Raw genomic sequence first — 71,619 nt, 5'->3', positions numbered from 1 at the left:
TGGCAAAGGACAGTTCTCCAGGATTGGGACTGAAATGTTTCATGTTGCACACTAAGAAGCAAGTGGAATTTTTTCTCTTGCTGTGTATGTTTGTTGTTTGGTTTTGGGTTTTTTTTGTTTGTGTTTTTTTTTTTTTTTAACAAGCTGGTTGAAAAATGTTTTATTGAATTAGGATAATCAAAATCTTATAGCCCTGAGACCTCGGGACCGATTAAGTTGTAGCTGTGGAATCCAGAAATTTAAGTCCAAGGTGCAGTGGATTCAATAGCCACAAATGGAGGGTAACTAATCTCTGGCTGTTGTCATTATTTCTGTGTGTTTCTTTGATATCAGCTCGGCATCGTTGCAGTCCTCGGTGGATCAGAATTTATGTATAGTGAGCTGTTTGTGAATCTCTCATTAAGTACATGACACTAGAGGTAGCGTTGCCAGCAAACAGCAAGGTCTGGGTTTGCTGTAGTCTCTGTGCACTGCTGTCTGGGCGCTGCGGAGGGGAAGGAGCGTTGGGGCGAGCCCCCCAAGGGGGATCCCGGCAAGGACCGTGGTGGGGGCCAGGTACCGTGGGGAGGCGATGCCATGCCCTGGATGCCAGCCCTGTTTTTCAGCACACTTGACTTTGTGGGGCTGAATAATCGACTAAAACACCACCCAGTAGAACATGGGTTCAGACGGCGTGTTTTGGGAAAGGCCGGACCAAGTCACGTTTTGCATAGTGAAAAACTGCCCGCCATTAACAAATCGCAGGTCTAACCCCTTAGACCTGTGGTTGCGCTGGGCCCTCTTGCCAGCATCTAGAACTTGCCTACAGACTCATTTCAAATTAAACAATAAGCATCTGCGTTTGTAAGTAAACAGTTGTTGAATTTGCTCAAATATTCAATTTGTTCCATTCCAAGGAATTCCAATCAATATTGCATTCTAGCAGAAAAATAATGTAATAAGCTGTTATTAGAATAATGTTGTTTTTGTTTGTTGATGCTCACAACTGACAGCAAATCTTTATTTTAATTAATACTTAGATTAGTTAAACAAAAGCCATTCTCATTTTTCATTCTGCTTTTTTTTTAAGTTTTATTGTGCTCCTAGCAGATAAAATTGGCAGGATTGACTGGAATTTTATGTTCTGATACTATGTAACTTTTATTTCTCAACACTGTTGATGCAGGCCTATTTTTATTTTTGGAAGTTAGTTGAGTACAAATAGCAATATCAGTTTTCATAAAATGCTGTGGAAACAAGTTGTTTTGGAACTTCCACTCTGCATGGTTCTGATTAAAGATATTTTGCATATATGCTAATGCTTTAGCAATTTCCAACTTGGCTATATTTACACTTAGCATATATCTCGCAGGGTGTGATAAAATGAAGCATTTTAGCTTTCTAATTTGAAAGAAGAGCACTGATACCAGGTTATGGCTATCCTATAAACTAAGAATCTTTCTCATGTAACTCCAGAGAACATCAACGCGTGGTTCGCATCTTCTATGCTAATTATGACTGGCCATATATTTACAGCAATAGCAAATAAAACATCATTAACAATCCTTGGTCAAATAATGTAGAAAGTATATTGAAAATAACTTTGTTGTGCCTACTGTACATGGACAGTAGACAGATGTTGTATAAGTGTTTGTAATAAACCTCTATGTTTAAAAAAGCTCAGAACTTACTTTTAATGCTGCTGTAGGTATGAGCAGAAAATTTTGTTTCCTGTCCCAGAAGAAAGTTGAGATTTCAATTTATTTACCCTTTTTACTCTCTCATATTGCTGCCACTTTAAACAAGAGCTGAAAGGACAATTTGTATGTGCATGAATGTAATTAGTCTGAGGAAGAAAACAGGCCCAGAAAGGATGTTGCTTCACCTTCATTAGCTTAAAAAACAACCAACGATCAACTGAAATTGTAAAGCCAATGTACTTTGAACTAAACCAAATCTTTTTCAATGAATGCTGCTTTGGCAGTTGCAATTTTTTTTTCCCAAGTCTATTTTCTTAATTTGGTACACTTTTTAATTTGGGTAGCCTTTTTCCATAAGCAGTTTTTGACAGAGCAGGAAGAAGATGCAGGATATTCTTGTCAGCATCTAATATTTGGTACCTTACCCCTCCCCTAGTGTGCCTAAGTGACCTGAATTGGAGAACTGAAGAGTCCATGAAATTTATTGATCTTTCTTAGCAATGTAATTAACTTCAGAGATGCTTAGGTACTAGTTATGGGCATCAACACAAAACTCAAAGGCAGACTAAACAAAGCACTAGATAATAACCTAGAAGCCTGAGGGAATATCCTGTGCTATCAAATTGCTGGGCTGAACAGCCTAACAGGATTTCTGTCCCTGGCAATTAGGATTAATCCTGTTCACAGCTGGTAAAGAGTTGTCAAAAGCAGAAGTTCTTGTCTCTCTCCTTTCTGAATGAACATTAGAAGAAATGAATGCATTCTTAAAGCTCAGGCCTGTTTCATCCTTCAATAAGGAAATTTAATCATGACAGCGGTGGGTGAAATAATATCTTTGACGTTGCCCAAAAAGCACGGAATTCAAAGAGGTATTTTGGGTTTAGAATGGCTTTTAGTTGGTATCTCAAGGTATGAAGAGGACTGATTTACCCTGATGAGTTTTTCTTTTGTTGGTTTGTTTGTTACAATTACATTTGAGAATGCAATTTATTTTAGTTTCCGTGAAATTTTGATGACTTTTTCCCCACTGTATAGCTATTTAGCATTGGGAATTGATCCATCCACATCCATGCCAGGGTCTTTGGGGATTCAGCAAGTTGTGCAGCTTGTCATTATTACTTTGTTCCTCTCTCTTTCTCCTGGCTTGCTTGTGTATAGTGGAAAACATGGACTCTCACGTTCAGCACTTTTATATGTGTTCTCCCTTGCAGACCATGAAGGTTTTAATAGCAAGCTGCTACTGTCTCTTTTGCATGCTTTTCTTGTACGCATGTTGGAGACAGCCAGGTGAGAACCAAATTGCTATAGACAAAATGGGTTAGAAAATGCACATTAAATTTCATACTGGAACTTGAAAATTAGTCATGCTTAATTTTAATGTAATCTCACAGTAAACTCTTCTAGCTGATGCGATTACAAGTGAGTATCTTCACAGAAACCTCCTCCTGTGCATGTTACACTGCTAATGCTCCAAGGCGTTTTCTGCTGCATGAGTTACTACAGGGCCCTCTGGCTTAACCGTGAAGGGCTGAATGGAAATGAGCTGACACTGGGTTAAGTAAATCCATGTAAGCTAAGGTGGGCTGTCCTGACCATCGTATGAGTGCGTGCAGCAAACCTGCCTGACACTGTACATGTTAGTGCTGACCTGCTGTGATGGGCTTGGTGATACAGGAGGGTGCTGTGAGTGGCGCTGTGCGGCTCAAATCCTGCAGCGCAGGAGAAGCTTGCTTCTGCAGCCTCAAGGTAAAAGCAATAGGCAGAGGCTACTCTGAAAAGGTAAGGTGAGTCCTGTACATGTCACTCCCTTAAATATCAAGGCTGGGAAAGGAAAGTAGATGTGCGATTACCTTATACATCTCCTGCCCCTTCCTTTCAGGAGATGTTTTACTTGCAAATTTGAAGTGTTGTGCAGACTAAACTCCACTTGTGATGTTGTTTCTCCTTCTCTTCCCTAAAGCAGTAGACACGGATAATTTGAGCTGTTGTTGAAATATCTCTTGCAGCTGAGGTGCTGTGGGAGAGGATCTCTTGTGCTGAGGATCCTGACATTGTGGGAGAAACTCAGTCTTGCAAATGGATCTTTATTTGCCTTCTGAACTAATACAGTTCAATTTAAATATTCAAAATTGACCTTAGCGGACTGAAAAATGAAAGGGCTGGTGCTGCCACTTGGTTTGAAAGTTAATTTCATCCTTTAAAGTTAACTTTCCTGGTACTTTGCATAGGAAAGACAGTTTTTTCTAATTTATACTAGGTTGATCTTCTCAATAGCAAATGCAGTATAAAACAAGTAATGTAATGGTCTGTCTACAACCCATATATTTTTTTCAGGACTAATATATGTAATGCCCTGGGTGGATTCAAAATATGATGCGAGTATCCCTGTAACAGTTTTTGTTCCCTGATGTAAAACTCAGTAAACTTTGTGCAGTCTCCAGAAAGCAGAGTGGGTCTCCCATGGTTTGGCTGAGCTTGTTTGGTGTTCTGCAGAGAGTGCTCACTCACTCTTCTCCAGTCTCAGAGGAGCATGATGGCCTGAAAGGATGATTAAGTGACATGCTTGTTTGAGAGGGCCTGTCAAAAGGTGAGACCTCTTCTCTCACTCTCTTTATTTGGGTTACTCAGCTGACTTCTGTAGTTACTCTGGTTCACGCAATCATGAGCAGACAGAGAACCAGGTCCTAGCTTTTAAGACTCCTCACAAACCAGAGAAGTCAGCGTGATCCAACAGCCGTTGAAGTAAGTGAATAATTAAGACGGTCCCTTTTTTGGAGAAGGTGCTTTATATGTAGGAAATGTTTGTGCTTGCCACATCTCTCTCTGCTTGTAACATAATCTGTTTCAAACAAATAATGTACGTTGCTGCTCTATCAGTTGCTATGCTTGCTGCAAAGAGTAGGGATTGTAACCTCGTTCCTGTGTCTCCAGCCACTGCTGCTGGAGCACAATTTCCAACCCACTATCCAGCGAGATGGAGCATTTCAAGTAATAAGGACTGTGCCCTCGCCTGCGTTGCTTGCTGTGCAGAAGCCATCCATCAGAGCGATGTCAGGATACCCGCCAGCGGCGTGACTTACAGCAGTCTCGCAGCATCACTGTGCTCTGCGTGACTGCTCACAATGGCCCTGGAAAGCAGGTCGGTGTGTGGGGGCAGCAGGCCATGGCTTTGAGCTGCTGTGCTGGTGATCTGCGGAGCCGTGAGCCCGCCGTGGGTGTGCGGACAGGCTGGCGCCCCACCAGCCCTGCCCATTCCTGCCGCTCCCTCCCTCCAGCCTGGCGCCAGCAGGTGCACGGGCCAGGGAGCATCCCCCTGGTCCTCCTACCCCTCCTCGCACTGTGCTGGGGCCATGGGGTGAGCTGGACTGGGATTACTTACACCAGAAGATATTTCTAGGAGGGGAGAGAAAAAAAGGTGCAAAATATGTGGGTCTTATTATAAAAAGACCCAATAACAATTAAAAAAAGATTACTCCATCAGCTGATCTGCTCCTTGAGACAAGTATTTTGTCTAAACTTCACAGCATCTCCAGGTTTTCCTGTGGTGTACATAGTACGCAGGTTCTGCAGTACAGTCTGAAGTAGGACTTCAGGAGGACATAGGCTTAAATTAGTCCAGACTCGTGCATACTAGGTACACTCTGGGTGCATCCTATTTGTTGTTGTAGTAATCAAATACAAACCCTTCATTTATCTTCTTTGGGACTAAATTGTCATTATTATTCCTGAAAACTGAAATAATACAATAATACTACTACTTGATCCCCTAAGACTATTACTATGCCAGGAAAATCCTTACAAATATACATTTTGACAGACTATATACTTCGTGGCAAACTGACAGCTATACAGTCTGATGCAAAATTAAAATGCTTAATTCTTCCCTTCTTTTTGGAAAACCTTATGCACATTTGTAGTCTGCCAGTTTTCTGAGCAATGGGTAGATTCAGCCAGCACGGGTTCATGAGAGACAGATCCTGCTTGACCAACCTGATCTCCTTCTATGACCAGGTGACTGGCCTAGTGGATGAGGGAAAGGCTGTGGATGTGGTCTACCTGGACTTCAGTAAGGCCTTTGACACTGTCTCCCACAGCATTCTCCTAGAGAAGCTGGCGGCTCACGGCTTAGACAGGTGTACTCTGCGCTGGGTCAAAAACTGGCTGGATGGCCGGGCCCAAAGAGTTGTGGTGAATGGAGTTAAATCCAGTTGGCGGCCGGTCACGAACGGTGTTCCCCAGGGCTCAGTTTTGGGGCCAGTCTTGTTCAATATCTTTATCAATGATCTGGACGAGGGGATCGAGTGCACCCTCAGTCAGTTTGCAGACGACACCAAGTTGGGTGGGAGTGTTGATCTGCTCAAGGGTAGGAAGGCTCTGCAAAGGGACCTGGACAGGCTGGATCGATGGGCCGAGGCCAACTGTATGAGGTTCAACAAGGCCAATTGCCGGGTCCTGCACTTCGGCCACAACAACCCCATGCAGCGCTACAGGCTTGGGGAAGAGTGGCTGGAAAGCTGCCTGGCGGAAAAGGACCTGGGGGTGTTGGTCGACAGCCGGCTGAACACGAGCCGGCAGTGTGCCCAGGCGGCCAAGAAGGCCAATGGCATCCTGGCCTGTATCAGAAATAGTGTGGCCAGCAGGAGTAGGGAAGCGATCGTGCCCCTGTACTTGGCACTGGTGAGGCCGCACCTCGAATACTGTGTTCAGTTTTGGGCCCTTCACTACAAGAAGGACGTTGAGGTGTTAGAGCGTGTCCAGAGAAGGGCAGCGAGGCTGGTGAGGGGTCTGGAGAACAAGTGTGATGAGGAGCGGCTGAGGGAGCTGGGGTTGTTCAGCCTGGAGAAAAGGAGGCTGAGGGGAGACCTCATTGCTCTCTACAACTACCTGAAAGGAGGTTGTAGCGAGGTGGGGGTTGGTCTCTTCTCCCATGTAACAAGCGATAGGATGAGAGGAAACGGCCTCAAGTTGCACCAGGGGAGGTTTAGATTGGATGTGAGGAAAAATGTCTTTACTGGAAAAGTGGTTAAACCTTGGAAGAGGCTGCCCAGGGAAGTGGTTGAGTCACCACCCCTGGAAGTATTTAAAAGACGCGTAGACGAGGTGCTTAGGGACATGGTTTAGTGGGCATGGTGGTGTTGGGTTGACGGCTGGACTCAATGATCTTAGAGGTCTTTTCCAACCTTAATGATTCTATGATTCTATGTTCGGTACTGAGGAGAAAAGCACATGCTCATTTTAGGTCACTTTTTCCCTCTATCTGGTGTTTAATATTAATGATGTAAGTTGCTGTGTCAAAATATTAAATAATTGTAACCTGTATAGGAAAGGAGTTTTATTTTAACCTTTGAAAACTCTATTTACATGTCTTAGCATATATGAATAATGCATAAAGTTAGGCACTAAGGTTATTTTCAAAGTCAGTCATTTCAGGATCAAGCTGTAGAAAACAATAAAAGAGAAGAGTGGTTTCTTTCCTCTTGCTCTCCCCCTTTCTTTAATTCCCCAGGATTCAGGAAATAGCACTGAAGTCTTATGCCATCGGGATTTCTCACTAAACTTCAAAGCTTAATTTAGTCTCTGCTGGAATGAAGAGAGGCATAAACCAGGCACAGTGGAATCCATTTAAATGAGCGACTGCGAAAGAAATACAGTTTCTAAGAAAACAAATGTTCTGCACAGTCTTTTAACGAAAAATACTCCATCAGAGCGCGGTAGCTAAAACGCAGCCGTCCCCCCATCCTCCGCAGTGGTGGGTGCTCCACGCAGTGCTGCCCGAGCTGTGCCCTCCCTGGCACGGGGGTGGCGGAGCCCAGCTGGGGGTGCGGAGTGGGTGTCCCGGCCCTGCGCACCCCAAGGCGGCATGGCGGCTCCAGGGGCCTCGAGGCAGGGGCGAACCTCCTGGTCCCTTCGCAAAGGATGCAGGAACAACTGCCCGTGCGTCACACGTGCATGTACTTGCATGCATTTGACAATTTTCCAGAACATCATTTTAATAGGGTAAGTCAGCATGGAAGATTTGGTTTATTTTCCAGCATATTTGATGCTTCATGAAGGATGCAGTTTTACTTCAGACAGCTCCTTTATAGCCCTACTCGTCAAAGAAATGTTCTTGTCATTAGCAAGGTGTTTTCTTTAAATCATTTCCCTATCTGTATTTTTTATCCATTGTGACACGAATTTTCTTCTACGAAATGAGCTGTATAATTTTGCTAAGGCAGTGGTAAGTGCTTTATTTTAGAAGCATTATAGGTTAATGCAGACTTTCGACATATCTTAAAAAACCAAAGGCTATGATCGTTTGTTCTGCCTCTGCAGTGGTTTTATGATAATTGCTCGTAATCCAGTCAATGCATATCTGCAGGAACTGCTCCAGCTACGCAGTATTTCTTCTGACCCACCCCACTGATGCAGAACTGACCTTGAAAGATGTCTCCACTATGGTCCACACAAGAAAATTATTCTCCTTTTCAATAATTGTAAGAGCTTGCAATTACATAGCATCTCCTGTCTGCAAATCTCAGTGATTTACATTTGGCACTGCTGAAAGGCAGCAGCAGTAACCAGGTGGGCAGCCAGGTGTTACTCATTGCACTGGGGCAAAACCTGAAGGAGCTCTAGCCAAGGCTTTGGTGAGCCTTGAACCTCAGGAAAATCCTGTTTGGTGTCCCCAAGGTGGGCAGGAGGCAGGAGCTAAAGTGGTGGCTGCGGACCACCCTCCTCTGGACAGGGAGGGGATGAGCAAGCTCCGAAAATAGGGGAGAGACACAGCTCTGCGGTAAAGGTGGGAGTGGGGAGAGACCGGCTTGATGAAATGAGATAGCATTAATTAGAATTGATTTCATTTAAAAATCTTTGGGCCTATCACACTATCTTAACTATTGCATAAAACATTTCATTTTAATAATGCACTTTAATTGTATCTCTCTTCATTTATGGGATTGCTTGACACCATTTCATGTGACTAAGAGCAGCCATTCTTCTCTTTGCTGCTCTTACAGATAGCTTGGTCAAAAATACGCATTCATTAATGATGACCATGCCCCATCTGTAGAAATTATGTACTTTTTGATACGTTTCTTGCATTTTCTTGGACACACATGTAAGTTGTATTTGTAAGAAAAATAGCGTTATGGTGCTACTTGAGAGGCCTACAGATTGAAACTGAACCATGGTGTTCGGTGGTAGGCTGAGTACTGCAATAGGAAAAACTTCTGACCTGAGAACCATTAATTGAAGATAAATAGATGCTGTAAGGAACAAGAACAAATGCTGAGAGACATGTTTGCTGCTCTGAGTATGAAGTAGGCTAAAAAATGCCTTCCTATGAGACGTTGTGGTTCAAAGGGCAAGAGCTGATTTACAGTCCATTATAATTTGTACATCTGGAAATTTGTTAGAGTAATTAAATGCTAATATAAAAAGGAGATTCAAAGGGATAGCTTCCTTAAAGATTACTCTTAACTACCCAGGGTCAAAAGTAAATTATAAGTAATGCAGTTGAGAAGTTAGATCTTTCTGGCTGAATAAATGTCACAACTGAGAAAACCAGTAACTCAACTTTCTATATTTGAACATCTCATTATATTCTAGGCTATTGAAAGACACATTAGGTTCCAGAGAGGTGACACGTAAGGTCTCATGCTGATAATCCATCCTTTAATTATTTTATGGAGGTTAATGTTGCTGTAGTAGAGTAGTAGCTTGGACTTAGCAGTGAATAATAGGTTTTAGTAGAAATGAGTTTAATGGAAAATTAATAAAGCAGTGCAGAATGGCTGAATTGCATGTGAAGGCCGGTGATGATGTTCATGCTTTTCTAGTATTGCTTTAAAGGCTTTATTTTGCAGTTGGTTTCCAGGAAGCAAAACCATTTTCTCTCCTATTATGTCCTCTGTTCCTAGTAAGGTTTACCCCCCCCCCTTTTTTTTCCTTTTTCTCCCCCCTCCCCCCCGCCCCCAAAGAGTGCAAGTGCACTTGAGGAGTAAGTAGATCTCTCATTGAGATACCGACTCAGTCTCTCTCTATAGAGAGGTTGTCCCCCACCCACATGTAAAAGTTTTCCAGGACCTCAGCTTTGACAGGGGGAGAGGCGCTCACTGTTCTTGTCTTCAAGCCAAGTCTGGCAAAACTTGGTTTTGGTTTTGTGCCATGACAGCGTGTGTCTGTAGTAAGCTTACATGCATATGGTGGTTTGATATCTGGCCTGGTTTGTAGGGAATGTATCCACCTGCATCGTTACTGCCTGCGTCTTTGGGGATGTTAGCTTGAGCGACCAGGCTTTTTGGTATTGGAGCACCCGGGGAACGTTACTCATTGACACAATAGAGCTTGCACGGGTTTCAGAGTGATGGGGAGGGTGTCTGCAAATGTTTTATCCTGTAGGTCTTGGAAGTGGCTATCTGGTAGAAGAGGAGAAATGCAAAGCAAGAGCAACTTCTTCCTTTAAGAGAAAAGCCGGTCGAACTTGGTGGTGTGGTTGGAGGTTGGCTCGGAGCTCTTGAGTCAACAGGAGAGCGGTCGGGATCAAACAGGAGAGTGGCTGGGGTAACCTGAATCCAGATGTGCAGCAGGACAAAACGTAGGTGCAATTTAATGGAGAATCTTGATTCCAATTTCTTTATTGTGACAGTTGTTCACTTTGAAAAATTCAAGTGTTAAACTCTTCTCCTTTTTCAAAAGTAGCATCTCTGTTGTGCTCTAGTTGCCTGCTTATGACTCATCATAGCCTTAACTTCCTGAAGAAAACTGAAAGCTTGAGAGAATTGCATGCATGTTTCTATTTCTAATATGCTACTATTGAATACAAAATAAGAAGGAAAATGTACGTGGAGTGAACATCAACATGGCTTTTAATGGCATGATAGGTTTGTTTTTTTTTGGGGGGGGGGTTATTAAAACACCCTGGTTAATTAAAGCTCAGTGTGATAAGCATAGAGTTTGTTGAGTGTAGGAAAACCTGCCTTGCAGGGAAATTGCTTGGGTTTTTTTTTAGTAGTTTTCTTCATTTGCCCCTATGTTTCATTTAAAGGGATGCAGGGGAGAAATAATTCAATAAGACCTAACATTCACCAATAGGCTTCTACTGCATGACAGTCCCAAATGCAACTTAATCTGGCTAATTTTAGTAGATTTATTGCTAGTGTCTTCATGCCTGACCTGGCATGAAGCAGAGGAGTCCCAGTAAAATTTGGCCCAAAATCTGTACTGGATATAACAATCTGCTTCTTCAGAGCTTTCTGTCCTCTTGATCCTGTAGCAGGTTTTGGACTCTGACCGTTGCTTCGCTTGCCCAGATACATGGAGAGGTTTACCTGGGCAGTTTGCAATGTATGAGGGTCTAAAATGTTATGTTACTTTGGGATATTCTCTATTTAGAGATAACCCCATGGGGAGTGGAAAGGATGAGCAACCTCTAAACCAAGTTCTAGGGAAAATGGGACAAATATAGCTAGTTGAGTCAAGTTCTGTGGGTCTTAATCTGCCAGAAGTCATCTGTGGTCAGAGGGAGGTGGCCTTCCAGGAGAGGAAAGCAGACAAAAGCTTTCCTCTCTGACCTGGACAGCACTAGCTGCACATGGTGGTTCACTCTTCCTTCTTTTGTGTGTGTGACCAGACTGCATGCACCCAGTGGCGACATAAGTGAAACTTGCACACTGTTTTTGTAAGAAATGTGTATTTTCATTTTCCATGAGTGGGTATAATATCTGTGCAAAATTCTTACGGTGTGGTGCAGCATGCCAGTATCAGTGTCTGCTGTGCAAACCTACTGCAATGCTGAGGTCAGCTGTGGCAGAGAGCTTTGTCTTTCCAAATGCCATTGAACTGCTGGCTTAGGATACAAGGCTAAAGTAACACAGATTATTTGCCCTTGCAAGATGGAGCTTGAGAGAGGATATGATCAATGTCTGTGAGCACATCTGGAGGCAAATAAGAAGGGCTACTTAAGCTAAAAAACAATGCTGGCCAAAAAAAAAAGGGGGGGGAGGGCAGCATGAGCTACACGTATGTTCAGGCTGTTGGTTTGGAGATGGTTCCTAACCATTAGAGGAATAAGATTCTGCAACCTTCTTCTAGAGGAGAGTAAGGAAAAAAAATACTGCAACTGTTTTTAAGATAGAAGTCAATGTATTTGTGTGAGTAACTTGCATGCGGTGATGCAGGCAGTAGCAGGGATAGTGTGCAATGGCCCAAAAAGTCCTTGTCTATTCCTATGGTCTTAAATGAATCCTTGCAGAACATATAGCAAGGTGATACGTACATATGTGTGTGTATACATATATATGTATAATGTATATAACGTGTGTATATATATTTTATGTAAAATATATATTATAAATAAAGAGGCACTCCCTGTACCTCATCTATTAAGAATTGGTTAGCTACAATTTCTTTTTTAAAATGAGCTGATTTTTGGCATGCACAGAGCTAATGAATATTCATAATTTTTGCCAGCTCTAATTTTAGCCACCTAGAGTCTTCATTACAGGACATGCACATAATTAAATAGCTTTCTTGAGAGTTCACAAACTGTCCTTACTCTCACCATTTACAGGTTTGAAATGATAAAAACATTATTTACATGATCCTATAAAGCTACACCAGGCTAGAAAGGCAATATAATAAAATGTCATTCTCATAATCTCAGTGTTTTGTGGTAGACCCAAATTCTGGTCTGTGGTCTCATGTATGTGATTCAGTGAGGCCGAGAGCCGCTTCTTTCTGTGAAGTATTTGTGCACCTTGCATAGGCTGGGCTCAAATTCCGGGGAACGTGACCTACATCCATCAACGGCAACTGGTGCCCAAATGGACCTTTGAAGCGTTTTAATGCCTAATTTAAAAAAGAATCTGCTCTTTACTAAGGTACAGTAAAGATGATGATAGTCCTGTTTTGTAGCATCCTAATTTATCCGCTTCAAGTGTATGTTTCTGTACCTGTGTGTTTATATACTATCTGTGGCATTTGCTACATCTGTCTAGCACAATATTATATGTTTTTGAGGCTAGTAGGGGACCTGTGGAGAGAATATTAAAAACAGACTAATGCACACAGCAAGGTGGCAGTCCCAGGCAGAACAAGCCCATCTGTTTGACATCTCCTCCACAGCAGGCACTCTAATGGCCGTATCTGCACACCCAGGCTGCCGGGAAGCCTAGCTCCTGCGGGATGCGTGTCCGTGTGTGAGCCGTGCTCCTGTGTGGGGCTTGTGCGGCGCCCTGGGGAGGGCTGCGCCCCGTGCCACAGGGTCTGTGGCACATGGTCTCGTGCACACTGTGCCCTGACACCCACCTGCGTGCCCCCCAAGCACACGCAAACAGCAGCCGAGTGCAAGGGCAGGGAAGGCTCCAGCTCTCTGATATCGGGATTTGCTGATTTGAAGGCAATGTAGAGTGCAATGCATGTATTGTTTTAGAAATGTGACCATTTTTGCTATTTAAAGCAAGTACCTTTTTGAAATTCTTCCCACTTGCCTTTACCTGGACTTGCAGCATCCTAACTTTGCGGCAAGCTGTGCCACTTGTGTAAACAAAAGGAGATTTCAGCTTTCCCTGTGAACCAGCTCAGTTGACCGCAATCCCACACCACTTCCCTGCGGCCCCTGGGGCCTTTGCTGCTGGGGGAGGAACTGGGAATTGGAGACGGGGGCACGAGAGCCCCACAGTGAGGCCCGTGCCAGCAGGGTGGTCCTGAGCACAAAGACGAGCTGCGTACAGAGTGCAAACAGGGAGAGACTCGGGCCAAAGTGTGCTCCATGTCCTGTATTTTTTTTAAAGCACCAATGATATACACACGCACAGAAGAAGTCCAGCTCCCTTTATATAAACTTCTTGTTTTATTAAAACTAGTATTTTCACTCAAGTTTTTAAGGAATCCTTTATTTCACATGAACTAAAGCATCTTGCAGCAGGGCAGCCCCTTGGGCAGTGCGGTTTAACCACCTCTGACCTGCTCCGGCGGCTCCTGCCCGCAAGCAGGACCACGAGGCTGGCCGCCCCCACACCACACGTGGGCCCAGCACAGAATGAAACAAACTGCAGGGAACTGCAGTGAGTTAGAAATAAAACACGCATCGCTGCTGGGGGTGGCTCCAGAGAGCAGCAGTAAGTAGCTTAATGTTTTTCAGGTTGGACTGCCTCGGTCTTCCTCCAGGGATGGGAGGAGAGGTGGGATCCTGCCTGTGCTGGGGCTGGCAGGGCTGGGGCTCATCCCCTTTGCCCCCACTCCCCAGGTGGTCCGGGGTCACATCAGTGCTGCCTGGCCGTGGCCACTTCTAGCACCAAGTGCACTGAGCGCGATGACATTTGGCCCTGGTGTTTCCCTGGACCCACTGTAACTCTCTGGGCACAGGGATGGAGGTGCAGAAACCTGTGCCGAGCCCCTGGCATGGGTGGCAGCCCCTCCTCTCCCACCACTTTGGGGCCGAGTCTTGGGTCTGTTTGGGACTGGTGACACCCAGGGATTTCCACCTCTGGCCATGCTGAATTTCTGTTTTCTCCTAAGGGTCTCCAGCTGTGCACCTCACTGCAGGGGATGCTGCAGCCGCCCACCTCCCTGCAGAGCTCACGTGGCCCCGGGCCATGCCGTTCCTGCAGGGAAGCCTGGGGTCGGTCCTGAAGCACCTCTCTGCCCGGCACCCGGGGCATCTTCGCCCACAGGTGCTTTTCTCCCCCTGCACCTCTGACACCCCTGTGGCAGGTGACCTGAGCAGCAAACCCAGGAGAAGGAAGCTAGTGGGCTATACTAAGAAGAAAGCAACTGATTTTCTTAAATGCTCCGACGAAAATTGTTGATCGGTGTTAAGACTTGCCCCCCGCCCCCTTTATGTACGTCCATTTCCAACACAGTTGCTGTGAAAACCCAAGCAGCCCCTGGCAGGTCTGTGATGACAGCGGGAGCGAGAAGGCAGGATGCCTGCCGCAGAAGCAGGGGTGCTCCGCTGTGAAGTTCTGAGCCGTTTGTGCAGGGAGGGGCACACGCAGGTAGACACTAATAGCTTTTTGCCTTGGTTTATAACCCAATTTCCATCCTTCATTGCTTGCCATCTGGAGCACTTAGTGCCCTGAAGAACACCCAAGAGTGGAGAGAATTTGCACTGCTCAGCAGACTCACAAGTATCTTTGCTTTAACTGCTATAAAGCTTTTTTTTTTTTTTTTTTAGAAAAATTTATTTTATTTTTAAACGCAGCAGAGTGCTGCCAGGTTATCATCTTGGCACATACTCTCTGGGCAGCCCTGTGAAGTTTCTTCCCCTCAGGGCTTCATCCACTGTCAGGATGTATCTGTTGATAAGATCTTTCATTTCCTGGGTGAATGGCTCAAAATCCTTTTGCTTAGCACCAGACCGCTTGAAATTCCCATCCCTGTTGTTCTCAACGCAGAGCAGTCGGTCCTCTGTTACTGTCATATTCAGAAACTCCACCATTTCCTTCAGCTTGGGGATGAGGCTCTGCTTCAGGTCCTCATAGTGGACAATGAGCAGGCGCTTCCCGTACTTCAGCCAGTCCAGGACGTGGGAGGCCCACCAGGAGGCATAGCTGTTCACAAAATCGGGCCACTCTAAAGAACCGGAAAACCAGGAAAATGAGACAACATTAGCCATGCTGTGTTTCAACAGTTTTCCAAACGTTATCTTGTGCAACAAGGCTGGAGTTGCTGGGTATGGTCTGATGCTGCTGGATAGGCATGCGCTGGAGAAGCACAGTGTGGCCGGCTGCTGGGTACGTCAGCTCAGCTTTGCAGCTTCTGGCACGGAGGCAGAAGATGCGTAACCCTTCTGCCCCCCAGTCACCTGGACTGTGCAGGCTTCATGGCTCTTAACAGGGCTGGGAGAGTCACCAAGCTGCCTAGGAGGCCCCAGTGGAGGGACAGGGCACGGCAGCGGCCAGGTGGGCAGAGCTGCAACTTTGCATCTTTACTGTGCCTTATTTGTAGGAGTTGAGCTCTCTGTGCATGCCATCGGTGTGTGCACCGGGCAGGCGGCCCCACGCAGGGGCTGGGGGAGGACAGAATGCCCCAGGGGAAGAGTTTGACTGAAAGCCCGTGAAGGGATGCGAGCAGGGAAGGCAGCTGGTCCCGCTTGGATGGTGGCTTAAGCAATGCTTTGCCATGTAACTTCAAGCAGATTCTTTTACTTCTGTGGTTTTCCTACCCTTTTACCGCCATTTCAAATGTAGACTGAGAAAGAGACAGGTTTATTTTTTAATATACATGTAAACAAATAATATATAATAATTATATAATAATATATTAACATTTTTATTATGTAAATGCAGCATCAAGACACTGATCTTGGCTGGGGCCCAAGGTGTTCTTGGTTTCCAAATCTGTTGAATAACTTATCTTTCTGCATGCTTACCAGCCTGTTTATGGGGAGACTGGATAAGGAAATGGGATTAATAGGGAAGATTCTTCTATTCCTGGCACATGGGAGGGATTTAGGGTCACCTGACAGGATCACTGGGACAAATTTACTGAATTAATTTTCCCACCCTTGCCTTGGGCATTAATGAGACCTCAATCTCTATTTGCTGTCTCTGATAATTTAATTTTCCAAGGGTCAAGATAGTCCTAGCTAAAGCTTTTGGGCTGGACAAAGAGCATTTGTGGCTGAAATGTGACAATCTGTAGTATGCAGTATGGAAAAGTTGTTCCCTCCAGACTTTTTCTCTTTTGTAAGGGCTATTTTGTCTGTTTTTTTGATGAATAGGTCTTGAGTTTTGATTGATGAAAGGTGATACATGAACTTGGGAAAGAAATATGCTGTGACAGAGGACACTTCCCTCCCAGCCCCCCATGGCCCTGGGCTGCGTGGTTTGCCAAGCCACAGCTGTAATGCCTAAAATACACACGAAGAGAAATGCAAGCTGAATCTCTTCTCTGCTGCAGAGTCTGAATGCAGCAGTGTATTCAGTAGGGAAATTGTAGTCACACCATCCAGCTTGCCAGTCAAATGCATGAAGCATGGCAGGCATATTCTGAAGTCTTTTCATATGTTCAAGGAACACTGAATCTCGAGTCCCCTTATTGCTGTTATCCTTATTTATCTGCAGTGCAGTAGCACCTGTGCAGTGCTGTAAAATTTCCTTCAGGAAATGTCATGTTCCATTGAATCCTCCAAATATTAAATTAGATTTCTCATGGTTATTACATGCTGCAGGGGCAAATTTTCTTTACCTCACATAGCTTGGCAAATGGGCTGTATTGCAGGGGTGTTGCACCTGGACATGTTTTCTCTGCCAAACAGTATGATGGCAGCAATGTTGCTGTATGCCTGTGGCCACAGCATTGGTGCTGCGCTACCCTCCTCTCCATGGTGGTGGATGTGTGGCAAGACCACAACCACTCCCAAAGTGCAGGTCTGAGTGCTTTTGGGACTGATCTGGCTGTGGTGGAACTCAAGTCCCACTGAATTTGTTTGCAGTGCTGACTCGGGTCCCAGTGTGTTACCCCCTTCCCAGCATGCCGAGAAGATGAGTTTCAAACTGTGTCCAAAGTGGCAGCGAGCACCCCCAGCCCGCGCTGGGGCAGCACATTACCTTTGCTCTTCCAGTTGCGGTCGGTGGCGTACCCCAGGTGCCCGGCGTATTTCCTGTTGAACTCCGCCATCAGCGACTTGTACGGATTCCTTATCAACAGGATCGCCGAGTCAAACATTTCAATCTCCGTCTTGCCACTTTCATGTGTTTTCACACAGATGGTCCTTCTACTTCTCCAGTGGTCTTTTTCGCCTTTAAAACCTGTTTTACAAGACAGGATTGTTGGCTTTTTCTCTTGATTATATGTCTGTGCCTTTTCACGCTCTAAATCATTCCCTACGGTGGTATAAAACTGTTGTGAAAGTACAAGTCAATTAAACCCATCACCCAGGACATGGGACCAGGGCTGAATTTTATTCCTGGCTTGCCACTGATTTGCAAGGCTTATTGACTTTATTTGGTTGGGAACCATCTTCGTGTGTGCTTCTCCACGCCTGCCATAAGGAGGACCCTGTCCCTGGCTGGAGCCCCAGCTGCTGAGCGGGGCATGCACTGGGAGTCAGGCATTCCTCTGCTGGGGAGCACTTCGTTGGCACCTTCCTGCAAAAGGGCTGGTTTTCATAGGACCGGTGCTTGGCGCTTGCTAAATATAGTGCCCCCTCAGGATACTGTCCTCCCAGAATAATTAGTAACATTTAAAAATTCAACCCTTGTGTTTCATGTGCTATTGAAGGGTTTAGTCAACCTTCTCAGGGTTTAGTCAACTTTTTTTACTCAACTGGTCTTTTGGACCAGTCTTTTAGATGGGAGCTGCACATGTGCATGTGCACAGCAGCACCAGTGCAGGCGACACACAAATTTTGCAAATCGAGAGCCTGGCTGTTGTCTGTGAAAGTAGCTGCCTGTCAGGCTCAGCACGCTGCTGGAGCAGTCCCTGCTGCTGTATGCACCACGTGAGACCGCTTGTTCCAGGCACGTGTTTAAATTTTACCAAATGTGCTGACAGCCAGCCTTTGCTGGCTCCAAGCAGAAGGATGTCAGAGAGAGTAAGTAAAGCTTCATGCCTCGGAAGGGCTTTGTGTGTCCCATCCCTCTGGATACGGTACCTTTGTTGTAGAGGGCTCCATCGAAGTAATAGCTTCCCGTGTAGTATCCTGTGGCATGCTCTATCAAATGGCGAGCCCACGTATTCCCAGCCCCAGGAAAGCTTGACAAAGCAACGAACACTTTGGATTTGGTGGTTAAGAATTTCCTGTCTGTGCAGCGGGTGTCTGCGAGTACAGAAGATATTTCATTGTTAGCATTGTGGCTTTTTAATAATTCCACTGACAGCTCTTGATTACAGGGTTTATTGCTTCTTTCTTCTCTTTCTTACGAATATAGGATATCAATTTGAGTCCAGTTGTGAGTCAGCTACTTCCCAAAATTAATTCAGCCATAAGAGGCCAAAGAGATTATCCTCAGAAGAGGTTTTTGCTGGTTTTGTGTGAGGCAATGCTTTTTTGATAGAGCTGCAGCAAACCATTGTACTTGCCAGCAAGTTGTGATAAAAGCCCCTTGATGCCTGTTTGTTAATGGCTATTTGCCTGGCAGGTTGGCTCTTCAATGAAACCCTAAATGTGCCATTACACCTGGAAATTGCGAGTTTTATAACGCAGGAGAAACCTCTCCTAGTGAAAGGAGCTGGCGTTCAGTTAAACCTCTAGGCTGTCATTCCTCTCCAAAGGGCCCAAGGCAGTGACGAGCCCACATTGCGTTAATCTCCCATGGGGGCTAGACACCTGGTTTCCATACATGCTTTCGTAAATCCTAACCTTATTTCTTAGCGTGCCAATAAAAGCAAGGATAGGATAAGAACCAATCTTGACCCTCTGTGATGATTCAAAAAGAAGCCAGGAAATAAATTAGAAATTATGCTCTTCATTCTTCAAAGCAGCCTCTAGATGAAGCCATGACTAGAAAGTGCCAGCACAGTCCAGAGGAGGCTGTCTTCTGCTACTACTGATCTACACAGATGTGGGAAGTACTAGCAATTTCATGAAAGCAAGTGTTCTTCTTGCATGATCTTTTCATGTGCTGGTGTTTGCAGTCTACCTCTGAACTGGGAGATGGAGGAAAAAAAGGGTGTTGGAGAAAAAAAGCCCAGCACCAATCCCCAAAAGCACTTGATTTGTTTAATTTTAAGCGTGAGAAGTTTCACTGGACTCAGTGCAAATCATTGCGTGGATAAAGTTGCCAGTACCACCTAAATGGTTTACTGGATTGGAGCCTTACTCTCTGCTTTATTTTCCGGCTTTGAAACATGTGTGCAGATGAATATTTTAGAGCAAGATGGGTAGAGCAAAATTAGTGTCTGCAGAGCTGCCTTGGTGGCTGTGTAACGTGGGGGCTAGGTGTGTGTTTAACGAGCAGGACTGGAACCAGAGTATGGGGTCCTTGCCCCTAATGCCCGGGGTGCTGCATGGTTTGGGGTATGCCTTCCCAGGCTCTGCCTTGTTCTCTCCGTCTGCAAAATAATTATATTTTTCCAGGGTGGGGGGAGGCTGTGCTGCTTAATGAGAGAATGGAAAGATGCATATTTACGAGCACGATTGCAAGGGGGGTTTTAGATAAGGGCTGTTTGCTAAATTCTTGCCTGTATTGTGATACCAACCATTGTGGCTAAGACTGCTGTAAACTAGATCACTTTTACCCACTGCAGAAGGGACGCACGGGCTATTTCCAGCAGTGGTGGGTCTGGCCCTGGCACGAGGCTGGAGCTCGTACCTTGCACTGGTGTCTGATAGACCAGGCAGTATTTTCCCTCGGCGTTACTGCTGGTGTTGTGCATCCCACTGCAGAGCAGCCTGTCTGCGCCGTCGTGCAGCGAGAAGCGCCCGGTGGGGTAGCCGCAGTAGCACTCCTGCCCTTGGATGACTGCCAAGGGAAACTCCTATGAAAGAGAGAAAATAGATCAGTGCGTAAATGCCATGGCATCAACAGCCTGCGGGGAATGCTGCTGTTATACAAAGAAAAATAAATCTTCACAAGGCCACTGTCAAGATCAAAGCAGTGTTTGAGATATCATTGTAAGGGTCATGCTTATACCACTACTGTCTTTCATATGGCAATTTCTTAAAAACTGGTTTTCACACACAAGCCTTGTAAAGCTTGAAAAGTCACAATATTCTGGCTTTTTTCATTATTCATAAAAATAATTTTATAATATTCCTGCAGCACCTAGGACATAATTCTACCTGCAAAACATCGGTGTGGGAAAAGCTGTTCTTATTTACCCCAAAAATGAACATTTTGAATGGGATCATCTTTTAAACTTCTATTTATATTCCCCCAAACTGAGGAGTCAGCTGTTAAAAGGTTTGCCTTATTCAGTTGATTTTACCAGCGTTCGTGTGGAGGAAACTTGCCCTTAAACTTAAAGAATTTAAGCAAAGAAGGAAATTTAGACCCACTAACTGCTGCAATCATGTTTAACAATAGAAAGAAAAAAGTCAAGCCATAAAAAAAAGTATGCCCCTTGGTCTGACTTCTTCACAGTTTGCAAAAAATGAATGTGCATAGAGCGGCTGATACAGAGTCTGAGAACTACTGTGTATATTTTTTGAAAAATATTTAGAAATACGATACCAAGTAATTTTTGGTACATCTATTCAGAGGGATTGCGCTGACGGAGAACATGGGGCTGCACCAGAAAAGGCAGAGGCGGAGGGGGACCTGCGGTGCCTGAGTGCAGCCGTAGTTGTACCTAGTGCTGGGAGTGAGCTAAGGGCACACACGGCTCTGCCTGCTGGTGCACGCAGGGTTAGCCCAGCTGGCGCCTGGCTCTGTCTTCAGGCATGGACACTTCTTGTTTTATGTTACCTTGCTTCTAGATAGGGAAATCTCACATGAAATCCAGACCGACTGCTGCGAATGACAGGTATCTCAGCAGAGTGTAAAATGTTCAACTACAAGAAAGTTATATGTAGTGTTCATTGCAAGGAAACAATTCCCCAGGAAAATTTCTGGCTGTAAGAAATTTCTTTTCAATGGATATGATGAAAAGTAATTCAGGTTTTGGTGTACCGGTCTTACCCAAAACAGGCAACAGGCTGCAAAGCAGCATTGCTATGTGGTGGCAGGGCAGTGAGGCTGAGCTGCTGGGCTAATATTGATGAGAATTAAGAGAAGTTTGAGGGAAATGTGTGCTAATTATTTGCTGAAGAAATTAGTAGTTGCTTATGTGCTCAATAGGAAAAGCACGCTTACTAGTTTGCTGAAACTGGCCCTAAAATTCAGCCTTTCTCCTCTTTACCAGGAAGACTGGGTTTTTTTTCCCTTGGATTTCCAAAGTCTGCCTGATGGATTACTCAGTGGCATGGGGGTGCATTGGCGTGCATGGATGGGCTCGGCGCAGCCACGGAATGGCTGAAGGAAGCTCAGGGGTTATTCGAGCACAGAGCGTTCAATTCCACCCATTCCATATCAACACTTTTTGCCTTTTAAAAGTCTTTTGGATTCTGGGAGTGCGTGACAGAACTGCTGAGCAGCTTATCTCTCGCTCTTCCCCACATGTTCATCCTCTGATAAGGAGTCAAATACAACACATGTGCCATCTGTGCCCAAACAGCCAACATTTGCTTAGTGAATGAGATATGACATAGTCAAAAACTATTTACAGATTTGATCTAAGGACAAAATAGTTCTGTTTCTGCCTGCAAACAGAAATTTTTCCTTTACAATGAAGCAGCCTTTCTCAGTTTGAGAAATTAGTAAGTGTCCCAGCCATCAAACACAGCCTAGAATAAAAACGTACCTTGTACCTCATGTCAAGTGGCACCTGCAAGTGATTGACTTTTCTGGAAGGCTGGAATTTTTGTGAAGAGACCTATGTGAACGCTTCTCCGTATCTCTGCATCTGCAGAAGCACTGGGCAATATGGTGCTGTTCTGCAGCCGCTCTGCATGAGGTTCAGGGTAACGGAGGTGCGGGGTGCCCGGCCCTGTGGGAGGCAGGGGCGGTCGGGCTGTCCCGCGCCTGTGCAGCCTTCCTGCTGCTTGGGCAGCAAGTGGTTGGAGGAAGGGGACAAACAGGGAGTGGGCTTCACAAATGAAAGTTTCAAAGTTTCAGTGATGGCAGCACATGCGCTGAAAGAAGCACGACAGTAGTTCTGGTAATCGCACCAGGATCCACAGCGTTGGTGCAAAGCGCTGCAATCAGCCGGCTGATTAGTCGGACTGTGAGTCCACCTGATACAGCGCACAGAGTGACTGCAAAGTAACATATTCAATCTTGACTTCTCATCAGTATTTAATCAAAACTACAAGCCATCCACTTTGCTCACCTGTGTATTTATGTATGCCCCAAGCTGTGGTTATGGCTTTAAGCAACCATCTAACTTTTAAGAGCAGGACTCCAGCTCAGCGCACACAAATCTGCAATGCTTCACTTCAGTTAAACACAAGTATATCACCAGAGAAATCTGTGGGTCTGTGAATAAGCATTTTTCTGGATTGAGCTTTAGAGCATGCATTGACAGGCTTAGGCGTCTATCCTGCAAGCTGTAATTCAGTGTAATTCAGAGTTGATGTCGATGGGACTATTTACATAAGAATTTGTTAGATGAAGCATCAACAGGTAGTTTAAGTGCTGTAAGGAAAGCAATCATTCTCCAATAGCAACACAGATGATATGATGATTCAATCGCTAATTGTTTTTTATTAGATTGTATTCAAATTAAGAATTATGAAATTCTTAAGGAAAGAAATGTAAAAGATTAAAAATACACTTAACTAATCTACTCTGATTACTCTGCTAAATGGCTGTCTTTTCCAACTTCCTATACTAACTCTCCTATCTGACGCAGTTAAAATTTTTCTCGTAATCTACCAAAAACAATAAGAGATGGGGGCTAATCATGGAAGGAAATTTCTCTCCCAAGTAAAAATTATGGGTTTGGATTATTTAAAAATGGGCATGTTTGTTTTGCAACAAACCTAGAAGTCATTCTTCAAGTTTTCATTGAACTGGATATGCTAAGAGCAAAGAATAAATACTATAAAGCCAATCATGCCCTCGCATAGAAATTCTGGCTTGTTTTACACTGTGATCTGTTGAGGCCAGGGGACAATTCCTCACTGTGCTGTTATACCCAATATGACCTTAATTTGAAATACTCCTCTCTCACTGCTGCAATAAAGTCTGCGAGGCTGTGGTTATCTGCGCCAGTTGAGGTTCTGGCCTACTTATCTTTGGTTTATTGTGTTTAAAAAAAAAAATCTAAATGAAGCTATGGAAACACTCTATATGAATTCTACAATGGGATTTGGATTAAAATCCCAGGAGTCTTTTGTTTATGGGCAAATAATGGCATGTAGCTACATCTGGAATCCAAAATAGCAGGTCTATTTTTGAAATAAGAAGATTGCTGTATTCTGTATATTGCTGTATAAAGAAAAGAAAAAGCGCCTTAGAGTTGGTAATGTTCAAGTATGCAAACTTGCTGGCATGGCTTTTGGATGCATTGAGATACTGGGGTTCTGTCCTCAGACTTAGTGTTCTTCCAGATTTTATTCATACTATCATATATTACTGCATACAGCACCTGAATGGTAAAAGGACTGTTTATTTAAAAATATAAATTCAAATGGAGATGGCTCATTTAGTATGCAGGTGGGCTTATAAAAGAGCATATATGAAAATTATGGCTTCTGGCCAAGGGACCTAGCACAGAAACACATTCATGGATCTGTGTTACGGGGTGATAATGGGTTACTATTAAGCCATGTCATAATTCTGTTAATTAAGAAAAAAAATTATAATTAAGGGTATTTAGCAGGTTTCATCTGAAGCTGTTACCTCAAATTCATATCTCAAATGCTTCCAAGGGCTGGAGCTGCCATTTCAGCTGCACAAAGCAATTTGCAAGGCTAACAAATAAATATGGTATGCCTCGATTTGCTTTTCTTCTAAGTCCCAAAGAGCAAAAGACTTATTCATGTGTTCAACTTTAAGCATCCAACTAGTTCCATTTAAAAGCCCGCTAGCTTTTTCAGGACACACAGAAATTGTTGGGATAGTTCCTTTCAGCATAACAGGAGGGACTAAAATGACGGTGCCGTCTTGATTTCAGAAGAGCTAAGTATGTTGCTATCGGCTAGGAAGTTGTCCATCTTATTTTGAAAGGAAAGGAACCTGTCGGGACAAATGTTTGTAGTGTCATAATAGGACTTGTTTTGGTATCTAGAGTTAAAGCTCAAATCAGTGTGTAACAATTGGACTTGTGGATATGCAATTGCTGCTTCTTAAGTGGAGGGAGACCTTGCCAGTCTTTTTGTAGGCAAATATTCTCTAATAATCATTTTCCAAAGGGTAGTATGGTGCCTGGCAGAGCTAAAGGAATGGGGGGAAGGATAAGCAGGTTGCTACCTGCACCATTTTAGGGAAGGAATAAATGAGAGAGGTACCAAACCTTTTCTTCACCTTCCTTCAGTACCTTTTCCTCTTAATGTTACCATTTCTGCAGCCCTCTCCATGCCCTCTGTGCAGAAAGAGTCTGTTTAGATAATCCCTTAGAATATCTGGTTTGCTGATGGCTTTCTCACACAAGCTTCATCAAGCCAATATGCATTGGCTCTAACTCTGGAAAGACACTAGCTGCTCTGAAGAGATGGACAGTTTCCTCCATTCTGCTGCTCTCCTCCATCATAGTCCTGTTCAAATGTCACACTAATGTGGTACATTTTGGTTGTGGTCTTTTTCCTATCCTTCTCAGTCACAAGTAATTTCAGATGCTTCCACTTTTTGGCTGCATGGCCAGAAAACCTTGAAGGAACTATATTTCTGAAAACCCATTTATTTAGAAAAGTCATCTCCCAAAACCAGAATGGCATAACTGTGCTTAAAAACATTGACCTTATCTTTGAGCACATCTGAAAACAACTTCTCCAGATATTTCATACCATTCTCCCAGATAGAGAAGCAATAATTAATTGCACTTCATCAGTAAATATTAATAAAATGATGTTACATGTGGGTAAACTGACACAGAAAGATTAAGATTTTTTCCACCATTAAACAACACAGTAATGGCAGAACTTCGAAAGAATTGCTCATGAAGTCCTGCTTTACTGAACATTTATATGCATAGAGGATGTGAAGAGTGTGTTTGTATGCATGTTTGTAAGGTACTATATACAGAGTATATGGGTGATTCACTGCAATTCATTGCACAGAGTTAATTCCATGATGCGTTCTTAAAACACTGATGAGCTGATATAGAGGATATGTTGACTGGGAAAAGCTTTCCCACTCTACCTAGTAATTAAGAAGATTTGTTGTTCATGCCTTAATTGTTTTAATCAATTTTGTGATGCTAGAAGACAAAGTAATTGAATGTTCAGTTTAGTGCATGAGGCTGAATGTGGCTGCAGGCTAAATCTGACCACACAGTGAACCCTCCTCTATAAAAAAAAAAAAGCCCCATTGGAGTGGGGAGGAAGGGAAGGGAACCAACCACAGCAACAGCCACTAAAGCAGAGGGTGCCCTGGACCAAATGTTCCCTCCCCCTGAGGATACCCAAGTCCATCAAAGTCAAACTCCTTCAGTTCTTAAATCCATGGTCTTACTCTGTCGTAAGTGTGGAGGATGAGCGAAGGTGATGCTTCAGGCCAAGAGTATGCACAAGGACAGCAGATGTTAGCATGTCCCGTCTCACCAAAGCCAATAAGCACACAGCTGACCTTATTCATTGCTTTCTTGTAGTCTTATATATCGGCATGAAGTTCTACAATGAGTCCATTTTAAATTAAAATTGATTAGATTTAAATTACATAGGTTATAGTGAAAGTGGTATAAATTCTTCTGGTGTGGAAAGAGACACATTTGTATAAAAGTACCAGGAAAGTCCATCTGCATTCAGTGTGCTTATCTGCTAAAATTTTTCTCTGGCAGCTTTTTTTTTTATATTTAAGGTTGTATCACGTTCCTAGCCAACACAGTTACATACTGGTGTAAAAATTGTGTGTAGATACCTCAGCATTAAATCCTCTTGTTTGTTACGGCAATGCCTGCTGCTGGACTGTCAAGGAGCCTGAGACCAAAAGGACCGCCTTGGAGGGGAGCACACAGGGCTGCACAAAGTGGAGGGCGCTGGGGATCGCTTCTCCCTGCCCTGCCCATGCACTGCACGTGGCTCCCCGAGGGCTGAGTGGGGACCAGCTCCCTGGAGGGCACTGGAGCCACGTTTCAGGTGCTGCTCAGCCCACATCCCCCCACCAGCAGCATGTCTCCCCATGAGCCACAGCCACTGAGACCTCCCCCGGGGTCAGATCTGGCTCTGGGCTTGGTTTGAATGTGACAGGGAAATGGTATCGATTTCCTCGTGGTCGATACTTGTCACTTAGAATGGCTTTTCTGTGCATCATATTTAGTGGCATCGCTCTGATGGCTTTCCCTCCCACCTTCCCCACTCAAGAGAGCAGTTGGACCAGATGCATCACTGGGTATTTACTCTGATGAGTTTTGTCCTTTAGAAACTCATTTACAAATTCAAAGCTCTAAGGCACTAATCTCTGCTATTCCCTTAGTAGATTAAAAATTAAAATAACAAAAAAGAAGAAAGGATGTGAAATGAGAACTGTTCTTACTTTCTTGGAGCAAAATTCAGAGCACATCTCCACCGTCAAATTGGGCTGTATCAAAGAGGCTGGAAAGGTGTCTGTTAAATTTTCTGGAGCTCTAAAACATCCTCGATAGATAACATTCCTCCCTGCAGGGATATGAAATAGGTTTCTCTTGAGAAAACAATGTCCGTAGTATCCTGCCTCTTTCACAAAGAACAATATTAGGTTCAGAAGCTAAAAATAATAAAAGAAATTTTATATTCCAAATGCTGTAGAAATAAGAGAAACCATGATATACACTAGAAAAATGTGTCGCAAATCCTGTGGTATTGAAAGGAGCACATGCCTTTAGCTTTGTACTAACCACTGAAAGTAGGGCTGCAGCAAAGAGTTTAAATTAAATTCCACCAGTGGAGGGCATTGCTATTGTTTGCAAGTCTCAGTTTTCTTTTGAAGACAAGCTTTCCCCTGAAAGACTTAAAAGCCATGATAAAAATCTACAAAGCTTCCCATGATCTGCACCAGAAAGGGAAAGGAATTTAAATGAATCCTGAAAGCCCCCACAGGGACCCACCTTCCTGCACATCTGCTCAGTTGCTGAGCTATCCCTCTCCTCTTCCCACTCTTTCTTTTCAGGGCAAGGGAGTTTGCTGCAGCCTTCGAAATCTAAACTAGGCTTTTGTAAGCTGTTTAGGGAGAACAGCTTTCTTCAAGTCTTTAGCATCAGCCTCTGATCTCACCTGCTCCTGTATAAATGCCAGAGAGCTTGGCAGAATTGCTCCATTTTTTGCATCACTGTGATTGAAGTCAGGATTTGGCCCAAATACTTGTTACAAGCAGCAATACAATTTTCCCTCCTGCTTAAGAGAGAAATGTCCCCTGACAGAACCAAGCAAAAACCCAGATCTGTCATGGAAACTCACTACCCCAGGTGAGGCAATGCATTTGCACAGATGAACTAATGGTAATGAAGAAAATAACATTGTGTGGCTGGTTAGAAAAAGAAAAAAGTCTGCATGTTGTATGACACTTCTGTAATTCTTAGGATTTTGTGGGCTTTACAAAGGTGGAAAATCATTTTACTTAATCACTGTGTACTAACTCTCTACTGACAGAATTTGCCTAGCATGACTCAATAGGGAGAAAGGTGGATTTGGGAATGAATTTGGGTCTTCTGAGTCCTGGTCCACACCCACTGACTACCTTAAACAATACTCACTAGAGCTGATGTGGGAAATATGTTGGATGACAGGAGAGATGCAGTGCAGTTTTGAAGGAAAAATTCGGTTCTGCATGAATTTCCTGGCAGAAGGGCCCAGATTCTCCAGTGTGAGCCAAGAGCAATCTAAGGAGAAGCTGCCTAAATATTATTCTAATAACTGTTCAAACCAGTTACTAGAAGGAATCCTATATCCTTGGGATCACTCAGGAGATGTGAAAATAAAATAACGTGATGCAAGTTGGGGGGAAACGGGAGTCTCCCTGGGACCAGATCACTGCAAGCACGGCACCAAAGAATAAAACAACTGAAGTTTTTTGGCTTCTCAGGATGCTCTTGAAAGACTTCCTACTAAATCTCACACTAATATTTAATTCCTGAAACAAAATATTTATGAACATGTTTAGAGTTGCCTCAGCGGGTCAGGAAGAAAGCTTGAACTGCCCACACCAGCACTTGGGAGGGAGCAGGGTTTGCAGAGAACCCACAGATCACACTGGAAATGTACCGTGTTTACATCATCTGCCTGCTTTCTAGGGAAGGATGGCTGAATCCTGCCCTGAGGAAAATGGCACTCTGTGCCACAGCGATCCCTGGGCTGCAATAGCTGCAGACTTTGAGCTTCATTGCATTTAACATGACGTGGGGGCATGAGTCCTGCGGTGCAGGAGCTGCGCAGCTCATGGCGCCCAGGGAGCCAGGGTGGGAAGGGGGAGGCGAGGAACGGAGAGGGGAGCCAGCAAACTGCATGTCTAGGAAGGTTTAAATGGAGATGCCACTGGATCTGCTCTGCATAAGGAGAAGCCTTATGCAAGGTCTGTTCTCTATATTGCATAGTGTAAATCACAGATGCCGTTACAGTTTCAGAGTTACTTTTCAATATACTTGTTCATTGTGATTAATACTCCTGTTGGCCCCTCAGCTAGCTTGTGTCAGTGGGATTCTTCAAACAGTCAAATATCAGGTATTACTAAGGGCAAACAAAATACAAATCTAGCTTCAGGCTAGAGTAATTTGATGACTAATTCATTAATACTTAAGACAAAAATAAATGCTGCCTTTTCCTGTGAAACATGTGTATATATTTTATGCTGAAGATTTAAACAGTGATGCATGTCCTGGGAAACCTGCCAATGTGCCTGTCAGCCTGACACTAGCAATTTAGGTCTATGTACCTTTGATATATAATTTATACATAGCTGGGTGGATTATTGTACAAACCTTGACTTGTCTTTAAGAAGAAATGAAGTACCATCAATACTGGCACAACCTAAGGTCTTGGTGCTTCTTCTCAGCAAATAACATCTGTTAAGGTCTTGTGAGCTTGCCAAAAGTAAAGACTGCTTGGCTGTTTAGATATTTTATATACTTTGTGTTGGCCCAAAGGTTTATCTATTGTATCTCCTGTGGTAGCTAATTGAATGACAAGTAGAGTAAGTGTTGTCATCTAAAGATGAAACAACAATCCCAATAACCGCTAGAACAGCAGTCCTTGGAAAAGCAAAACTCTGTGGTCTCATTTCTCTCACTTAGGAAAGAGATTGGTGTGCCTTTCTCTCTGGCCTCTACTTATTCTCCTGCTGCAGTCACATAGCACTTATTTTCATAGAATCATAGAATAGTTTGGGTTGGAAGGGACCTTTAAAGGTCATCTAGTCCAACCCCCCTGCCGTGGGCAGGGACGTCTTCAACTAGATCAGGTTGCTCAGAGCCCCGTCCAACCTGACCTGGAATGTGTCCAGGGATGGGGCATCCACCACCTCTCTGGGCAACCTCTGCCAGTGCTTCACCACCCTCAGTGTAAAAAATTTCTTCCTTATATCTAGTCTGAATCTCCCCTCCTTTAGTTTAAAGCCATTCCCCTTGTCCTGTTGCAACAGGCCCTGCTGAAAAGTTTGCCACCATCTTTTTTTATTTTGCTTAGGATCATTTCTGAGCTTAGGGTGGCGTTGATACGAGTCCTTTTCTGCCCTTCCATTATAAGGCACCCAGGGTTGTTTCTTAAACACGTGTGGGTTTGCCCCCTGCAATAGATGCAAAAGGGAGTAGGTTTTCCTCAGCTGAAATTCTGCTGCTGTTGCAATCGCTCTGCACTGTATTTTGTTTCTTCCCCGGTGACACTAACTTCCTATGTGGCAGCCCTGGGGCAGCCGCGCCAGGCACGTCTTGCCACTCCGAGGCGGTGAGCAGGACCAGACCAGCAGCAAATGGATACCATGCCCCACGGGCACCTTTGTCCTTTGCTGTTTCAAACTCTGGTGACAAATGGAGCGAGACGAGCAGCGGAGACAGCCCACACTCTCAGCCTGGCTGCAGCATCTCCCCCCCATGGGGCGAGCGTCGCTCCTGGGGAGAGCGGCTGCCTCTCTCCGGTCACACACCCACTTACGTCGTCTCTCTCCTGCCCGCAGCTCCTCCACCCTGTAGACAGAGAGCCGGTTCACCCCTCCGCAGATGGAGCCCTTTTCCCCCTTGCACTCGCTGTTGCACTCCTCGGGCTTTGAGGCAGTCGCCGGGAGCTTGTTCCCGCAGTAGCACTCTGCTCCGTACGCCAGGCCCGCGTAGGTGTAAGCCCTGCGGGGAGCAAAAGCAGGTGCTGTTGGTACCGGCACCCCATCTATTCCCGAGTTTATACCTAATGAAGGCAGGAGCCTGTCCCTGTGTACAGCATATGCTTCTGCTGCCCGGCTCCAGAGATGCAGCCGGCCCCAGGGACCAGCATGGCCTCTTGGAGGCAGGCAGCCACCTCGTGCTGCAGGCGACAGCAGGAAGTGGTGGTGGTCAGAGCCCGCCCGGCATGGCAGTCCTCGGGAGGGCGAGGTGGGCTTTGCCTCCCGGTGTGGGTGTCTGAGCGGCCGCCCCGTCCCCGGTCGGGAGGACGTGCTGGTGCCGTTCCCGCAGGAGCACAGCTTGCCTTCACCCACCCGGCACCGCGGATGTGATGGCCTCGCCGCCGGGGGTGACGCCACCCCGACCCAGAGCTACCACTTGAGGTTTTGATCAGAAATATTTAGGACGGTTTAGAGTGACAGAGAAGAAAAGCCCCTTTCAGAGGTTCTGTTAACTGGCATTTGGAATTGGGCATTTTGGATCCAGTCAGGCAATTTTCAAATGCTCACACCAAGGCACGGCCGTTGCTCGAACTCTAGGCGTAGGGCTCGCTGCCTCTCCCGAGGTGCCCAAGCTGTGGCCTGCTTCCCGCCACCACGCTGGCTCCAGGAGCGGTTGCTGCTGGCCACCAACGTCTCCTGCACTGCCTGAAACCACCCTCCAGTCTGGGTGGATTCGTGACACAGGAGCCGACGCTTGCATCAAGGCGGCAGCCTGCGGTCGTGGCGTGCGGACCCTTGGGTCCCCTTTGCAGGGTGAAGCGCTCCCTTGGGCCTCTCACGCCAAAGGCAAGCATGCATTGTGCCCACGCAGGGTGCGTGAGGGTCCCGCCGGCCAGACCCCACAGCTGACCCCTCTGCTGGCTGCACCGAGCCAGGGCCTGGCTCCGTGTCCTCCGAAAAGTGTCTGACCAGGCCTGACGGTCTGTCCATCTGAGATGAGAGTACTGTTTCCTTCACCCATGGGACAGCTCTGTCTGGAGCATCATTGTGTGTCTGTAGGGGTCTGGGCTGGAACAGGGGGGTCTGAAAGCCAGCGAGATGGGGTTAAGCTGCAGTTTGGGCACGCCTAAAGTGATGGGTTCCACGTGCACTGCATTGCCCTGTGGACCAAAGGAAGCAAATTTCAGAGGAATAGCTCTAAATTGCATTGTTTTTTCTGCTTTCTCTTGTGCTTGGGAGCAACGGGAAGTCCTTTTCATAAATAATTTTGTATAGTCCTGTCCCAGGCATTAATGATCGTCCCTGGCCCGAACCCTGTCTTGGCTGACCAGGGCAGGCAGAGTGGTGGCAGGAGCTGTGCCTGCCTGTTCCTTGATGGCCGGCAGCTCCCCGGGCTGTGCTGGGAATGGCCCCGCTCCCTACCGCATACCTGGTCGTATTTCTCTCTCCTGGTTCTGGGAGTGCTAGTTTGTTCATAGTTTTTTAAGTATTTTAGATCAAAGATTTGGCCTAGAGGGCAATATCTAACAAATATCTAACAAAGATTATCTAACAAAACAGTAATTTTTGACCAGGACAACAGAAAATATATTGTAAGTAGCCATGCTATAATGAAGAGGGTAGGCAGTAGCGAAATAGTCTACTTTAAGCTGCGCAGCAGAGCTACGCCATGCCTGAAGGTATGAGATAATCACAGTTTTCACAGATGCTATATGTTTAACATATGCATGCTTTTGCCATTTCAAGTTCAGTTCCACTTATTATCAGAAAAAACTTGCAGTGGAAAAAATACCACTCACCTCTCAGCACAAGCTTCCTGACAGTGAGATACTGTCATTTTTCTTAAATCATAAAACACAGCGCCCTTCAGTGTCCTCTCCCTCGAATCATCGCTGAAGCATCCCATGTAGGTGCCTGTGTGCATGCAAGACCAGAGTTAGGCAGCGCGCATGGGATGGAGACAGGGGAGAGGGAAAAAACCATCCAGCGGCCATTCAGTGCCATAAGTTGCAAGTCACAACCTGTCTGGGGTCCTGCCTGCTCTGCAGACCTGTCCACTGGTACTGAACCTTTGTAGGTGCTATTGAAGGGGTAAGCTCTATGTCCAATGGAAATGAACAGAAGGGAAATTAGACTTTTCCCTTACCCAGGTTACTTTAAGCAGGCCTGCCTTTGTAGACCCAGAGTCTGCAACCACCCTGGAGCCACGGTTCCCGCAGGCAGCTGCCGCCTGCTTGACTCCCTCCCTTTGGTGACAAAGCATGGCGAATTTCTAAAGTAAAGGAGAAGGTAGTCTTCAAAATGGTATAAACTTTGAGAAATCTTTTTGGATTTCTCCAAAGTCTTCTTGAAAATCTCTGGTTGAGAATAAGATGGTGCAAGAGAAATATCAAGAAAATAAATTTTCTTTGGGTACATAGAGTTACATTAAAGCTACAATGGAAAGATAACTTCAGTCTTAACTAGGCAGCACTGTCTAGCTATCACATTGAACTATCTCTTTTTCTCATTGAACTTCTCTTTTTTGTTGTCATGAACAAAATACTATAAAAATCCAGCCCATGTTTTAATATATGATTGGAAGGATGATGTAGAGTCCCACTATTATACAACAATTGTGTGTATATAAGTACATTTTATCACTAAAATATGAAGAAAAAAGGAAATTTGATTTTAGAAGTATTAGACGATAACACAGGGAAATTAAATAACATGAGCTGTGGACAGGAAGAGAATATATGATGAAAAATGAAACTAAAAAGCATTATATTCACAATAAAATAATCCACAAGAAAAAGAAAGTTCAAGCTACTCTAACAGAGATTTTGGAGCTAGGAATAATAAATCAAACATTTAAGTATTACAAACACAACAGCAGATTCAAAGACCTGCACATCAGTAATTTGCAAACATGCAATTACAAAATTCACAAGCTGTGAATATACACCCACAGCACACTGTTAACGAGATGGGAGTTGCACACCTGCAATGAGGATGTTCTACATTTTACTTGAGCCTTTTGATTTGGGTACTTTTATTCAAACCAGTAGCAGCAGAAAACTCAGTGTGTGGGGCCAAAGAGCTCGAGTCAGGAGGCATGGGCAGGCCAGCCGACACAGCCGGCGGCCGCCCTCCTCCCTGCGTCCCTCCCACGCTGCTGCCAGCCCGGCAGCAATATCTCATTCACATCCTCCTATGAATGAGTCATGAGAGACTCTGCGGTCTTAGAGCCGAACGTCACGTCATGTCAGCGATCCAGTCCCTGTCACCTCTGCACCCTGTGCGACAACATAACCAGGCCAGGGGAAACAGTATGAAACACCCCATCCGCTGGAAGCATTCGTAACAGAAAATTTTCATTTTTTACCTAACAAATTCCTGTTTTCATTTGTTGCACTAATAGTATTTGCCAGTCTCCCTGGCGGGATAAGATGTGGTCTCTACCCTGAGCCACTTGCAATGTAAGCAGGCAAGGTAGCTTGACGTGGAGAAGAAAAAAAAGGACTTGGATTTTCTCACCCGGGGCCACATTGATCCTGGGTGGACACAGAGGAAGGCAAAGCGAGCCAGCAGGTGTTCACAATATACTGAGCAGATGCCATCGTTTTTGTCTCAGGTTAAGGGTCTGCCCCAGGAAGACCACTGAGGGCTGGCTTGCAATCCCTGTGAACGAGCAGGGGCAGAGCGGCTGTGCCGCATCGGGAAGCATGGGCGTTATTGGGATGGCACTGATGAGGAATGCACAAATACAGCCTCCGCGGTAAGGCAGTGTGCTGCTTTACTGAGCGGGAACCACAGGGCAAAGCTGAAACTTTAACAAACATTATAACTACGGAGGAGTTCATTATATTTTGGAAGGGATCAATAATGAAATAACAAGCCTGTAAGTTTACTAGGAGAAGGAGAGGGGGGAAGATAACATGCTCTACATAGGTAGTTAAATTTTTAATTGATAATAATTTCCAAAGGCATTCCAACGCTTGTTAACAATACTGTTATTAATAATGTCTCTTCATGTTCAGTCAGATATTCAAATGATGCGTATTTGAATCAACATAATTCAGTGGGATGCAGCAATAAATAGTCCTGGCTCCTCTCAGTCAGCAGTTAGAACTTGAGCAAGGCACTAGCTTAACAGCTGATAAGGGTACTAGCCTTAACTAACTTTATGGATAATGTTCAAAATTAATCTTTTTGGTTTTAATTGAAGTTTTTAAAGAACAGGTTCATATTCTGCCTGGTATTAGAGTAGCTCATAAAGACTCACCACTTTTTATCTATTCTTTTGCTCATCACGGGGGGAAAAAAAAATCACCAGACACAAGGGGCACTAGAGCAGCCCAAGCAGCTACAGTCTGTGAAGGGAGAACCAGGCATGCTGTCTTTACACAGTTGGGACTGGGGAAGAGGCAAAGCCAAAGGGCTCATGGGCACTCGCTGAGTTCAACAAGCCAGGTTTACTTCACAGAACCCACCGAAACTCTCCGTGCTGCCAGAGCACGTGCAGCGTGGAAGTACAAATCACAGCGCATCCCGAGCAAGGGAACATAATGTGCCCTATTTTATTGCATTGCTTTCTCTCCTCCCTGGCCCCCTCAAATCTCCCGGCATGGAACAGCAAGCCTGCCCAAGCAGCACCCCACCTGCCCCTCCTGGTTAAATCATCAGCCTCTACTGAGCAGCTGAGACCAGGGTGTCTGCTGCTTGCAAAAGAGTGAAAAAGTAATACTTCGTGAATATTATATACTGGCTTTATGAGGTATAGGTACAAAAGTGGTAGCCTGGAGGGCTTGTATGATTCTTTTCTGCAACTGTCCATGAAGAGCTTATTGAAGTAGGTGGCGAACAATGTCAGCAGAAGATGTATTTGCTGAAGGTGAAGGTGTGTCTTCCTCCCGCAGAGAGCTGGCGGTGTCTGCACCCAGTGCCCTTCCCAGCAGGGATGGGGATGGGGACAGGGCCCCTCCCCAAAGCCTTCCACTCCCCTGCGCCAGGCTTGGTCACTGGTGCGCAGGATGGAGTAGCTGCAACCTCATGTTTCATGCTAGTCCAGGGGCTGTCATTAGGCTCTGAGCACCCAGGCTATGTGCTCGGGGCAAGTCACAAAATGCAGTGGGGTTCTGTGGGAGACATCTGCGCTTTGCAGCCTTTCTTCTCTGCCACCAAAACCTGCTAGCAACAGGATGTTTTGAAGCGCCTGTGGAGGAATCTTGGAAGCTCCACCTTGGTGCTTCAGGTAGCTCCAGTGGTTACAGTTTGCCTGACTCACGCTGTGTAACTCATCTCCCATACACCATCACTATCACCTTCTTGTTCCCATTTCTAACAATTCACTCAGTAGGATTCACGAGGTGGCACCCATTTTGTGGGATTTTTGCAGAAGATGCCCCTTTGTCTGGGTAAATTTATTCAACAAACTAAAAGAACAGTTTAGTAACGTGGTGTCTAGTCATCCAGATCCCATTCCTTTTTTTATTATCAGTGAAACATCTCCAAGAACAACTAGTTCTTCTGAAAGGCAATGGATCAAAGATTGCAAAGTCATAATTAGATGCTGCAGCCTTGAGAGCATGGTCAGTCACCTAGCTTGAATCCTGATGCTTTCTGTGTTGGGCTCCTCAAGGAGGCTTGTCTGCTCCCTGGGGCTGCTCAGCCTTCGGAGGTGACTGCAAAGTTGGGGCTCCAGCTCGCTGCTGCACAGCGAGCAGCTCAGCTGTGTAACAGCCCAACACCGTGGGCACCCAGCTTTGTGCACCCCCTGGAGCACGTCATGGGCCCAGTGAGGGGGAGCCGTCCCAAACTCACCTGGGATGATGCAGCTCTCTGTGGTGGGTCATAAGGGTATAAAGCCATGCAGGAAATGTGAACATCTACAGATTGCTGTTGGGCTTCTTTGCTTGGTCTGGATAATAGTTTCTTAAAAGCTTTCCTACCGAACAAACCAAAGCAGTCCATGCACATATTTATCAGCAGCAGTTAGGGCAGCAGCATCAGGCTCACAGTGAAGTGAACTCAGATTTCTGTCAAACCTGAATGGCTTTCCATTTGCACTGGAAAATGTACAGTTTTGTATGCTGTGCTCTGGCCGCTGATGGACTGCACCCGTGCAGCGGTGTGAATTCCCCTTGCGTTCCCCTTGGCCTGTTGCAAATTTCCAGCAAACTTGTCAAACACTAGGAGTTTGTCTCCGATCCAGGAGTTCTCGTTTCATTGCGGTGCTGGTTTGGCACTCAGTAAGGGAAGAAGGGTTGTATGGCCCACATCTTGTCCTCTTAAGGACAGTGTGTTTGCAGAGTTGGTCACAGAGGGCAGGTCAGGAACAGCGAATGTGTTTGCAGTAACAGAATTTAGTATATGCTGGAAAGCTGTAGCAGCAAGGAGGCACTTGTAGACTTAAGGTATTGTGTGGTTTTGGATAGTTAATTTAATAAAACCCGCTTTTAAAGTGTTCCCTGTTCTGAGAAAGAAAATCAATTAAACAGTGTTCATCTCTGCCTGCTTGAAGAGAAAATAATTTAAATTAGGGAAGCATATTTCACTGTCTGGGCTTCCATTCAATCAATAAAAATACATTTTTGGAGGAAGTTACAGCTCAGCATGACCAAGGACGTCAGGATTGTATTTTGGCCTGTGCATACACTTAAGAACTGGTTTGAAAGTGGTGATGAGCCAGGAGGAAGGCATTTCTGCAGGCAGACTTTGTGGTGCTCGCCAGTCTGTGCCTGGGACAGTCTAGGAGGAGGTGCAGTTTATGTGCATGCCAGAAAATGGGGCAGGGGTACATCCCTTACCTTTGTGTTCAGCAGTGTGCTTCATTGCTTTAAATCCCGCTGTTTGCATGGGCTCCTGATCGCTGATGAACCTGTGAAACCACCTTCTTCTCAACTGCCTGAGCTCTGAGTTGCGGGACATGAGCCACCGCGGGCTGTGCTGCGGGTCCAGGGCCGGCTCCTGCAGTGCATCCATGCCCACCAGCAGCCTGGGACCGGGGTGGGGGTTTTGCAGCGTCCTGGGGTCTACAATCCCAACCCCGGCCATCCCGTCCGGCACCAGCAGGGCCTGATTAGCAGAGGTCCCACGTGAACCTTGCTGGATAACCAAGCGGGTCCGCTGCAGCAGCAGGAGGCTGCCAGCCATCAGATAAGCTGCTGTGAGGAAGAAGAGCAGAAACTGGGTCCGACGGAGAAACTTCTGTAGCCTGAAGAAAGCTTTGGCCATGCCCTTACTGAAACCGGGCCCTTCACGCCTCCCAACAGGCACCTGAATCTCCACCTGGCTGGCCGCTGGTTCCTCCCATAAGTTCAGCCCATCACTTCGGTGCCTTCTTCCAATGAAGAGCCTTCTCCCCGGTCAGCTGTGGCAGAGGAGGCAGCCTGGCGTGGCACAGCTGCCGGCCTCAGGCACCCGGCTGGCCAAGGGGCTCTGCACGCACGCGGGGTGATGCCATCATCGTGCTCTGCTGAGCTGCCTAACAGCCGATGCTCAAACCTGAAATACCAAGGGAGGAAGGTTGGTTCACACCCAAAGAGAAAATACTCGTCATCAGGGTGACTTTCCCCCACCACCCCCCTTTTTTTTTTTCAGCTGAGTGTTTCTCCATCTGTTGTTTATAATTATGCACTTTAAAAACTATAATCCAATGAGAATGATTGATTAAGCAGAAGCTAGTTTCAGATCTTCAGCCTCACTTCTTTTTTTCTTTCTTTTAACTTGGCATGCACAAGAAACACCTTTATGATGAGGTTATTTCTCTTGGGATCTTTGGAAAAAACGTTCTTTATTTTCTTTTGTCAATAGCTGACATCTCCATTCTTTGTCACTGGCTGGAACAGGCAGCCACAGTATAGGCGTCTTTTTAGGAAGGTATTATCAAATTCCTTCCTTCCAGTGAAACAGTAGCTAAGCTACAAATGCAGATCAGAAGGAAACAGCAGTGTGGGTGTGTGGGGAAAAAAAAGAAATTGCATCAACTCACAATAGATAAGATAATAATTATTAATCTCTTTGCAGCACAATAAAGTCAGGCTTTATGCTGGAAGGATGTCTGGGGGTTGTGTACTTACACACAGAGCTGTGTGAGTTGCTGTGCATATCACTTTAAAAGAAACCAGAGATCCTGCAATTTTTTTAGTAGATTTCTATTGCCAAATATTGACGTGTGGATGTATGGACAAAGACTCCTGAATGTTTGAAAAAAAATCATGTCAAGTTTCACCAGATATCTCTTGACTGCTTCTAAGCTTTGCAGGCTTTAGTTGTGCTGATGTATACCATGATGGGATTGTCTGGGCAAGAAAAGCTCCTTTGTGCTCTAGGGAACCTTTAACCTCCTGTAGCAAATAAAAGCTGGCATCTCCCCATAAGTTCCTGTTTTCCCAGTCAATCACTTCTCTGTGGAGCCAGGCAAGCGTTGAGAAAAGATGCAGTGTTTTCCAGAAAAGAAAATATTATGGCTTTTGCTTAACTTGCATTTGGGGCACACTCTTGAAATCCACAGTCATGGCAAAGAAACATCCATTCACTGTATTTCTTGTTTCAGTATCTGCTTTAAAGTTTTGTGGATATTCACTTATGCCTCTTTCTTAAATAGATGCTACCAATTAAGTGTCCACCCATTCCCTTTTTCATTTAGTTGTGCAACTTCTTTCTATCTTAACCAGCAATCAAAAACAAAGCCCAAAAACTTATAGGCCCAAAATATACTGAAGCTCAGCTGAATCTTTTATCAATTGAGCCTGAATTCTCTTTGTCTGACCTTTCAGCCTTGATTGCTAAACGGGGTTGGCACAAGGCAGGAGTCCCTGTCTTCTAATCTTACAAGTCAGGTGGTCTTGAGAACCTGATTTAGATGCTTTTTCAAAATTTTTTTGTTAAGGTTCATGTATGCTCATCTCAACTGTATAGGGCTGAGTAATATCCAAAAATATTCTCTGTGTTTATCTCTACACTTTCTCCAAGAGCTCAGACTGACAAGGACTTCCTATTCTCCTTCCACCAGTACCTGTGGATCTGTTAGCAGCCAGTGAACTCAAGAGAGCGAGCAGGTGCAAAGGGCTACGAGGCTGTAGCATGCTGTAGTAAATTAAGACCACTTTCCCCACTGTAAAAGTTACCACAACTCCCTTCTGATCAGCTCCAAAGCCAAAGAAAATGCATTGATTTACACCAGCTGAAGAGCCAACCCTTAAAGTTAAATTATTGAAAAATCTTTGATCAACGTTGTGAGTGCTCAAGAATTACAGTAAAAGGGTCAGAAGTACCTAGATAGATGAACAGGAAATTAGCCATAATTAGATACTGCAGATTGTTACAGCGCTAATTTATCTGAAGAACTACTGTCTATCAGCATAGGTGTGATTTGATTCACTAGTTGTTCCTAACATGGGGCTACTGGAAACTTGAGCTATTTCCAAAAGAGGCTGTCTAATCTAAAAGAACGATGCGTGCGTGTATTAGCCATTTGAGATTCTGACTGGGAAATTACCATGCTCCTTACAGCATACAGTATTTTGAGGTAAGGCTTGGCCAACGGATGAGGCAGCTGCACGCCATGGTGGCTGATGGCTGAGCAGACAGCACACTGTTTGAGTTGCCATCTATAATGCAAAGGGATGGCCCTTCTTAGTAAAACGTTGCTGCAAAGCCTCATCGGTGAGATGATAATGGCTGCAATCACATAGGTATTCAAAAGGTTTAAGATTTTTTTCCCCCCCCCTAGCAGCAAGATGAGGCTAGATAAATTTATCAGACTTGCAATCATTTTTGCCCAACTGTAATTCAGGGTTTCATAGCTCTTTTGGTTTACTCACAAAGTGATCAAGTTACAATATCAAGAAATGCTTCGAGCCAAAGTTCTCAAGCACATCCAAGTCATTTGCATTGGAAAGGCAGTGCTGCGGCAGCCGGGAACCTTTAGGCGTTGCTAATAAGCGATGACGAGAGTGGCAGCTTGGATGGAGAAGGACCATCGAAGCCGTGTAGCAGAGGTCAGGCTTGTTATGCTTGAAACTGCATCAGTGGCCCAATTTAGTCCCTTTTAATGCCACCGTGTGCTTGAGTCTTTCAGTAGATTTCAGTTGAATGTCTCCATGTTTGCAGTGATGTAAAGCGGAGCAGCTGGATCCATGATCCATGGATCCCCATGATGAGAGGATCTGCCGCTTGTCTGGGCAGCACGTGGCGATGCCTCCTCATGCCAGGGGAGACAGGTCTGGCCACTGCCTGCCCAAACAATGCCTGTGCGGGGTGCGATTGCTGCCTCCCACGTTAGCAGGATGAAAAGCCTACTATGCATCAGCAGAACTAGGGTAACTGCCCAAGATATTGGACCTAGTTTAAGTATGCAGCAAGCTCTGCATCCAAACACCAAGAAACATTTGGTATTGCTCCTGTTGCTCTGCCTAGTTTATTTATTTATTTACTAAGAAGAAGCTGCTTCTGGGTCTCAAAAGGCTAACTTTGCCTTTGCCTAGTGGTGGAAAAAGTTTAAATTGTACAAGCCAATTTTACTGCAGTCAATATGACGTATATAAATTACCTCCAGATGCATTTGCCCTCAGTACAGTTGCCATGACAGTACATTGTAGTAAAAACCAACCAAATAAATAAGCAGACTCTCCGCCCACAGCAACCGCTGCAAATGTGCAACTCAAAAATTAAATGTTCCTTTTTAGTGGGGAAATAGCAGAGTGCTGCTGACATAAAAAAATGTCATTTGATTTTTCCATAAACTGCATATTGCAATATCATCAAAGTATGCCTAAAAGAATTGAAGTGCATCACTTTTGATGATGATATTAAGAAGGAAGGAGTAAGGAGGATATGAACTAGTATCTGGTAATAGAAAATGTATCATTTGTCTTTTTCATACGTTTCACTTAAAATGAATGAAGTGAAATGGAAGAAAAGTAGAGTCTTCTGTTCCTGTTTATCAGTTCTCACAGCCAAAGGGGTTTTAGGACCATATTAATAGAGAGCTGAGTTAGTCAGTAAAATCATAAAACGATAATTGAAAGGACTTTGAGATGGGCAATGAGAACTGTTAAACAGCAGAGAAGACCTCTAGGTGAAGAGAACAATGAAAGGGTTAACTCTGCAACAAAAAAAAGGAAAATAATTAGCACTGGCAAGGATCAGCTCTGGAGATGGTAAGCGGTAGTACAGAAGATCTGCTGGGTGCTGTGCCTTCAGCAAGGAAAGGATCCCTTGCACCACTAAAAGGTGGTGCCTCTGGTGGCTGTGTTTTTATAAAATGGATAATTATCTGGTTATTGAGGGCAAGAATTTGATGGGGTTCAGAAAAGCATTGAGTGATCTTTTATAAAATATTAATTTACTCACTTTATAGTGACAGGTGGATTTTTAACTGTTCAGAAGTCAGAAAACCATTCAGTTGTTTGAACAGCATTTTTAGCTGTTTGTGCCTGAATTTTTTTTTTGTCCAGAAGTGTAATTAGAAAAAATAGTTTGAGTTTTTTTTCTGTAAGACCTATGTATATACCAGCAGGACTGAATGCAGAGCTGAAAAATGCATCTTACCTGAAATCCCAGAATCTCAAAATATGAATCTGTTCCAATCTGTTTCCTAAAATGGGCAATGCTGCAATTCTTCTCACTGTCTCTGGGAAAGCAAACATCTTAGAAGAAAGATTCCTCTAAATTTGGCATGACTTGATCACCAGTGGATTTGCTGGCTGGTAGCCAAGTTTTTGGACCACTGGTGAAATCCTCCAGAACACTGTTGCAGGTGGGTTATTTGTTTATTCAGGTGCCGTCAGGCTTCAGAGTGTGTGGTGCTGGGTACCAGCTGTAAGAGATGCTCTCCCAAAGGTTTTGCATGAATCTGCAATGCTTGGATAAGGCATGGTCCTACCAGCACCCACAGAAAAGCTGCTTTACTTTCCTGCAACTTTCCTGCAGGCCACATTGCTCAGAGCCTGCTCCTGCAGGGTCTTGCCATTGCCGAGAAGAGCGGGGTGGCAGAGACGGCAATCCTTGAGGGGACTTTAGTGGTATCCTCTGAAATGAGCTCTGGCAGCCACATAGCACCCAGCTCCTCTGAACACGTCCGTCAGCAGGCAGCCGGCCGTTTTCGAGGGGATGTGAGCCCCCTGGTTGAACTCACCGCAGACGCTAGGAACAGCTGCTATGCCTGATCAAGGATATTGTATCTTTGTAGAGGTCTATCAATATTTCACAAAAACGATGTGGTTAACAGGTAGGGGAACACCTGCACCATTGACATGACTGTAGGGAGCTCTTTTTGGAAGGAGGCAGAGAAGCGAGTTGTCCATGTGTGCTACTCATTTCAGTCCACTCTGGAAATGTAGCCCTCCCTTGGTGTCTTTGCAATGCTGCAAAGGTATGCAAAGCATTCAGAAATGCCAGAGCACAGATTGTGAACTCAGCACCTTGCGTCTCAGAGTGCACTGATGGGACTAAGCGCCAGACCTGAGGCATTTCCAATTTAAAGTGCTGGTTTTCCTTTAAGCCTTATTTTTCTTTCATTACATATATAATACCAGATTTATAACTGCCATTACAAAGTCGGTATAAGGAAAAGCAGGTCAGTACCTTGCTTCCAAAGTGATCTTGTAAAGTGTGACAGAAGATGTCACACTAGGCAGCTGTATTAATATATTTATAAAGAGAAATAGAAGAAAAATTGTAAAGTTCTTGGCAATTCTACTCTCCTAGCTAAAAGAGTAGTTACAGAATTTTTGAGGGAAGACTGAATACTTTCAGTGATGCTATGAAAGCCGGTAAAGGCTGAAGACACTAAAGAACAGCCCCAGACTTGCAGGTGAAGAGTTGCTCAGTTGAGGGCTGTCCCTTAATAGGTTGCTCAGTGCAGAAACTTAGGTCAATACTGCATTGACGGCTGCAGCTCATCAATAGTTGATCTTGCCTAAAGACCAACAGCATTTTGCAAATTCAGAGTTCTTGGCATGGAAGCAAGACTATGTTTTCTATTGTAAACTGAAAGGAATTGGACTCACGAACACTATTTTTAGAAAAATCCATCCCTCTTCCACATTTCTCCTCTCTTTTGTCAGCTTTCTTTGAGGACAAATGTAGTCAGTTAGGACCTAGCTGGAGGATTCTGGCTCGCAGCCTTTTGCATACACACTGCCATTTTCTTGAGGCTGTTTGGAAAGTCAAGGCCAACATCATACTGCGTGAATGCATGTAGGAAGAAAAACTCCTGAGAAGCCATAAATTTAATGTTGGGATCCTGTCAAATATTTGCAATTCCCTTTATTCTGACAGCTAAAAGCACCCTGAGTAACCCTGAGTATCTGCCAGTGTCGGTCCCAAGACGGCCGACAGCAAGTGCTTCTCACAGTCATACTTTCATGCATGGCCAGAGCCATCTCTTGAGTTTTGAGAAAGGGGTTAAAAAGACGACAAAGGTGAGCTGTCTGAGCTCCTAGTGGAATCGACAGAGAAATTCCACATTATCCCAGTATCCAAATCATGGGATAAGAGAGAAAAATGAAACTGTGGATCACATTTGTGTGGAAAGCAGCACATGCTAAAAGTAAAGCTTGGAAGAAACATCCTGGTACTCTACTGTCGTAAGCCAAAATCTACTCAGATCAAGATATAGGTTGATGCTGATGGATTTTGGCTCAGGGCCATTGTTACTTTTTCTAGCTCCTTAACAAAGTGTCACATGGAATCGTCTCACTAACTTAACAATGTAATTTAGGAACTTATGCAAAGAAAAGAAAAATATGTGATTTCATAATTCCACCACCTTTCCTAGGATATTCTTTCACCAAAAAGAGAGGAAATTTTTGATGAAGAGTTACTATAATATTAATTTCCTTCATCAACTTAAATGTGTGCTTTTCTGTGAGATAAGGTCTGTGGAATATAACCTGATCACTGACCTTTCTGGCAGTTACAATGCAATGCTTAAATGAGACCTATCTAGAATCCAACAACCTGGCCTTCCCAGAGCATTTGGCTTCAGATGGAGAGGCAGAAACACCCTCCAATGCTGGCCCTGGGCAGGCATTCCCCCCGCGCTCTTCTTCCGATAACCCCACAGATGAGGCTTTTAGCGCAGGCCCTGGAGCAACTGCAGCCACCATCCCAGCAGCACAAGCTGCCCTGCACGGGCAGGGCCAGGAGACGGCCCCGGCATGTCTCGAGGCTCGCACGGTGACGTGCCATGCGCCGCCCCCAGCCACTGCAGCTTGTGCCGGTTCTGTTGCTCTCCAGTTTTCTCATCCCTGCCCTTCCTGCAAGGCAAGTGGAAAACTCGGGTTGCTTTTCTTCTTTGTTCCAAGGCAGGATGTCTAGCTCAGGCATGCTTGAGAGGCTGAGGATGAGTTAGTGCCCGTGCTTTGCTCGTGCACATCCTGCATCACCCTCCATGTGAAACACACCACATCATTCAGTTCTGCTGCTGCAGAACTTGCTGAGGGTTTGTATTTAAATATAATAAAAGGGTTTCTTCCCCATCTCTTCCCAAGTCACCTCCAATTTGAGGTGTTTGATTTAGAGAATAATTTGGCTTTTAAATATTTCTAGAAACTAACTCTTCCACCCGTTTCCCATCAAAACAAAGCTTATCATCTAGGGATTTTCAGTAAAGTAGTGGTGCCCAATGAGACATAAGTGAAGGGACCTTCAGCCTGTCCTGACCACTGAAGCTCCGATGTTGCATGCCAGCTTCCCTACCAAAAGATCTGGCCTAACTATCTGGGCTTTCAGAAGCAATAAGCACTTCTTCCAACTTACAAAGTTTTACTTGCTAGAGGATGGATCTGTGCTGACTCTACGCACGTGCCCCCCTCGTGAGCAACTCTTTCCTGACACAATGCTGCTTTGAGTGTTACTTTAAGCACAACATAAGGTCTGTCAACAAACTAGAAATGAGGTAGAAGCACCACAAGTTCTCCACATGCTGTAGTGGCAAACATTGCAGCTTGAGAGGGCTTTCTAGCAAATTTACCATTTCCTCCCTCACCTGTCCTCCCTTCCCACACTGTGTTGAAAGTGCACTTGCTACAAGATGTAATCAGATTGCAAAGTTATCTTTGATGCTGATATCGTGTTAAAACTGTTAAATAATGATGAACTGTGATAAATAAATAAAAATGTGATAAAAATCTTTATGCAGAGATAGCAGGAGGATGGAGAAAAACTATATAGTTACTTTCATGCATGGCCAGAGCCATCTCTTGAGTTTTGAGAAAGGGGTTAAAAAGACGACAAAGGTGAGCTGTCTGAGCTCCTAGTGGAATCGACAGAGAAATTCCACATTATCCCAGTATCCAAATCATGGGATAAGAGAGAAAAATGAAACTGTGGATCACATTTGTGTGGAAAGCAGCACATGCTAAAAGTAAAGCTTGGAAGAAACATCCTGGTACTCTACTGTCGTAAGCCAAAATCTACTCAGATCAAGATATAGGTTGATGCTGATGGATTTTGGCTCAGGGCCATTGTTACTTTTTCTAGCTCCTTAACAAAGTGTCACATGGAATCGTCTCACTAACTTAACAATGTAATTTAGGAACTTATGCAAAGAAAAGAAAAATATGTGATTTCATAATTCCACCACCTTTCCTCGTCTCACTAACTTAACAATGTAATTTAGGAACTTATGCAAAGAAAAGAAAAATATGTGATTTCATAATTCCACCACCTTTCCTAGGATATTCTTTCACCAAAAAGAGAGGAAATTTTTGATGAAGAGTTACTATAATATTAATTTCCTTCACCAACTTAAATGTGTGCTTTTCTGTGAGATAAGGTCTGTGGAATATAACCTGATCACTGACCTTTCTGGCAGTTACAATGCAATGCTTAAATGAGACCTATCTAGAATCCAACAACCTGGCCTTCCCAGAGCATTTGGCTTCAGACCCTGGAGCAACTGCAGCCACCATCCCAGCAGCACAAGCTGCCCTGCACGGGCAGGGCCAGGAGACGGCCCCGGCATGTCAGGAGGCTCGCACGGTGACGTGCCATGCGGCTCCAGCAGCCACTGCAGCTTGTGCCGGTTCTGTTGCTCTCCAGTTTTCTCATCCCTGCCCTTCCTGCAAGGCAAGTGGAAAACTCGGGTTGCTTTTCTTCTTTGTTCCAAGGCAGGATGTCTAGCTCAGGCATGCTTGAGAGGCTGAGGATGAGTTAGTGCCCGTGCTTTGCTCGTGCACATCCTGCATCACCCTCCATGTGAAACACACCACATCATTCAGTTCTGCTGCTGCAGAACTTGCTGAGGGTTTGTATTTAAATATAATAAAAGGGTTTCTTCCCCATCTCTTCCCAAGTCACCTCCAATTTGAGGTGTTTGATTTAGAGAATAATTTGGCTTTTAAATATTTCTAGAAACTAACTCTTCCACCCGTTTCCCATCAAAACAAAGCTTATCATCTAGGGATTTTCAGTAAAGTAGTGGTGCCCAATGAGACATAAGTGAAGGGACCTTCAGCCTGTCCTGACCACTGAAGCTCCGATGTTGCATGCCAGCTTCCCTACCAAAAGATCTGGCCTAACTATCTGGGCTTTCAGAAGCAATAAGCACTTCTTCCAACTTACAAAGTTTTACTTGCTAGAGGATGGATCTGTGCTGACTCTACGCACATGCCCCCCTCGTGAGCAACTCTTTCCTGACACAATGCTGCTTTGAGTGTTACTTTAAGCACAACATAAGGTCTGTCAACAAACTAGAAATGAGGTAGAAGCACCACAAGTTCTCCACATGCTGTAGTGGCAAACATTGCAGCTTGAGAGGGCTTTCTAGCAAATTTACCATTTCCTCCCTCACCTGTCCTCCCTTCCCACACTGTGTTGAAAGTGCACTTGCTACAAGATGTAATCAGATTGCAAAGTTATCTTTGATGCTGATATCGTGTTAAAACTGTTAAATAATGATGAACTGTGATAAATAAATAAAAATGTGATAAAAATCTTTATGCAGAGATAGCAGGAGGATGGAGAAAAACTATATAGTCCATAAACTAGTCAAATCAAGCTGAAAATACACAAGTTAAAAATATGCATTATATCCACTGTAAACAATATGGGAGGTGTTTTACAGTTGACAGATAATTCAGCTTTGGAAGTGAAAGGCGATGTCACAGAACAGAGCTGCAGCCCGAGGCTGGAGAGTCAGTGCTAACTTGTGCAAATTTGGTCACAGCAGCTCTTTCACTAGATATTCCACTTTTTTGAGACCAATTTTCTAGCATAGGTAGGTGTAAATCTAGGCAATAATTTTGTTGGTGAACGCAATAGCCTATGGAGAGGGATGCAGAAGAGCCTGCAGGAGGCAGCTGGTCCAGGAAGGCTTGTTGTGAGACAGAGTGCTGACTTGGAAAGTGTTCCAGTGACAGCTTGTAACAGAAAGCATACTATGGCGATATGGTATTTTTTCCATTAACACAATACTTTTTACCTAGCTCAGTGATACAGTAATAATCAGGAGGACTGACTCCATGCAGTATGGAAAAGATGCAGACATATACATATGTACATTTTATGTGTATACATACACACACATATATATGTATGTGTGTATGCATTCTGTACATAGAGCAATGTGTACTCAAAAGATAACATACAATCTGCTGTCACCATTCACTGATAAACCGAGACCTACCAGCAAAGAGTATTCGTGAACCTAGAAAGTATTTTGATCAATAATAAACCATTCGTGCATAATGTACATCCCTTTGATATTAAGAACTCAAGCACCCAGCAAATGATGCTTTATCTGCAATTTCAAAAAAGACAATATGGTTCTGTGGCTATAGGCTGAAGTTTTGGAAGAGATTGTTGTAAAAAATGTACCATATATTGATTTTTGCCTCAGCCCACAGTAGCCAGAGATGAGATCTTTTCCTGTGTGCAAGAAAATCTACTGGAATTAAAATAACATGCAGATCTGTAACTAAATCATAGGTGTTTAAAAAATGTCTTTCGTAAACCCCTCAACATCCAAATTCCTGCAACATCCACCTACTAAAAATTGTTAGAGTCTATTTATTTAGCACAATGATGCTTCAGAAACTGTTTAGAGAAGCTGAGTGTTCTAGTCTGCCTCACCAGGCTATGTGACACTAACACACACTCGCATTATCCGTGCCTACTTTTCAAGTACAATGTTTCGTGGATGCTCAGAGAAGGGCATCTCGAGAGCAAACTGCAATCTTTATAAATAATGCAGCTAAGCCTCGTGTACTTAGATGCCATGGATAAATTTAATAAATCAAACAGCCATTCAGACTGCAATGAATGTTAATACCTCAGCCTCTGCAAAAAGTTGTCTGGTTATTACTTGTGTCAAGGCCAGCTGACAAACAGCTTGCAGAAGCAGATAATGCAACTGTATAAGAAAAAGAGAAAAAAAACTCACCTTTCTTTTATGGTTGAGGAACTCCTGTTGTAGCCAGGCAAAGTCCTAGACAATCCAGTGAAATATTATAAAAAGCTGTAATGCATATCTGAAAAGCTGATAAATCCTGCTCCCTCTGCCCTTCCCCGCTAATCCTTCTCCTGCCTCCCGCTTCCAGCGTGCAAAGCCGTAATCCTCCTGAGCACCCCTCCGTGCTCCGCCTGTGTCTGCACGGCGCTCCGGTCCCTCCAGCTGTTTATATCAGTAACTAACCCAGCTGCCACGCAGCCCCGCACATGCTCCCTGCTCACCGCCGCCCGTTGTGGTCCCTCGCCGGGGTCCCTGCGGCTCACCGGGCCGGGGCGCCGGGGTCCTGTGCCGTGCAGGGGCTGGCAGGAGAGAAACGCTCCATGGCCTCCTGCGCCAACAGGCAGGATTGAAACAGCCTCAGCGCTGCACTGCCAAAATCCTCAGCCACAGTCGGTACACTTGTGTTTCATAACACTCCCCCTCTTCGGGGAAACAGAGCCTCTCCTTTACGTCTGCTTCACGGAAGAGCTCTGCAGCCTTCTGCAGCTACAGACGTTTCCAGACCTACCCATACACTCTATCTGTCTATATATTTCTCTAAACACATGGATGGCCGCATAGACAGATATCTAAGTGGCAGCAGCAGCAGCGTGAAGACCTAATGCGATCAGCTGAACGGATGCTCCTGTGTTTGTTTCTCGGTGCCTCTTCCCACTAGGGGCAGATCCCTCTGGAGCCGCTCCTCTGGAGACCCAGACCACTTCCCAACAGGTCCAGAGGGTCCCGGGAAAGTGAGTCCCTGGCAGCGTCCTGGCACCAGCTCAGAGATTTCAGGCAGCAAATTGTTATTCTGGGCACAGGTGGATAGAAGTAAATTATTTATAAATGTGAGAGCTGAAAGGCAGTTTGCTCAGTGTCCTTAGGACTGCCTGCTCTGCTGCCTTCACTGCACGTACGGACTCCTTTCTGCTACTGGTTCACACGGAGATCGATCAATTTGTAATTATTCTTGAAGCATCTGCATTTAAATGGGAGTAGGCTGCACACTTGTAAGTGCGTGTGGTTTTGAGGCACCCCACAGTCTTTGCATATTTAAATCAAACCTGTGGAGATTTGCCTCTTGGAGCCAAAATCAGATGCGGTTATGGGGACCCTCGTTTACTTCCTGTGCTGAGGAGCGTGGGTCAGTAATGTCAAACCGAACACCCGCCTGGCTGTGAGAAAGCAGCACTCAGGGTTTTTCTTGGATCTGAGAGGAAAGAGAGAATTTGGATGCCACATGGGGACTGATCCTGTTTCACTTCTGTATGCTGCACAGTACTTAGCCCCGCAGGTTTCAGTGATGCTGCGTGCGTGGATCTCTCCCCATACAGCACACCCTGTGAGTGGGATCTGAACTGCCAACATGATGCTAACGCTACTTAAATTACACTTGGCTTTCCCATCTCCACACAGTTTAGGAGAAGAGGGACCTGGCTATTCGTTTCAGATCTCTGCACACATGCTAGCTAATTTCAAAATACTCTAGTTGTGAAGCAGACCTGGATTAGAAACGCACACAAAGACGGGAGCTAGAGACTGCAAAGATGGGAGCCATCGACTAATCTCACTTGTTCACCACCTTGCAAAAAATAGCGCAGTGATGCTGGAAAGGTTCAATCTTTAGTTGGCGCCAGCATCAAGGGATGAATTTTACCACCTTTGTGTTTGCATTGCCTTAGTTACCTGTGTGTTTCTTGTCTTAGACCTATGTAAGCAAGCTGTGCTGTGCCTGGCTACTGGAGTTTGTCAGTTTACTTTTTCTTTCCTTTTCTGAAGGCTGTTTTGTCTTGTTGTGTTTTGCCTTAAAAGCAAACAAATGCAGGAACTTCTGTTTCTGTCTACAGAACGTTGGAAATAATTTGCAGTCATGGCAGACCAAATAGAAGGAATTTGCATTTCTGCTCATTGCCTTTCAAGGGCCAGGTCCTTGACCCCCCCAAAATCCCCTTTGCAAGCAGCTTTGCCCAGGTGGTGGTCGGGAAGCCTCGGCTGGATGGGCAGCGGAGCCTCCTTGCCCCTGCAGCGAGCCCATGCGGGCACTGTGCAGCGGGATCAGAGCCCAGGCTGCTGCCACTGGCACCCAGCACCTCACAGCGCCTCTTCAAACGGCGACCATGGCGCTTTGAGCCTGGCCCCTTTGCGTGCGACATTTCCAGTCCTTTGTGTGTTTCCAAGGGGCGAGGAGAGTGGGCGAGGCAGGCACTGGCGCCGGGGGGAGCGGTTAGGACATGGGGGTCTCCTTCCAGCTCTGCCCCCGAAATCCCCGTGACCATGGGCAAGCTGTGCGCCTCCCAGCACCGTGTGCCTCGTCCTGCTCTTCGCGTCCCTCGCTGTGTCCAGCTACGCGCCACAGTGCTGTGAGCATGTACTTTGGGGCTCATGTGATAGAATTTAAAAATATAAAATCATAATGACAATTGCAAATCCATTTAGCCACAAGATATGCCTATCTTTGTCTATGAGAAAAAAATTGCTGGCAGAAGATCCTGTTATGAACAAATTTGCAATAGTTGCAAATAGTTTTCATATACAGAAATCCAGAAAGGATTTCAAACTGTTACAGCATTCACATAAATCTGATAATCCATCAGACCCAGGAAGATGTCAAAATGAACAGCTAAAATGCTTTTGCTCTTAACAAACGTTTTCTGGGACCTAATGTATTGATAGGGCTGCAATTGTACGGTGATTTTGTGAATTTTGATTAACGGGGAACCCTGAGACTTAGCAATGTAACATTTAAATTTTAAAATACTGATGGCTGGAAATGCATTCTCACCCCAAGAAGTTGTGTCTCTGTTAGATTGCAACCCATCCAACCTTTATGTGTGCATGCAGCTTTAAGGCTGCAAAAGTCTGAAATTAATTTAATTTTACTGAAATTAAATTAATCAAATGTTTAATGTAATGACATTTTTAAATGTTATGCTGGGTTGGGGCCTAAATCAATAGAACTACAGGAATCCGCCCAGGTGAAGCAGTAGCAGAAAATGAAGTTCAGCATTATCAGCGAGAAAAACGATGCTGAAAATGTACCAAACTCCTGATTTGCACTGCAACATGTCAGCAGCACGACACGTGCACCCATGACGTTGCATTGTTCGGCTCTGTAGCCACGAAAGCAAACCTCCCCTCCCCAACACCTGCACCAGCAAAGGAGCCCTTTCCCTGATGTACCAGGTATGAACTGAGGGGGTGGCTGAACTCTGCCAGGAATGACCTGGTGCCGGCGGGAGCTGAGGCTGCGCTGGAGCGCTTCCCCGAGCAGGCATGCCGGTGGTGTGGGCAGCGCAGGTCTCTGAAGGTGCATGTGGGCAGGAGCAGCCACTTGGGACCTTTGCTGCAAGAGCGAGCACCAGTTCTGGTCTGCACACATCTGGCATGCTTCTGAAGGCGTTGGAGAGACCTGCTTGGCATTACGAGTGTATCCCAGGGACATGCTATTGCTTTGGTGTACGATCTGTTTTCACAGATTTGACATGAAAACAACCACTATCGTTTGGGGTCTTGCAGCTGCTCTGCCTTGATTTCTGAATTCAGGCAAAGCCCAGACAAACTGCGAGGTTTTAGAAAACATCAGCCCTGCTACACTGAGCCCTCTTTAATGCCAGCTTGTTTCCAGGATTTTGTGTACAGAATACCACGTGGGGACTGGATTTGATGCAGCCATGTGCAAGATCCCTGCTGCCATGAGGTGATCCGACCAAGGGGGTTACAGGCTGCAAACAGCAATGTCATGCCACTTTGTTCAAGACTCAAACTAGCACCATTTTGGGGGGATCAGCACGGAAAATAAAGGAAGGGTAGGGTTGTATCCCAGAGAAGATGGCAACACTCCTCTCTCCTGAAATTATTGCAGCGGAGTATTTCGGGGTGGAGGTAGGAGGTCCTCTGTGTCCCCTGCTGATGCTGCATCACACTGTACGTAGCAATCGTGGGAGCGTGCTGTCGGGGGGCACACGGCTGCCCAGGCCCCTCGGAGCGGGCACAGGCAGCGGCAGCATGCATGGTGCTCTGCTCCGCTCTGGCAGAGTGCCCTGTGTGGCTAGGCTTCTAGAGTTTTTCTGTACACAGAGTTTCATTGATTTAATTTAACTTAGTTAAAGCATGCAAAAGACTGTTTTAAAGCTTGCTGTATTATTTCAGTTGAGCTTGTCTAGTGAGACTAGATAAGAAGTCAGTATACCCTTTGGACAGGGTGATGTTAATAATCACGGGGAGCCGTGAAATCTCAGTTCTGTGAAGATAGGAATTATAACATAGTTTCAGTAAACAAAACAAGGCATTCATAAATTGAAGTAAGCTTGTCCACATAAGGTTTGCAAAGGCTTAATTAAGCCAGCTGAATGAAATCGATGTATACTTTTACAAGGCCACCAGATTAGATGCCATAGTAAAGTGCTTTCCTCTCACCAGAGTCAGCACTGATAAGACCTGCATCGCGCCGAACAGTTTCTTTTTTTTAAAAAAAAAAGTTACTATTCTGTGATTAGATAATTAACAAATCCCTAGTAGTACCATCTGGCAACTGACATTAATTTTGCTCTCTTCTTACCCAAGGGTAACAAATAGGGATTAAATCCATGGTAGCTTTGGGGAGGCCATTTTAGCAAGTATGCTTTGCACCTTGTACAAAATACCTATATACTGAATTTGTGAGGTCTCCTCTACCTTTTGGTGTGCTGGTTCTTCATTTTTTCTGTACGTTGCAATTATCTTTCATTCCACAGTGCTCATGTCAGCTCTGTTTTATTACTAATATGCTATTACATGGAAAAAATAATAATCAATAGAGTGTTCCAGTTGAGAAAATAGGAGGCCAAACTCTGTTTTTTCTGTGCCCTGATGTAAATCTGAAGAGATTCCCATAAAGGTAGTGGGAACCACTCCAGGTCTGCACCTCTGTAAATGAGAGCAGGACCCCGACGGGTAAACCTGGGAACATGGAGGTGGATGACAAAAACCATGACGCTGTTAAAAAAAAATATATCAGAAGGTTAAATGTAATGAAAGCTTCTGTGAAAACGATGCATTTTCTGGTAAATCGAAAGGCAGCTGAGATAATCAACCTCTATATGAAAACTGTGATGTGAAAACTAGGGGTGGTTGTAGGAATCTGAAGGTGTTTTGCAAATGCTCATCAACAGCACTTTGGTTTTTCTAATCTGAGAATATGCAGGATACCAATTCACCAACATCTGGATTTCAATTAAATCCTAAGTGGCAGTATTGTTTTTAGCATCTTATCCTGCCTGCGCATCTAGCCTAATACTTTATTTCACATAGCTTCAATAAAAAGTAAGAGAGGACTTTCTAGGACTGGGAATAGAGCTCTGACCGGAGAAAAATAACTGTAGAAACCCTCTGAACCAGGAAAAGCATTTGAATTTTTACAAGGCAGCTGACTGAGGGGGGCCCATTTCTGCTGTTGGTTATGCCAAATTCTACTCTCAAACATGGATGAAAAAGAGAAATGCAGTGTTTTGTCTAAGACAGTGGCCATTAACTTGAGGGACCTGGGCTCAGTTCCTAGCTTTGCCACACACCCATCATGTGGTCTTAAGATACGGGGTCTAAAAGCCGACAGGGAGAATTCTGTTGCCTTTTACAGATTTCAAAGAGAGATGGAAGCCTAAATGCCCTTCACAGTCCTGGCCGCAATCTCTCCACTCCCCAGTTTCCCATCTGGTTAATAATACTATTTTTCTCCCATTCCCTGGGGAATTTTTCCATCCCTCACAAGGAGCAGAGGTTGATCTTGCAGTGCGCACTCTGTCTCAAAGCTGCAAGATGATCACCTCTGTTTAATCCAGCCTGACTAGAGGGGGTGCTTGTTTTAATATTTTGTTCACAGCTGCAGTTTAAATGCCTTAAAGAGAAATATCTGTTCTGTGTTTGAAGTGCCAACATGGTCTTGAGTACGACAAAGCAAAGTCATCACTCTAAAGGGCGAGCACTGAAAAGCCTACCTGAAAAGCTTTAAGGTGCTTGTGAATAATGGGCCTTCAGCATCCATCTGCATTAGCTCTTGTGCCACCACCTTCTGCTCCCTGGAATGGGACTGCTGAGGATACCTACTGTTTGGAAGGAGAGGTTAAAAATATGATGCGCTGTATGGGAAGAGGCGTGAGTGGTGTTTATTATGAAGAATGATCAGTGAGATTGTTTCACATGTTTTCAGACTCAGAACTACAGGACATTATTCTTGTTTTACTCGCACCATTTTCTCGTCTGTGTCATCCCATTGTCTACAGAGAAGTTGTACCTTAACAAGACCCATGTAAGTGCCTGTTGCAGCTCCTATTAAATTAAGAGGGAAATGGATCAGATTGTAAATTCAAAGGAGGATCTGATGTTTTACATAGTGAAGGTAGTGTGAGAATGAGCAAAGAAGAGGAAAACTGAAGGTAAAAAAAGGTAAAAAGCTGAGCAGGATGCAGACATGGAAAAATTATATCTAATGACACTAAGAGAAAAGGGGCAAAACTAGGAAAATAAAGCATGTATGCATTATGGTCATGTTGTAAAATCAGTCATTTGATGGAATGAGTGGCAGCTGGAGGCATTCTGCATCTGAGTAAAATCCTAAGCACTTTCTTTCTCTGCTTGATGGTTCTACTTGGTTGTTGCACAAAACACAGCACAGAAATTATGAAGTGAGTGGCATTACTTTTAGAATCCTGTTGTGGGAGCAGTTCTTGTGCTAATGACTCAAACTTTCAGTCACTTCAGAAAATAGGCTCAATTGTAAAAGTAAGGATCAGCTGAAGAAAGTGACAGTTTTTGCTAGTGTGATTTCAAGAAGAAACATCCAAAAGACTTTGTGGTTTCATAAATGAATGTAATGTAGCAAATAGTTTTCTGGTCCTTTTTATTTAATAATCCTAAATACTCAGGGATTAGGCATTCCATGTAATGCCTACCTACAATTTTCAGTTATTTCGTGAAATGACTGAGCAAAACAGCTGTTCGGTGCAGTGGTTGACAACATCATTCTTTTTCCAGAATGACTGGTTTCATAACATAAATGCCATATTATGCATAACGTAGGGAAAACTACCAGGTCTAATACAATTATGGGCAAAACTCCCAATGATTTCGGAGCACCCAATATGTCAAATGCCATGCACAGAGCACTTGTTGAAGATTGTGCAGATCAGCGAAGAATCTTACGTTCCTAAGACATCTCTCAGAATTTGCTTCAGCGTGAAAAGAAAGGCAGATGCTAAAATGGTGCTAATCTGTATAGCAATACTGTGTGATTTATAACAAGTGACACTGTAGCATAGGGTGTTATGCTGTTGCATCTGATTCAGATAATGATGGAGTGTGGTTCAAAAGGGTGGGAAGAGGTGCTGGAGGGTGCAGCACAAATCAGCCCATCTGGGCCTGGAGCCTCCAGCTCCAGAGTTTCCTCTTTCCTACTATCATTGCTGCTAAGGTGGGTCATAGTTTTGGAAGCAGCTGATAGCACTTTGCACTTTTTTGGGGTCTGAAAGGACAGATGCTGTTCCCAATAACGCGTGCTTGAAGAAACAACCCCTTAAAAGATAAAAGAACAAACCAAAAAGGATAACATAGATGAGGGTCTTGAACACTTTCTTAGTGTCTAAGTGGAGGTGAAAAAACATTCAAAAATATAAGAGATGTAATAAAGGAAAGCCAAGTTAATTTCCAAATTCAGGAGGGATTTAAAAGGTGAAAGTAGACTTTCAGCATAAATAAGGATTGCTGTAACTATAGCTGTTCCTATTGCTCAACTTCCAGTTTATTAAAGACTGAAGTATGCTGTGAAAAAGGAAAAGGTAAATATGATGAGTTTTGGTCAAGATGTTGCTGGTCTAAAAGTAATTAAGGTTTTGTTTCTCATCTTTAACATAGCATCACATAAAATGGTGAGAGGAAGCTTCAAACTAACAAGAAGTGGCAGTGGTTCTTTGCACCGTGTGTAAGCAAGCTGTGCAGCTCCTTACTGCTTCAGTAATCGTTTCCTAGCACTAGCACAGAAATGTGGGACTGGTTTGATTCAAGCGAAAATGGAAAAGGCTTGTGGAAAGCAGCCACCGTGTGCACATTTTGGGAACAGGCTTGCTTTGAAGTGAGTGGGTGTGGAGGGAGTTCTAGCAAACTGGTGGGAGAGGTGGATTGTGTAGCACTTGTGCAGGGCTTTTTTCCCCATTTCAAACATTGTGAATTTGTTGATGTTCCCTTATTTCAGGCATACATTATTTTGTGTTACGGTTTTTGTCATGTTTCATTTACATTCTCATAAGTTCCACAGATATTTAAATATTTTTTGAAGTGCCAACTACACAGATGGCAATTGCACATACTGCTGCACAAGAAAGTATTGGTGGTGTGGTTAGCATCCCTGGGAAAAGAAATGCAACTGGTGGAACAAAAATTTGGTGATGACATGGCTTTTCTGTACTGATGATGAGGAACAAGACAGCTAGGTGTTGTCAATGGACAGGACAAGATTCAAGGGAATCGGCTGCAGGCAGTGAGCAGAGTAGATAGGTATGTGAAGATGAGTTCTGGGGTAGAAATTATTGTTAGGTTTGCAGTAAAAATCAAGATTTTGCTGATCTCTGCTGGTCTTTGTGCTTGCAGCTTCATGCAAAAGCAACTAAATTGAAGGTATCATTTGACCTGACCATTAAGAGATGATGGTGATGCAAAGGAATTGCTTGTAAGTGGCTGCTAAAGGTAAATTTGCTAAAAACACTGCTCAGAGATTCAGACCCAAAGAACATAGTAGCGCTTCTGGTTGGTAATGTATTGAGCATATTGCAATATGTGTGCAGAAACGGTTTTATATACCTGGAATCTTTGAGGTGGTTTGATTATGATTTGGGGAGTAACAACCTTAGTCATAAGAGATGGTCTCTGGTATAGCATGACCACAGGACACAGCTATGATGCAAGCTACTGGGCATTTAACGGTCTGTATTCTATACAAAGCTGGACTAAATGGTCTTCATTCTTTTTGACCTCAAAATCTGTGCAACACTTGTGGTCACATTTCCTGTAGTCCTCTCTGTTATGCCCAGGTGTTTCTGTTGGTTCGTGACATCCACCTTCCCTTGTCTCAGTAGAAGTACTTTAATATACTGGGGTGGCCACGTGTTGGGGGAGTTGGGGGTGCAGATGAGCCACAAACTGCCCCAGTTTGTTTTGCAGTGTCTCTCCGCCAGGGCCAGCAGTGCTGGCCATGCCCAAGCCCGGCAGAACCCACCACTCTTCCATGGTGCGTGTCCGGGCCCTGGCCATGCCGTGTCTCCATGCTCAGCCTGCTGGTCCTGCTGTGGCCTGAGGAACGGAGCCAGGGAGCAATGGCAAAATGCGGAGCTTGGTTCATTGGGCGTCCTAGTCTTGAGTGCATAAACACTAAGGTTTGTGAAGGTACATGGACTAGAAGAAAACAGCATGTTTGCAATCATGCCGCATGAAGTGGAGTGCTTCCTGCTATTCAAGTGCCTTCAAATGTAACTTGAATGTATATTCCTTCCTGGTATTGTGTGTCTAACTGTGGGATCCCTTTGTGCTGAGCTCAAGGGAGATGGACAGTTCTTGGCCAAATCAGCTTACTATCTTTGTCCTTCCTATTTGAGTGTTTTTCAGCCTCAGAAAACACATTTAGCTTAAAGTACTGGTATTTTTCTGAGTGGTGCTTTTTGATGTTCTTGACTGGTATTATCTTTTAAATGCAGCTGTTTGTTGAAGAGAAGAAAGGCCAATGTACCTGCAGTTTCACCAGCACCTTGCGTCACTGCTGTCTTAGGTATGCAGTGAGTCCTGCATCACACCAGGCTCTTGAGATGTTGCCTCCCCCCTCCCATTCAGAACCCAGAGCTGGATTTCAAGGGGTGCTTTATTGGAGCTGCTCAGCCAGACAGTGTGAAGGAATAATATGGCTGATAAGATCTTACATTGCGGTAGTCACAAAGCAACACCAGCTGAAGTCTCCAATTAAATAAATCTGCTTTTGTTTTCTGCTTGAAGGCTTGGTCTTTTGATAAGTGTAAATAATGTCTTGTTCTTTATTTTTAGTGGACCATAATAAACCTGAGTAGATAGAAAGTCACCTAAGCCATAAACATTTGAATGTCTCCAGTGTCTGCCCATTTCATAAAATAGTGGCACCAGTAGCCTCTCAGAAACCTTCACAGCCTCCCTTTCAGATTCTGTAGAGAAAAGTGAGGTTGTTAGAGCATTAGATCAGGGGGTTTGTCCCATGCTGGCTCAGTCATTCATTATCAGGAGCTGACAGCAACAATTAGTGAGCCCTGAACACCCAGCACAATGAAGATCACAGTAATTCAGAGTTTAAATGAGAGTCAGGATACCGTACAGTGCTCTTTTGCAAGCTGGCCTTGCAGTTAACACTCACCACCTTTTCCCAGCTTTGAAAGGAGAAATAGTTGAGTCATGGCAATTAGTCTGCTGTCTTCGGTGCCCATGAATTAAGTTATTGTCTACCAGCTCTATCGAGTTGGCCAATTAGGTTTTCTGTGGCAAAAGCTGCCCTCTCTCTCCAGTTTTAAGTGCGTCACAAACAACAAACATGGCAAAACGTCAGAGGTGAATCCAAAGAGTCAGGGAGTATGAAGGAAGGACAAGGGCAACATCGCAGAGAAATATAGGAAGACGAACAATAGAGAAATAGTGAACTGGAGGTGCTAAATGAATTTCACTTGTAACATCGGAACAAGCAGGTGTTCAGCAATGCTCAGTGAGTTTCAAGACTTAAAAAACTGTTTGTACATTTGCCTGGTGGCACACAAAGAGTGTGAAATACATCTGTGTAAGAAAATAATAACAGTCCCATTAATGATAGTTAACAGAACGAAATAGAGGAGCACAGCAAAACCTTTCTTTTCTCAGTTATCCACAACACAATTTTCCTGTGCACTCAGAAAGTCTGTGCAAGTAGTCAGCATCAGTGATGGGATGCCAAATTGTGTGGACGACTGGTTTATGTCCCCAGTCCTAATGTTTTATGTGATGAACAGAGCAGATGTAGATGGGCATTTTTGGTACTGGCCTCCTCAGCAGTCTCGTACGACATTTAATGACTGTCTTTCTGCTAATGCTTCAAGCCGAGATGTTTGAACCCAGACCTCAGCTCCAGACAGCTCAGGGAGTTTGAGGGTGCATGCTGCCAGGGAGATGTTTGGGGCAGTGTGAGGCTGTGAAGTTTTGGGGACAGTTCTCTTCACCAAACGGGTGGAAATAAAACCCCTCAGCTCTTTGTACAGCTTGGATATAAGCTTTGATTTTTGCCAGCTCAACTCACAGCCTAAATTAAGCACATGTTGTGCCTAATTCTCATTTAGAACAGTAATGGAGGTAACAAAACAGCTCATGGATTAGATAAGTGTAATGATATCCTTGTCTGGAGTTACTGGGATGAAACACTGTGGAGCTCTGGACCCAGCCAGAGTTGTGGGTTTTCAGCTGCTCACAGAACCAGCCTTGAAACGTTAAGTCCCAGGAGGATTTATTTTCTTCTATCCATTGTTAGATCCCTGAGCCATACAAAATCCTGCAGAACACTTCAGTGTGTCCAATGCATGTGAGAACTGTTAACTTTAATTTAGAATTTTGTTTGCTGTTTCCCTTAGTTTTAGTATATACATCAAATTATGCTCATAGTTACACCCACATAAAACTAGAGCTCTTCTGTTGCAGCTCCTGGGTTTATTTCAGATTTTCCTCTTCTCCCTATTCCTCCATCAGACTGTCAAGTGAAATGCATCAGTCGGTTTTCCATCCTCATTACTTTCAAAGCTCCCGTTTGTTTCTGGAGCAGGGGCTGGACTGTGGCCACTCCCTGCGGAGGATCCTCAGCTCCGCACGCCGCAGGGTGTGCCTGCTCTCCGGACTGCCACCTGCACGAGCTCCCCTGGGGCCATTTCCAACACGGGGGGGTATAGCTGCGGGATTTGGCCCCCACCCTTTCCGCCCCGAATTCGGAGGTGCTGCTGGCAGCAGAGCAGGGGCTCAGCTGTTGCTTGGTAACCGCAGCCACATTTCAAAAATGTACCCTTTTACAGCCAGCTTCCCAAACTAATGGCTTTGAAAGGAACAGTTGTTCTTTCAGGATCATTTTCATTTTGTTCTTTCTTAAAAAAAAAAAAAAAGGAAAAAAAAAAGAGTCTTTCAGCCCCAGCTTTGCTTTTCTTCTCTGCTCTCTTTCCTCGCATCTGGTCCCACAAAGGGGAGTAGTGTCACATGCCCAGGAGCAAAGCCCTTTCATCCTCCTCTCCTTAGGGTTTAGCTGTTATCATTTCTGAATTTCAGTCTGAGCGGAAGGAAACTGTGAGCACTTCTCATATTATCTGCATTTGTCTTACCTCTACTCTTTGCTGAGCATAGTTTTCTTCTTCTAAGAGTTATACATTTCACCCTCTTCAGGGAGGATGGGTTGGTGTGGTAGGTAGGACCGGTGCCATAGAAGTGTTCAGTGTCTGTTCTCAGCTCTCGTTGTGGTTTGCTGGATGTCCCTCTTGGACAAGTCACTTGCTTCTTCATGCCTTGCTCTGCCGTCCTCAGACTGGACTTGGCGATCCTCACGCAGCGCCCTGTGCTCTGCGGGTGGCGAAGCTCTGGGCAGTTCAGCCGTGGTGTTTCCATCACAAACGTGGGGTGAGGTTGTCGGGTCCCGCTGGGGCTATACCTGGAAGAGTTGCATCAGTTGTAGACCACAGGCAAACAAAAAGCTTAACTGCCCTGAAACTGAACTGCTGCTGTTCACCTAATGGCAGCCTTCTCTTCCTCCTTAGCCTAATGGACAGCCATCTCAGCCCTGTGGGATGTGTGTGTATAAGTCACTGCATCACTGACTGGGGTCAGCAGAATTACATGTAAACCTTCACAGGCATGATCAGTTGGCTTGGCTTTAATCTTCATGTTCCTGCCCATGTAGCACTTCGGTCATGGATGATGCAAGGGCTTTGATCTAGTGGGAAGCTGACCCGCCATTGTATGTCACTCACATTGCAATTATTCTCAAAGACACAGTACAGAACTGTTGTTACTAATTAATTTCTATCCAATCTTAAGTTTTTGTATGGCATCAATATTGGTCCATCTTCCACATAATTACTTTTACGATGCTGGTAAAAAATATCAGGAATATGATCACTCTATCCTGATCCCTTGGTTAGCAAATGAGAAACTTTCCCAATTGTACACACAAGGGCACAAATTCTCACACCCATTGAATTGCTGAGGATGGAGAAGTGGCTCTGCAAAATAGAGTTCACTGCTGTAATGAAATATAAACCTTTATCATCAGAGTAGTGAGAAGGTCTGCTTGGTATTTTGACGCCAAGGCAGGTTTTTCAGGTTTTAATGATAGTTCCACAAGCTGTAATGTTCCTTGGCTGTCCAAATGGCACTCTTTCTACCTCTGAAAACATCAAAGGCTGTTGCTGTTGTTTTGAATTTCAGTCCAGCATTTAGAACAGGATGTCACAGAGCAGCAGATGAGAAGGCCAGCCAGATTACTAGCAAAAGAAAGTAGTATTGAGGTATCTTTCTATGCTGCCAGCAGAATAACGTCTAATTGTCTTGACCAAATTCAAAGACAGACAGAGCAGGTTGTAAGCATCCTGATGAGCTGCAAGTTGCTGCAGTACTCTGTGGTGAAGGTGTTAGCCATGCAATCATATAGCATAGGATACCAAGACAATTTTTTCTTGGTCTCTGTTGCTGTAGACTCTCAAACATCAGTGAGTAAGCCCACACAGGGATGGGTTTGGGTCAGGTTCTTCATGCAGATTCAATGCTGGGTGACTGGTGGTCTGAGGAGGCTGGTGGAAGAGCCCAAGGTCATTCCTTGTGTCCAGGACCATGCACCTTGCCAAGAAGTACAAGTAGCAGCGGTTCCAGTGTCAGTGCTGTGCATCTAAGAGGGCTCCCGGGCACAGATGCACAACCCCTTTCCAGCAGTACCCAGATCGCTGACTGACTAGCAGCGGCGATGGTATGAAACGTTAAGTCATCCCTTGTGTTTTAAATGACAGTACTATGTCTTGGGCTCAGAGGTCAGTTCCACCAATCATGCTAAAGCCATTTAGTGCATCTGAAGAGCTGCGTTCAATTTGTGCCAACTCCATCTGTTTAAAAATTGAAATGACAGCATCTTAACAACTCCGGACGTGGACTGTCACTTTTTATTTCACCACTGGTGTCCCATCACCTAGAAACACAAACAGCTGCAAAAAAAGAAATGGCTAAAAGTGCAGAGAACACGCCTCTGAGCCATATCCCGAATTTGTAGTGTCATAGCAAATGCAACAGGCTGGGCACCAAGATTAATCTGGTGCTGGATCTGGGGATGCCTACCTTCATGAGTTCAGCCCACTGCTGGAGCCGGAGATAAAGCTGACTTCAGATGTCTTTGTGCCTTCTGAATCTGAGCACCAAGGCAGGTCCCAAAGGATCTCCATCGTGGCTCAGGACTACCTGTGAGCTGTTTCAAGTGCCCCAGAGCTGTCTTGGCTCTTTTGGGACCATTTCAGGGATGAGATGTGAGAGAGCACATTGTGCCCCAGCTGTCCTGCAGGATGGTGGCCTCGCTTTGGAAACGCTGGGCTCAATGCTCTGGTATTTGACTGAATGGTGGTGGGTCAGGTTTCTGTAGTATTAGTGGGCAACAGAGTTTATCTTCTGTTTATTGCCTTTCCTTTGCCCTGTTCCCCTCTTTGGAGATACTCTGCTAATGTGTTTGCTTGTGAAATCTGCCTGAAACTCTCAAAGAAGGTGAAGTGGGATGAAGGAAGAGATTTTCTAGAATAAATTGTAGGAGAAGAAACATTTCATTGGTAGTTTCCTTTCATTCTTTTTTTTTTTTTTTTACTTTCACTGTGATGAACAACAAATCTATAAAAAGTCTCTATGCATCAAAAAAATGCCAATACATAAAACAAGAATGCTGTTCCATAACACAATTAAAAACAGGTATAATTCGAGCAACATCAATATTCTTTCTGAAGGTAGTGCTGCAATACAGAAGTAAGCACTACTCACACATTTATAAACACCTGTCAGAAGTATTTCCTGAGGCAAGGGAAAGTGACATCCAGCACAACCTTTTGACTGAATTCACCCTAATTTTCAGACCTGTGTATGTAAAAAAAAAATGCTTGCAGTAAATACCATCTCGTGCTGTAATGCTTTGGTGGGAATTCAGCTGGAGGAAGGAGTACTCACTTGGTCTTCACCTGTGCCAGGAACTGTGACTTAACACCTTGTAGACCACCTGCCAAATTTATCTTTCTTCTTCATCCATGTTTATTTTCTTGTGTCCCCTTCAGCTCCCATTGAAGTCCCCAAGCCCCTGCTGCACTGGCCCTCTGTGGTTCTCCATCAGACCTGGCTGGGGTATGATTCTTGAGGTAGAGGTGGTCTTTACTGCCCCAAGCAGCACCACACCCATACCTGCGATTGTCATTCTTGATAATAGTCATAATCATTTCACCATTTAGGTAGCCTCACTTGGTTTTATATTACAGGATGGGACAAAAGAATTGAAGATCTGTGAACCCTTGGCACTGTTGCTGAGTCATATTTCCACACCAATTAACATCTCTTCCAGAGCAGGCATTCAGGGCATCTGCTTATAGTCCACACTTTGTAGCTACCTTTTGTTCACATAAATATTAACCATGGTCAGTTGGGTGTGGAAAGAAAAATCTGTCTGTATTATTCGTGTATTGATGCCCTCAGTCAAGTCAGCCAAATATTCAGAGTGTCCCTGGAATGTTTAAGAAGAATGAGACAAGAAAATTGCCCATCTTATTTTTAGACTAGCAATTAAAAACATCCGGAGAAACAGGCTGTTTACACAATGTGTGTATATGACACAGAAAGAGCCACGGAAGAAAGCTAGCTGGACAAGCTGGGCAATATATGGGCACTGTGATAGCTGGGTGCAGAAACTGAAAAGCTGTGATGATGAACATGGTGTGAAAACAGAGCTGGCAGAAATCACAAGGAGAGGAGTCAGTGCTAATAAATATTGCATTAATAACAAAAAAGGATCACTCACATCTCAAGCTGAATGTATGCTCACCTTCTCTTTTAACAGCAAGTTCAGAACCAAGTGTTCGTTATCGGGTTTTGTTCTGCCTGTTTGCTTTTAATTTCTGATTCTCTGTTCTGGATGGTTGCAGCCATCTGAACCTTTGGATGCATTAATATTTTAGCAAGATGGGCAACAGGAGGCTGTGAAATGTCAGTCATCTTTGAAAAGCAAAAAGGATTTGGAAGTAGATGATGGGCAGGTGGTTGTCTTAATTCAGCATTATAACAGCAGAGATAACACTGACTCCCTCCTCTGTCTCCTCCCCCTCCCGCACACACTCACACTGAAAGAAGAATAAAAGACATTTGCATTCATTGGCAAGCTGGTGATGTGCTCAAAAGGATCTTTATCCAGCCCGTAAACAGTCATGATTCCCTCCCCTACCATTCCCCAAATTCTGGGTTGATGACTAGTTTCCCTTTGCTTCTCAGATGGATAAGGCTCTTTAAAACATAAGCATCAATGTAATAAACCAGAGAAAGAAAAAAAAAAGCGCACACTCATACTTACGTATCTCAAAGGGCTTGCTCAAGGCAAGCAAAAATGAAGTCAAATGGCACACTACTCAAAACTGGCATTTTCAGAAAACTGGAGTCAGACCTTCCAAGTCCACACTTAGTGTCCTTTTAGGAACTATTCATTCATCAGAGTATTTCATATAATCTGACAGGAAACTATATTTACGATGCTTTTAGCTCCATTGGGACATTTTTTTAATACTACTTCTGGGATGTAAATTATTTAAAAATCATCAATTTAGTTCGTTGCATGAAGAGATGAAAGCTTAACCAAAAAGCTTTCCTGTTCAGGGCAGTCTTAAGTTCTGCGAGAGATCTATGAATTTTTGCTTAATTGAACACCTAAAGAAAAAAAAAAAGCTTGGCCTCATAACTTTTTTAGTAGAAGTAGATGTTAGATTTATTTAGCCCCATTGACTTTTGAAATACAACCACTAATAGCATGTGTTTAAATATTGTCCTCTAGAATGGATAAAACGTTTTATCACTGGGCATTAAATTCACTAACAGAGCATTTTATATACCTCTCTGTCCCTTGTACGGCTTTTCTGGCGGCTTCAACCATGTATTCCCAAGTGATGAGTAAAGACGGGCTCCCTTATGGAAAAGGCGTAGCCGTGCAGCCGCCTGGCTTCGGAGGGGAGGCAGCCCCAAGGCCCCCTTCCCTGCAGCAGGGGAGGAGCAGGCAGAGGGAGTACCTCCACCCTGGGTGGCCAGAGGACGGTCGGGGTTCAGTACAGAGCCCGGGAGCCCTCCTGCTCCACCTTGCCTGTCCGGAGGTGGGGAGGTGCCCATGGCTTGCTCCGGCCCGGTGGGTGATACCTTGGCACGTGCTGCCGGCAGAGCAGAGGCTCCAGGACATCGCCGGGGAGAGGGTCCCGGCCCCCCGTGCTAGCCAGCTGGGCACACCTAACCTTACAAGTCCATGAATCGTACTTTTAGCTGTGGCACAGGGCAGTGCTTTGTGCTAGCTCTGTGTATGTTTCTTCCCCATAGCCAACCTGGCCTGGATGCCAGCAGGGCTTGTCCTGTGGTGTAACCTTCTGGTCACAGAAACTGATATTCTTTTTCCTTAGGTGATATTTTTGGTTGCATATTTGCAACCTTTTGTCTTTTGTCTTGGTAATTCTTTTAAAGAAATAATGGGAGTAGTGTTTAAGAAATATTTGAAGTATTGGCGGATATATAGCAGATGTAAACAACCTCAAAGACCAAAGATAAATGTAATTGAAAAGTCTCCAAATAAAAGATGTTTGTATGGATACCATTTTCATCTCTGAACAGTTCCAGCCCCAAATTAATCCTCAGGAATTGGGTATGGGATGGAGCCACAAAACTGACTGCTCCTAAAAAAGGGACTGCTCTAATTGCACAAGAGAGTTGCAGTGAATGGTTTTGACATTCTTTTAAATCCAAAATACATGTCATGAATAAGAGTGTGAGAACTTGCTAAATATTCATGAATCTGAGTTTTCTTTTGTTCCACTTACGCATGGGGAGTATGGGATGTTTCGCCTTACCAATTATTGGCTGTCTGATCCCTGTCAGTGCCAATCTGAAGTCAGAAGGACACATTTCACATGTATCTGATGCTAACTTTAAAATCAATATGTGAAAAGTTGGTGGTTGCAGGTGAGTGTCACTACAGATGCACTAGAGACACTGGGATTCCCCATCATAATTAGCATTGATTCCCCCTTCATTTGGGGGCTTTGTTGTCTGTGAACTCATTAAATTGTGACCTGCATGTAAGACTTGCATTTATGCTCTGGAAAAGTCAGCATATTTGTTATAGCTTATTATACTCTTGAGGCTGGAGTTGTTTAAATGCATGTGATGAGAGGACTGTTTAGAAATATTTCAAGTAAGAACTATAAAAGCAGGTTCCAAGGGTACTTTTTTACAGCCAGAATCTGTTCTCTTCCCTCAATGTGACATACTAAAAAGGCAGCACTCTGTTTATAAAACCAGCGTGGAATCTCAATGCCTGCACTCATTGTTCCTGATGAATAGGGGGTGGCAACAGCACTGATGGAGCTTACTTGGAGGTTGATTTGGCTCAGCTATTGATTTCTTTAGGAGGACTTGACTCTTTTTTTGTGCTGCATTGACTTCCAAGTGATGCTGGAAAACCCAGATCCAGCACAAGGTGCAATACATACAGCAGGGCTCCGCAGAATCCCATAGGAGTCTCTGACTGAGTGCATCCAGTGAGTACTTCTCCTTGGCATAGGCTCTCCTCAGACTAAGCTCCTATAACCAGGTATTTGGGAAGAAGCACTGCTTGAATATGGCTTGATGTAAATAGACGTCTTTGTCCAAAAGGACTGAGAAAAAAAGGTAATTTTCATCCAAGAATGGAGGTAAATAAACTCAGTTCTAAGACAAGAATCAACACACAACACATCAACAAATCTTTGGTTTCAGTGTACGTTTAGACTGACCTATGATACAAAAAAATAGCATACTCTCTGTAACATGAAAGTTCTGAGTCCCAAGTTATATCTGGCAAACACTTTCATGCAGCTCATCTTCTGGGTTGGACCCTTGTATGGCTGTGAGACCTCTCTCTCAGCTGTTGCTTACCTGCAAGGTTGAGATGAATTTAGTTTGGTTTGACATGTTTGAAGTATTTAGCAGGGCAGTGAGAACTAATGAGCTATTTGCTTTTCCTTGCCAGAATAAAATAATACTCGTGTACCAGCTAACAGGAACTTACAATAGGTAACTCACGTGGCACGAGAAAAAAGCTGGAAAGGACTGCTCCATGTGTGGCTGGCTACCTTCACCTGTAAACAGCTCTCCTAACAAAGCAAAAAGGCTGCAATTTAGGACTAATCCTAAAACATAATGCATTGTTTGGAGACCTGTAAGCTTGATTTTCCAAGGCAGAATTCCCTAAGGCATGGCAATACGGAACAATTTCCTAAGGCCGTGTATATACCTGAAACCCTCTGTTTAGGGATGACTTGGATTTTAAGGGGTGATGAGATCTTCTACTGGCTCTCTGCAGAGAGATAAACGTCTCCCCTATGCGCTGCCCAAAATTTAGAAGCTCGTCTACACTGTAAGAGACCAGGTGAAATATATTTATTTTCAGACCACACTCTGCCTGGAAAGATACCCTCGTTGTATGCTGTAAATAAATACACAAACTGAAAACATGCCTGAATACGTCTAGAGATAGAATAGTATGTATCGGAATTGTGACAAGAAATTTATGGTCTACCCTGAGTATTTTAAATGATGCAATGGACAGTGATAACCCTGAGAGTAGCTATGGGAACACACAAAAAGTTCCTTTGTAGACAAAAACATTTGTGCATTTTTATTGCCATCAGACCACTAATTAAAAGAAGGGATCACAATAGAGAGGTCATGAGAATTTAACACAGTTTTCAGCTCTGGGTGAGGTTTGCTTCCACACTTGAAATGTGAAGAATTTGTGTGGTGGCTGTAGGACCAGTTCTGTGCAAAAGGTGGAAATGTTGTGACGGAAAGCATCTTCCCTCTCTGCCAGTGGTGTGATGCAGCACAGGTCACTTCACCTGTCTGCTCTGCTCCATCAAAGCCTTCTTTTTTGCCTGTTGGTAACTCCCCTGGGACTCTGATCCTGACCAGGGCCCCCTAGAGTGGTAGCAGAAGTTTGCAGTTCATCATTTCTAGAGCATGGTTTGCGGGACAAGCATGGGGGTATGGGTAGTCAAAGCGCCTAACAGGTATTAGGTTAAAAGACCATGAGTTATAACTATAATTTGCCCCAGGAAAAGAGATGTGGAGATGTGGACGGGATGTCACCACAGGCATTTCCTGGAGCCCCTGAGGCAGCAGGCTGGTACCAACACAGGTGAGAACCCCTGAGGAGCAGCTCACAGATACCCGATGTCCCACCCCATTGCCTGCAGACGGCGTGGAGTCCCTGGAGCTGAGATTAGCACCTGATGTAGGGGAACAACATGTTGTTCCAAAACAACACAAAACAGAACAAAAGAAAAGGTGAGCCTATGTATTCACACTGCTCTGGCCAATTTGGGATCCAAGTAACTCTTAGTGTGGTCAGTACTTGGAAAGGAGGTTTGACCTGAGATTCTGCAGAGGTGAGGTATGAGTACGTGTGTGGTGACCACTGAGGCTGGGCCTGTCTCCGTGAGCATCTCTCTAGAGCCGCATCTGATTGTGAGATGAAAGTGCTGAGCATAGTAATGCAGGCATTAACTAAAACTCTAAGTAGAACAGTGCTGGATGGAACAACATGCAAGCGTCTTTAAGAAAAAATTATTTCAGAATTCAGGGGATTTTAAAACTCAGGGGATTTTGTTCCCTGTGTTTAAGGGGCACAGGGAATAAAAGAAGAATTAAAATGGGGAAAAAGACAGAAAGCACAACAGGATCATCTTAGAGCAGCAAGATGGTGATTAGGCAGTTGAAAAGTCTCCCCCTGAAAATTAATATGATGTGAAAGTATAAATTACTTGTGCAGAACCATTTCCTAATCCAAAATAAAAAGAAGCCCTTATTAAGAAATGAATCTTGTTGTCCTTACATGTGTTAGGCTCCTGGGATATGACTATCCTGTGTCTTCATTACCCTCCTGAACATCTTTAGGTATATTCTTAACTTTATCAACAGATGCAGTTCCACTGGGACCATAATTGCACTGTGCTGTATTATTCTACCCTATTCTCCTTTATAATTTTTTCCTATCTACTCACTTTTAACCCTACATATTATGTTATTCTAAGATTTTTTTTTTCTTCAAAAGTCCTCCAATTTGTTTCAGTTGATGAATCAAGGACTCAAGCTTCCTTTTAAGCACTAATTGGGAACGTGCTTTGTCCTTAAAATGAAAAATGCACTGAACATGCTTGTGCTGCTGACTGGGCTGAGGATATTTACATGACATATGGTTCTGTTCCCTTATATAGATGCAGCACAAGTTTTGACCCTGTTGTCAGGGAGAGAAAGCAACAGCTATTCTACAACCCAGTGCAATTTTAAATTAACCAAGTGAAGTTCAGGTTTTGTTGCAATTATGGAGCCAGTTCGTTTGCTGATGTCAACAAGCACCACTCCATTGACTGGCTGGGGTGGATCTTTGTTGGTTTGTGCTAGCCGTGTATCTCGTCCATTGTGCAGTTCTTGCAGTGGCCTGGTCCTTTCCTGCAGGATGCTTTCACTGCCTCCAGCAAAGAAACAGCCTTTGTAGAAGCTAAAGTAATATGGTTTCCAAAAATTACTGATATACAAAAAATAGACTATTTTAGTCTTGAGCTCAAATACTTGTTCACTACTGCTTTTTTTGACTGCTGAGGCCACTTGAGATTGCCTGCTCATCACTGTGTGGCAGTTACCAGTGCTATCTAGACACACAGTTGACTTTAAAGTACGGATCCCATTTTCCCTGTGCCTATGCTAAATATTCTACGTTTTAAATTAAGTCTGAGTTGCAGAGCTAGTGCAGATTTACCTGGCAGATGTAGGATAGCTCCCCTTAGGGCTGTTCAGAGAGACACAAGTTCTGTCTCACATGACAACCAGGTGATCAGGCCCAGTCAGCATGGGTTTATGAAAGGCAGGTCCTGCTTGACCAACCTGATCTCCTTCTGTGACAAGGTGACCCACTTAGTGGATGAGGGAAAGGCTGTGGATGTTGTCTACCTAGACTTTAGTAAAACCTTTGACACCATTTCCCGCAGCATTCTCCTGGAGAAACTGACTGCTCATGGTTTGGATGGGCATACTCTTCACTGGGTAAAAAACTGGCTGGATGGCCGGGCCCAAAGAGTTGGGGTGAATGGATTTAAATCCAGTTGGCGGCTGGTCACGAGTGGTGTTGCCCAGGGCTCAGTTTTGGGGTCAGTTCTGTTTAATATCTTTATCAATCATCTGGATGAGGGTATCGAGTGCACCCTCAGTCAGTTTGCAGATCACACCAAGTTGGGCGGGAGTGTTGATCTGCTCAAGGGTAGGAAGGCTCTGCAGAGGGACCTGGACAGGCTGGATCGATGGGCCGAGGCCAACTGTATGAGATTCAACAAGGCCAAGTGCC

General features: G+C 44.5%; 1 protein-coding gene across 2 annotated transcripts; it reads right to left on the bottom strand.

The window, feature by feature from the left end:
• Positions 1-14,512: 14,512 nt before the first annotated feature.
• Positions 14,513-49,524, bottom strand: WSCD1 (WSC domain containing 1). 2 transcript variants are annotated; one of them, XM_009318815.1, is made up of 10 exons: positions 49,196-49,524; positions 48,906-48,950; positions 37,321-38,017; positions 32,329-32,443; positions 30,367-30,551; positions 26,783-26,904; positions 19,922-20,087; positions 18,262-18,426; positions 17,216-17,416; positions 14,513-15,236 (listed from the first exon to the last, which is right to left on the bottom strand). In XM_009318815.1, the coding sequence occupies exons 3-10, from the start codon at positions 37,745-37,747 to the stop codon at positions 14,884-14,886; spliced, it is 1,734 nt and encodes a 577-aa protein (XP_009317090.1). In that variant the 5' UTR covers positions 37,748-38,017; positions 48,906-48,950; positions 49,196-49,524; the 3' UTR covers positions 14,513-14,883. The 2 variants fall into 2 exon arrangements, with proteins under 2 accessions (XP_009317090.1, XP_009317089.1); XM_009318814.1 differs by lacking the exon at positions 49,196-49,524 and having other exon boundaries at positions 48,906-49,034.
• Between the last annotated feature and the right edge of the window lie 22,095 nt (positions 49,525-71,619).

Source organism: Pygoscelis adeliae, unplaced genomic scaffold (assembly GCF_000699105.1).
Source record: "Pygoscelis adeliae isolate BGI_AS28 unplaced genomic scaffold, ASM69910v1 Scaffold392, whole genome shotgun sequence".
Taxonomy (NCBI): Eukaryota; Metazoa; Chordata; class Aves; order Sphenisciformes; family Spheniscidae; genus Pygoscelis; species Pygoscelis adeliae.
The sequence above is the reverse complement of the archived record's forward strand: the minus strand, read 5'-3'. Positions and strand labels throughout refer to the sequence as shown.

Bases quoted from the DNA above. Each gene is read 5' to 3' on its own strand.
- WSCD1 (XM_009318815.1), bottom strand. From the start codon at position 37,747: ATGGCCAAAGCTTTCTTCAGGCTACAGAAGTTTCTCCGTCGGACCCAG. The intron at 30,552-32,328 runs GTGAGTGGTATT...TGCTCCCCGCAG, and splicing joins CAGGAAGCTTGTGCTGAGAG to GGCTTACACCTACGCGGGCC. The intron at 26,905-30,366 runs GTAAGTGGGTGT...ATATCCCTGCAG, and splicing joins GCGGGCAGGAGAGAGACGAC to GGAGGAATGTTATCTATCGA.